Genomic DNA, 72089 nt, shown 5'->3' with positions numbered 1-72089 from the left:
GACATAAGTATGATTATTTTGATAACTTTCATATGTTTAGAGTTTTAAACAAATGGGTATTTAAGGTGTATGTGCTTTGAATTTTGAATAAGGAAAGTATGATTTTATATGATAAGAAGTTTCTTATGATAAATTTCATCATGACTTTAAGAAAATTTTAAAAGAAAAGGAATTTATGAGAAATTTCCTATATTAAGTAATTATGTTGAAGTATGAAGTTTTCGTGAGTCACTTAAGTTCAAAAGTAAGCTTACATTTATGATTTCATATGATAAGAAATTTTCTATGTTAAGTAATGATGTTTAAGTAAGAAATTTTCATGAGTTACTTATGTTCTAAAGTAAGCTTACATTATGAATTTAAGAAGACTAAAGAATAAGACAAGTTTTATGAGAAGATTTTGATTTGGGCTCTACTATGCATGATTGAAATGTGGTATGATGAGATTGATTTGGTTATATGAAGCTATGATCATATGCTAGGGTTATCAGCCCTTATAAATAGGTGGACGCGCTTATTTGTGTGATGGGGGTGGCGCTTTCATAGGCCACGATTGTGTGATGGGGGTAGCACTAACATAGGCTACGATAAAATATGCTTATGTTCATTCTGTATTAGTATAAGCCTTAACTAAGAATGAAATGGGGGTGGCGCTTTAAGAATGAAATGTTATTTTTGCTATAAAAGAATGAAGACATATTTATATTTATAATTTTCTTATTGCTTTCAAAGTGTTTGAATTAAATTAATGTGATTTCGGTATTTATATAATTGAGTAATTTAAAGCACTTGCGAGACTTGCCTTGGCTATTCTTGTTATTTTAATTGTTAGTTATTTAGCACCACTGAGTCTTCTACTTAGCGCGTTGATTTTTATCACGCGCAGGTTAGGAGCAGAGGAGTAGCATCAGAGTAGATATACCATTTTGGGTAGGATATTTTGTAAATGATGATTTTTGGCATGTATATAAAATATTGTGTTAAGGAGGTTGTATATACTAAGTGTATAATTTATTAAGAGTTATTATTTCAGAAAATAACATCTTATTATATTTTTGGTGTAGAATGATTATATATTCCTTGAAAAGAGAATGTGTTTCGAATATTGTGATGGCACCTAAGTATATTGATGAACATTAAAATGCTATTGAGGATTTATATAATTATGAATATATAGAAGTGTTGTTGTGTTATGATGATTATTTGGAGATGTTGGGAGTTTGGAGTTTAATTGAGAATGTTTTGTATTCATATGTTTAGCGAGCTCACTTTTTAAAGGGAAATTCTTACAGTATTTCTGTAGGATTTTTCTCAATCTATTTTTCAAAAAAAAAAAAAAAGAGATGAAAACAAAATGAAATGATTATCTAATAAAAAAAAACATATTACTCGCTAAACTTGTGAATACTCAATTATTTCTAATTCATAATTGAAATAACCCGAATTTTTATTTTCAAAATTTTTCCAATTAAATTTAATGAACCGACAGCCTGGAAATTAATATTAATATTTTAGTGCAACTACTATGAGAAACCGAACCAAAAACCGATTGAAAAATTTGAAAACCAGTTAAAAATCGATGATTTGGGCCGAATCAAACCGGTTCGACCCAAACCATCTAGAAAATTCTCTTTTTCTTTTATCTCCAACGCTAAACTCACTCCCCCTCACCAGCGCACCTCCACTCCATCGCCACTGTCACCACAGCGCCACCGCCACTCCTCCCTCTTCTTCTTCTTTTTCTTCTCCTTCTTCTTCTTCTTCTCCTTCTTCTTCTTTCCTTTCTTCCTTTTTCTTTCTTTTCCTTTCCTTGTGCCTGCGTTCTTGGCGAGACAGAGGCAACGCAGCAGAGCCGCGCGCCACTGCCACTCGGCCACCGCCCCTACTGCAGCTCGGCAACGCAGCAGCTCCTCGTCTCCTCGGCCAGATCGCGTTGCTGTTCCTCTGTCGCGCCTACAGCAGCAGCACAGCCTTGTCAAGCCGTCGCTGCCACTACAGATCGGGCCTCCGCCAGCGTCACAGCAGCTCTGCCGTCTTTCCAGCACGCCGATCGGTCGTCTCCACCTCTCTCCGCCACTGCCAGTCGAGTTCGACCACCGGCAGTTACTGCTTTTTAACCCGACACGCGTAAGAATTTTCGATCTAGCAATAATTAATTAATTAACGTTAATTTAGTTAATGTTATTTAGTTAATGTTATTAGTAGTTAATTAATTAACATTAATTGTGTTAATGTTAATGTTATTTAGATAATGAAATATTAGTTAATTAAATTAGTATTAGATATTAATATTAGATAATGAAATTAATTTTATTATTTGTAATTAATTAATCTAGCTAAGTTAATGTTAGAAATGTTAGATAATGAAATTAATCTTATTATTTGTAGTTAATTCAATTTGGTAAATGTGAGTAGTTAATAGCTTTATAATTTTATTGTTGATTTAATTAAGGTAGCTTAGATATAATGTTATTGTAATGTATAAATTGGATTGTGTGGTGATGTTGAGATTAAGGAGGATGGGAAACTGTTGTTTGATTAATTGCCCGACGGATGGGCCGTATGGATTGAATATTTGTGAAATTGTTGATATTTTAACAGGTAGATAGTCCAATTTTTAGGGGAGATGCTGCCGAAATTTCGGTAGAAAAATAAAATAAATTCGGTATAAAAAAAAATAAATAAATAAAATAAATTTCGGTAGGAAATAAAATAGAAGTCAAAAGAAAATAAAGAAAATAGTGTTCGGTAGAAAAATAAATTTATTATAGAAAATAAATTAAATCTCGAGATTAAATTACGTAGAAGAGTTAGAATATAAAATAAAAATTTTAGAGTGGTAAAGAAATATTTTGTCTGATAGAATTATTTCTTTTTGTGTCATTCTTACTTTGCTTAGATCGCCCGGGTCCATCTAGTACTCCTCCAGGACAGAATCAAAGCTAGAACTTCGCTCTCCATCACTGTGAGTAATAATAAATAATGCATATCAACACTGCATATGCATAACATTTATTCATAAACATTATGTTTTTATTTACATATTTACAATATATTACAAGTATTTTATCATATATATTAAGTTACGATCATTATAATTATACTTATATATAATTGTGCATTTGGATGAAATTGGTGTAATACGTTGAAAGAATTGTTTGATTACTGTGCTTTGTTTGTGTGGAATTAGGATGAAGTGGGTCACCATGGGTTTGTGAGACTGTTTCTGTTATACGGATCCTGATTCTGATTTCTGTTATATTCTGATTCTGTTATATGGATCCTAATTCTGTTTCTGTTAGCCGGGTAAATGGGAGATCGGCGCCCCCTTGTGCACCTGATAATTCTGTTTGTTCTGAAACCACAGGATGGCCGCTTGTTGTTGCGCACCTGAAAATCTAGATTTGATTGCAGCCCGCAGGGTGGCCTCCTGTTGTGAGCGCTTGATGATCTAGATTGGATGGAGACCACCGGGTTGCCTCCTGTTGGTATGAAAAAAAAAAAAAAAAAAAAAAAAAAAAGAGAGAATGTAAAAACAATGAGAGGGCTGGTCAAGTGAGGATTAGACCGGTCGGCCAGTATGGGGGATCGGCTCCCTGGTGCACATGTGAGAGGATGAGTCATGTGGGAGGACGACTCATCGGGGGTTCGGTGACTCCACTGACTAATTTCCACGTGATGTGATTATTTGAAGGTGATATTGTTTGTGGGTGCTGATGTAATGTCATCTGATTGACTGTTGTGTGTTCATTCAGTAAACTAGGGTGCATTTTGCTTGACTGTATGTGGTGTGTATTATTTATTATTATTCGCTGAGTTGCAAAACTCACCCCCCCCAACAAACCTCCCAGGTACTAGGAAGCAGCTGATTCGACTGGAGCTCTGCAATCTTCTCCGCAGAGTTATAAATGTAAACTTTATATTCCTGTTATTTAATTTTGGATGTATAAATTATTCTGTTATCAGATTATTCTTGGACTCCGCAGTTATAGGGTTGTGTATGAATATTGGATCTATTGTTAGCATTACACTATAAATTATATATTATGCAACTAGCCGCAGGTGAACCAGTAAGCCCATAACGTGATTATAATTTATTGTGAATAGGCCCCAGGTTATATATTATGTGTTAATCGAGATTGGGCCATATGTTTGTATAGAGGCTTACTGTTTTGATGAAATTGAGACAGATTGAATAATTTAGGCTTACTACGGGCCTCGGGGGCCTTAAGCTTACCTGGGCCCTAGTGCCGGTCCGGCCCACGGAAACGGGTCGTGACAAAGGTGGTATCAGAGCATAAGTTTATAAGTTTAGATGTAACTGCGGAGTAATTCCTGTCATGTCTTGACATTGTCCTCCTTGCTTTTCCCTTCAGCGTTGTTCGCAACCAGACTAAAGTCAAGTTGTTTAATGATTAAAATTTGCATCCTTGTTCGTTAGAGATGTGATTTAGTTAATGATGCTAGGAGACGGTTTAAACAAAAATCCTTCTATGGAATAAATAATAGTCATATATAATTTAAGTATGTAAGAAGATAAGTTGCATATGAATAATAAATTGAAGTCAAATACTGTAAGTGTACTATTTTATTTAATATGTGTTGAATGTAGAATACATATAAAAAAAAAAGATGCATGAGTGCGTGTATATGTGTGCCTGCAGAATTGAGAGTTAGTTGCTAGTTTTATTTAATAAGAGAACTAAACGATTCGGATTTGAGGACATTAGAATATATTTAATTGGTGCCTTGAATTAATATATGTATTTGGTGACATTTACATGATGTTGGTTGGTGGAATTTATTATAGTTATTGGGGTAAATATTTTCTGGATGGAATAATTACATTAATTAGTATAAGTACATAACTGATTTTTTATAAGATTTAAATATTGAAGGATTTGGTGTGATTTGCTATAATAATTGGAGATGAGTATTTTTCATAAAGAATAATATTGGTGGAATTATTATACCAAGTGATTTTTAATTATGAGAAGTAATTACTGCTTGGTGGAGTAAAGTGTATTGTAGCATTCATCAACTATTCCTTTTCAAGTGTATGAATATAGGGAATCATATAAATTATTGTGGTTATAAGAAACGTAAATTGTGATCCGTAGTAAGAGACAAATTACTCTACTCTGTATGCATTTAGTAATGGATATTGTGTGGATTGTGGCATCTTATGGTTTAATATGGTACAAGTAAGAATTAAATCTAATGGTATTTAGCTTTTGATATTTAAAATAATTGTTGCACACTCGATGGTATGTGAATTACAATCAATGATTTTGTTTAATGGGAGATTCTATGATCTGAGGACTCCATAAGGGAATTAAGGTACTTACGTTATGTAAATATTGGGCTATGATGATTAAGAGTATTGGTGAATGACATCGGACATGGAGAGATAATTGTCCAATTATTTAATTGATATAATACTAGTAAATTAGATAAGTAAGGATGGATCTAGTCCTGTTATTGTATGAATATTAAGAAAAGAATCAATTGTAGAAACGTGAAGAGTATGAATTAATGTGAGTTAAATGAGGATAGTCAGTAATTAGAGGTTTAATAAATTAGGGATTATGGGTAACAAGATTCGATGAAAATAAAAATAATGATACATCAGCGGATTTAAGATAAAGACCTCTATATTTTGGGATTTCATGAGTGTAGAAAAATTGTGGTTTACAGTCATGAAAGAGTTATGGATCCATGTGTGATATAATTAAGATCTTAGTACATGTAGAATGTTTAATAAGCCAGACTAAGCTTATGGACCAAGTATAATAAAATAAAAGTAAAAGATAGCAAAGGAAATTAGTGGTTTTGGGATTGAAATGCTATTATATTCGATGATAATTATATTAGGAAAATTATAGCTTGAATATAATTTGAATATAAAGAACAGAGGAGAATAATGTTTGTATAATTAAACAGTTTCTTGTTATCTCTTGGAGTATAGAGAGAATGTGAATGTTAAGAAATTAAATGATCATGAATAGTAATTTTATGATGTAATTAAATTAAGATCTAAAAAAAAAAAAAAGAAAAAAAAAAAAGAAGAGTTGTGAAAGTTCAAAAGATGCTTTAGAATAAGTAATTAAGAATAGGTAGTTAGACAAAAAGAAGTGAAATATTATTAAAAGTAGAAAGATGGAACATGTATACTATTGAAGGTAGGGAAATGGCTTTTAGGTTTAAAATAGTCATCACTATCGGTGATAATTCTAATAGAATATTAAATAAATAATTGATAATGTTATAAACCAACCTTATGAGTTGAGTTAATCGGGTCCTTGCAAGGTGAGTTTTGAGAACTTTGTGGTTCATATATAGTAAATTCATATTCTAAAAAGAGATCAAAGGTAGGAAGTTATTGAATGTCTGGTGGTATACAAATAGATAATGATTTAAGGATTGTAATCCCGATGATGAAAGAACTTAGTACTTATATTCAGAAAGATAGACTTTCTACTGGAGAGAGAGATAAGAAAATTTTGACTTATGTAATTTGATAGCATCTAGTTGGGAAATAGTAATGATTGGGAATAAGAGTTGATAAAAGATCATGGGGGCTTAGCTTGAGATGACAACGAATGTGAATAAATTTAATCTCTTGACGTAAAGCAATTAAAATAAGGAAATTCTATTAATTAGTGCAACTTTTGCAAGTTACTTGTTTTATTGGATAAAGAAGGAAAATTATATTTATGTCCTTAGTAGAACGTAAAGGTAATTAGAGTATTTTCATTTATTAGTAAGCTAGCTGGGTTTTAATTTACTATTTATTTTGGATATTGAAAATTTGTGCAAGAATAAACAAGTGAACTTGAGATAGTTTTAACAACTTTGGTGAGGAGAATACATGCTAGTATTTGAAGACTGAAAAGATAAACTATAGAACTGTTGCATGTGATTACGGGATGGTTTAAGATTATATTTTAATTATATTGGAATGCCAACTCATGGATGTCGATTAGATCATTAATCAATTTAAATTGCTCATGGTTCGATTGAGGTACCGTTTAGAGCGAAAATTATTAATGCATAATGTGGAGTCAATGTAAAGTTATTCCAAATTCCTTAGCAATTGAGAGAAATTATGATTGAATGAATAGAATTGTGTTATAAATGGCAGTTTGCGACTTATCTTATTGTTTAAGGGAAGATTTAAATAGTTAGGTCCATTCGAGAACTGGTACATTGTAACTCTGATGTTGAAGGATTCAATAAGTTGTTAACCTTGTTTAGGGTAAAGAATGTAGAGAGAACATAATTAAGGTTGAGGATATTCTTAGATCGTATAAGGTATAAATTGTACAAATCTTGGAGATGATAGACTTGGAGAAAAGGAATAACTCAATGATATTATTATCTGAATATTCATAGGCATTCATGAGATTAAGAATAAACATAAGACAAAGGACATAGTCTAATCAGGAGTTGAATTATGGGTTTAACATTCTTGATCTCTTACTTAGCTAGAGAAATGTCATGATTTTGTTTGAAATAAGCTTGTAGTAGTGGCAAGAATTTGTTCTCTTTAATTGGAAATGATCAAATAGTACTTAATAGCAGAATTTGATAAGAATCGAAAACTTTCTTGAATTGGCAGCAATCATCTTACTTAATTATGAACAACGTCAATGATTATGAGGGCAAATATATGGAATTGGAGTTGATGGAAAATGGATGAGTCAGCATGTAGGTTTTGAATTTTAAAATAAGGAGTCCAAATTGAGATAGTAGTAAATTTGATTGAATATGCGGATTCTTATATAAGTAAGGTTAAATACTTGGTTTGTGTATGAGTTTCTTATGGAGCGATGATCTTTGCCTATGATAGCTAGTGAGAGAATAAATGACGATACATCAATGTAAGGACACATGATTTAGAGCTAATGAGATTAATAACCCTTACTTAAGCAGAGGTTATAAGTGATTAAAATTCTTACGTGTAAAGGTGAATACTAGTGTCGAATCTGTACTTTAGGTAATGAATATTTGACTTGACTTGACGACTTATAGATATAGTACAACTCAAGTTTAAATTAACTATGGTAATAAGGTAGGTAACTTTGGGGCTAGATTCATCTCATAATCATCCTACCCTCCCTATAAATTGAATTTTCTTCCCATTGGTTTGTCTTCATAATTTAATAAAAATTAATTCTACTGGTCTGACTAACGAACTTAAAAATATTTATCTCATCTTCTTGATTCATCTTCTATCTGCTCAACAGCATTATGTGAGAAGTACAGCCACCATTGTCGTAAACAATTGTTGCATCCTAGTTTCTTGTTATTTTCAAAATTCGAGGACGAATTTTTTTAAGGGGGGGAGACTGAAATAACCCGAATTTTTATTTTCAAAATTTTTCCAATTAAATTTAATGAACCGACAGCCTGGAAATTAATATTAATATTTTAGTGCAACTACTATGAGAAACCGAACCAAAAACCGATTGAAAAATTTGAAAACCAGTTAAAAATCGATGATTTGGGCCGAATCAAACCGGTTCGACCCAAACCATCTAGAAAATTCTCTTTTTCTTTTATCTCCAACGCTAAACTCACTCCCCCTCACCAGCGCACCTCCACTCCATCGCCACTGTCACCACAGCGCCACCGCCACTCCTCCCTCTTCTTCTTCTTTTTCTTCTCCTTCTTCTTCTTCTTCTCCTTCTTCTTCTTTCCTTTCTTCCTTTTTCTTTCTTTTCCTTTCCTTGTGCCTGCGTTCTTGGCGAGACAGAGGCAACGCAGCAGAGCCGCGCGCCACTGCCACTCGGCCACCGCCCCTACTGCAGCTCGGCAACGCAGCAGCTCCTCGTCTCCTCGGCCAGATCGCGTTGCTGTTCCTCTGTCGCGCCTACAGCAGCAGCACAGCCTTGTCAAGCCGTCGCTGCCACTACAGATCGGGCCTCCGCCAGCGTCACAGCAGCTCTGCCGTCTTTCCAGCACGCCGATCGGTCGTCTCCACCTCTCTCCGCCACTGCCAGTCGAGTTCGACCACCGGCAGTTACTGCTTTTTAACCCGACACGCGTAAGAATTTTCGATCTAGCAATAATTAATTAATTAACGTTAATTTAGTTAATGTTATTTAGTTAATGTTATTAGTAGTTAATTAATTAACATTAATTGTGTTAATGTTAATGTTATTTAGATAATGAAATATTAGTTAATTAAATTAGTATTAGATATTAATATTAGATAATGAAATTAATTTTATTATTTGTAATTAATTAATCTAGCTAAGTTAATGTTAGAAATGTTAGATAATGAAATTAATCTTATTATTTGTAGTTAATTCAATTTGGTAAATGTGAGTAGTTAATAGCTTTATAATTTTATTGTTGATTTAATTAAGGTAGCTTAGATATAATGTTATTGTAATGTATAAATTGGATTGTGTGGTGATGTTGAGATTAAGGAGGATGGGAAACTGTTGTTTGATTAATTGCCCGACGGATGGGCCGTATGGATTGAATATTTGTGAAATTGTTGATATTTTAACAGGTAGATAGTCCAATTTTTAGGGGAGATGCTGCCGAAATTTCGGTAGAAAAATAAAATAAATTCGGTATAAAAAAAAATAAATAAATAAAATAAATTTCGGTAGGAAATAAAATAGAAGTCAAAAGAAAATAAAGAAAATAGTGTTCGGTAGAAAAATAAATTTATTATAGAAAATAAATTAAATCTCGAGATTAAATTACGTAGAAGAGTTAGAATATAAAATAAAAATTTTAGAGTGGTAAAGAAATATTTTGTCTGATAGAATTATTTCTTTTTGTGTCATTCTTACTTTGCTTAGATCGCCCGGGTCCATCTAGTACTCCTCCAGGACAGAATCAAAGCTAGAACTTCGCTCTCCATCACTGTGAGTAATAATAAATAATGCATATCAACACTGCATATGCATAACATTTATTCATAAACATTATGTTTTTATTTACATATTTACAATATATTACAAGTATTTTATCATATATATTAAGTTACGATCATTATAATTATACTTATATATAATTGTGCATTTGGATGAAATTGGTGTAATACGTTGAAAGAATTGTTTGATTACTGTGCTTTGTTTGTGTGGAATTAGGATGAAGTGGGTCACCATGGGTTTGTGAGACTGTTTCTGTTATACGGATCCTGATTCTGATTTCTGTTATATTCTGATTCTGTTATATGGATCCTAATTCTGTTTCTGTTAGCCGGGTAAATGGGAGATCGGCGCCCCCTTGTGCACCTGATAATTCTGTTTGTTCTGAAACCACAGGATGGCCGCTTGTTGTTGCGCACCTGAAAATCTAGATTTGATTGCAGCCCGCAGGGTGGCCTCCTGTTGTGAGCGCTTGATGATCTAGATTGGATGGAGACCACCGGGTTGCCTCCTGTTGGTATGAAAAAAAAAAAAAAAAAAAAAAAAAAAAAGAGAGAATGTAAAAACAATGAGAGGGCTGGTCAAGTGAGGATTAGACCGGTCGGCCAGTATGGGGGATCGGCTCCCTGGTGCACATGTGAGAGGATGAGTCATGTGGGAGGACGACTCATCGGGGGTTCGGTGACTCCACTGACTAATTTCCACGTGATGTGATTATTTGAAGGTGATATTGTTTGTGGGTGCTGATGTAATGTCATCTGATTGACTGTTGTGTGTTCATTCAGTAAACTAGGGTGCATTTTGCTTGACTGTATGTGGTGTGTATTATTTATTATTATTCGCTGAGTTGCAAAACTCACCCCCCCCCAACAAACCTCCCAGGTACTAGGAAGCAGCTGATTCGACTGGAGCTCTGCAATCTTCTCCGCAGAGTTATAAATGTAAACTTTATATTCCTGTTATTTAATTTTGGATGTATAAATTATTCTGTTATCAGATTATTCTTGGACTCCGCAGTTATAGGGTTGTGTATGAATATTGGATCTATTGTTAGCATTACACTATAAATTATATATTATGCAACTAGCCGCAGGTGAACCAGTAAGCCCATAATGTGATTATAATTTATTGTGAATAGGCCCCAGGTTATATATTATGTGTTAATCGAGATTGGGCCATATGTTTGTATAGAGGCTTACTGTTTTGATGAAATTGAGACAGATTGAATAATTTAGGCTTACTACGGGCCTCGGGGGCCTTAAGCTTACCTGGGCCCTAGTGCCGGTCCGGCCCACGGAAACGGGTCGTGACAATAATCTAATTTTATGATTTGTATGTTAAGTTAAGACGGTGTATCCGGCACCGAATGTGGCATCCGTCGTCGGGTCTCATGGGACTAGCCAGAGGGTGTTACATATAATCTATCCAAATAGAATAAATAAGAGATAAGATGGTATAAAAACATAATTTGATCTTGGAATATTCAAATAAATAAGGATTAAATATTGTTATTAATCAAAAATTTATTTAGAATATTTGTAATTATTTTTATTCACAAATCAATAGCTTATTATTTTATCTTAGAATATTCAAATAAATAAGGATTAAATATTGTTATTAATCAAAAATTTATTTAGAATATTTGTAATTATTTTTTATTCACAAATCAATAGCTTTTAAAAATAATAACATAATTCAGTGATAATATTTATTTAAAAAATATATAATACTTGCGTGCGAAGCTCGAAAATTTGACTAGTTATTATTAAATGGCTGATGTAATAATTTTAACTTTTGATTTTTTTTATTTTGATATACTATTACAAAAAAAAATTTCGAATTTGATTACCAATAATATATATATGTATTTATTTTTATATATGGTGAGATCTTGGATCAAATGGTTATTTATTTTTGACTTCGTAATAATTCCATTTTGTCAAAAATTCTATTGTAAAAAAATTATCATAATGTTTCATCAAATACTAAATATGTATGATAGTGGTTTGCACCTATTTTTATACATGTAATAATTATAACTAAAAATATTGAATTTTTATATTATTTTTGTAAAAATTAATAAAAAGTATATAAAAAATAAATTATAAATAATCATTCTAACAAGTATGTTGTATTACATGTAATTGAACACCAGTGTATGTATATATATATATATAGATGATAATACTTATAAGCAAGGGTTATTATTATTTTTTTCTATTGCTTTTATTCTTAGCTCTTTGTATTATTAATTTAATTCCTTACTTATACTAAAACATTATTTCTCATTTGTATTTTTTTAAACAAAATTATCTAGTTTTTAAGTATATATATATATATATATATACATTACCTCCGTTCTATAATACTTGTCACATTTGACAAAATAGTTTATTTCAAAATACTTGTCACATTTTATAGTTTCAAAGAATGATAAATATTTATTTTCTTTGTTTACCCTTTTTTTATATGACCAATAATTATTAATTCAATTTAATGATTTTCTTAGAGAATTAGTATTAAATTAAAGGTAACATAATCAATTTACTCAATTTCTTATAACTTAGATAAATTTAATAATTTTCTTAAATGATGTAAAATTTTAAATATTATAAGTATTATGGAACAAAAATAGTATATAAAGTGCGAAGTAACGACGGATATAATTATATTTTCTTGGGATTTTCTTTTCTTTTATCCTTGTCCTGCAACCTTGAGATATTTTCATACAATAAGGGCGGCAGGTTTGTTGGCATGTGAAGCAAAAATTTATTCAGGAGAGAGAATATTTTGTTATGCAACTGTGAGATCAAAGAACCAAAACTTGATGGCAATAACAGTAGGGCGGCTTTAGATGAAGTCAAACTGAGCCTAACATTCTTCTCTTCAAGAAAGTAAATGGTGAAGCTTTACATTGGTTTTAATGAAGGCTTTCCCATAGTTGGTCCAACTATCTTACAACTGTTGAAAATATAGTTTAATTGGAAGTGTTCCAATTAATAAAATCATTGATAGACAAACTGTGTTGCATCAAACTAATTGTTTCATTAGTTGTTAAACTGTACTATTATCCCAAATATAAATTATTTTTTAGTAGTTATTTTATATCGAAATATAAATTGTTTTGAATATTTTAAAAAAATAATAAATGATATTTATCCTTAATTTTATTATAATTTAGAAGAATTAATTGCTTTTTTAATTTCTGTATTATATTTTAGAACAGAAAAAGTAATGTCAATTATTTTATTATTATTGCACTAAACTTTAAAAGATTAATCTTTTTTATCAAGCCTCCCAATCTATAAATATTAGGGATGATATTTTAATTTGGTCAAAACATTAAATGATACATTAAAATTATTGTTGAATGAGGCCATACCTTAAAGTGTATATTATTATAGATATAAGTTAAATATTAAAATTTTAGTAGTTATCTCGAAAATATTTGTGTGAAATTTGAAATATCCGAGATATATTTGCTTAATTAATCCCCAGAATGCTCGAACCACTCAAGTAGTTGGTAAGAGCAAAGTAAACAACGTTAGTAAAAAGTGTTTCGCTGCAACCAAACTCCATGCTCTGTGAAGCTCACTATTTACTATTCTATTCTATTATATTGATATTTTGTCAGATCAAATCAAATCATTTGAAACCCTAAACAGTTCCGATCCAAATCCAATACAATTCCATGTCTCCGAAGAAACCACACGAGCGCCAAATGCTCGAGTCTGTGTATTCCATGATCGCTCTGGTTCTCATACTTGTCGCCTGCGTCGAGCTCTGTGACGCCGCCACCGTCGTCGACGTTTACCGTCTTATTCAGTATGACATCTCCGGTGTCCCCTTCGGATCTCGCCTCGCCAACCTTAACCACCACGCTGGCTCTTTGCATTTCGCTCCTGGTGCCGATCTTTCGCGTACCGTTGTCATGATTCCTGTTCGGGAACTAAATATCACTTTTGTTAAAGGTACCTGTTTCCTGTTAGTTGCTAATTGTTACTTAAGTTAAGTTGCTTCTTAATCTAGTAGGTTCCTAGTCTTTCCAAATTAAGTGGAAGTGTATGTACTGGACTTTTGTCATATTGATTGATTGAGTATATGGGCTTTCGTGGTTGAGATTTTCTTTTGTTAATTGTCAAATGACAGAGTACATTACTCAAAGAAAGCCTCTCGGTGGGTTGTTGTTTTTGCTTCCCCAAATGTTTAATTTTGAAAATAGAGGTGACACGGGGAATAACCATCAAATACATGACGACAAGCAGCTTATGAAGATCGTATTGGTGGAGCTTGAACGATTACTTTTACATGCCAACATACCTGTGAGTGAAATAGTAGACGAGATCCTTTTCTATTTGCCGCATATTGTTGGTTTAATTTTCTTTTTCCTAGTTAGATCGCTAGCTGATTGATTTTAGTGTATGCTTATTATTATTATGGCTTGAAGTAGATTATAAGACCATAGACAACCATGTAGAGTGTTGGATGTCCCTGTCATGTTCACTTAATGCTCAACAAAGTTGGAGTTCAAAACTTTACTAATCTTTGTAGGTTCCAGCTAACACTTGCAACTCACTTCCTTTATTGTTTTATTCTCTTAAATCTTTCCCCTCAAGGTGTTCTGTCTTGTTTCTCCTGCTGAAATTCTCATTTGTAATCCGATTTGTGATAGAGTAACAAAATTATTTCTATTCCATTTACCCTGCTAACTCCTAAGTCTTCCCCAGTTGATTCTCGCCATCATGGCTAGGCAGCCAATTTTTATCAAAATTTCAGATGTTTCCTTCCTTGCACCAAATTTACCTACCTAATAGAATGTGATAGACCTTTCATGTTTTTTAGTTGGATGGTTGCCTCTTTCCCGTGTACTATTGTTGAATCATATGAAGAACATGCTGAAAAATGTCATTCAATGCCTATATGTATGTGTGTGTGTATATTATAGTCCAACAAATAAGTGTGCAATAATGTTTATGGCCAAGAATTTCAGAATGACTACTAAACAATTGATTGAGGGCTTAATACATAATTTCACCTTGAATTTTGTTAATTTAACCTTGTGGCACTCTTTAACTTTTGCTTTGATTCATCAAATACCTTAACTTATAACATTACACCTATTAAATGCTTCAGCTTGCAAAATCATTTTATTGAACAATTTAACTTGTAAAATTAGATCAATTAAACACCTAATTAATTAGTTGAAAAATGTAAAAATTATTGTTCTAAAAGTTATGCTAATTGCACATTAAATTAATATTTACATATAAAAGCCAGAAACCCTATCAAAATGTACAAGTTCAAGTGCACAATAGGTCATTCACAAAGTCTAGTGCCCCACATGGTTAAAATTGCAAAATTTGGGATGAATTTATGCTTGGCCATTGATTGAAATAAAAGTATATGCTGAAAAAGAAACTCAAGATGCAAGATGAGTGGCCTGCGATGTTTGCTTTTGAAGTGCATTAACAATGTCTGTAAAGTGTGTGTCATAAGTGCTATTAAACCTATCAAGTGTAGGGATCCTCATGGCTCACTAGAAACTGGAAAATAGAGAATGGATCGGTCTTATGAGTTATTAGAAACTTTAAATGGACATGACAGATTAGGCAGGTTTTAGCTAATCTTTTTCTTGTATCACATTACAAGGTGTCTTCTCACTATCTCAAGCTAGATTACTTGTTGGGCTGTGAAAGGAAGCACAAATCATTTCTTGTTCCCTTAATTTGCTTGAGAAAGGAGTCTTTGGAGTCATTCTTTCCCTCGTGTGTGAATGCACTCACTCGTAATTGTACATAGGATTTTGAATATCCCTTGGTCTAAGATTTATGGTTCTAAATTAAAATTAAGTTGTATTCCAGATATCAATACCATATCATTAATGAATTATATCATCATCACCTATATTATGCCTGGTAATTAGATTCATCCCACTTAAAAATAAGCACCCAACCCTCTACTGATGCTTTTAAGTAATATTGTAATGGTATAAGACTGCAATCTTGTGTGAGTTCCTTGTGGTGCTCCCAATTCAGACTAGCATGTGAAGCAGTTATTGTACATTCAACCATTTCAAATAATTTCCCCAATTTTCTAAATTTTCACCCATGTGCTGCTCAGAGGATGTTTCGAACCCAGATAATTATACAGTTTTAAATATATGTTATCTTTGAAAATTATATCTACTTACCCCCGATGCCTTTTCTTTTCTCCTTTTTCCCTATTTAGTGACCTTATTTTGTTATGTATGTTTTCTAATCCTTTTTGGTTACAGTATCCTGTATATTTTGCTTTTGAAGATGATGACATTGATGCTGTGTTGGCTGATGTCAAGAGGAGTGATGCAACCGGCCAACCTGCTACTGCTACTACTGGCGGGTTAGTTGATCACCTCATCAACGGGATGTGAGAGTTTTAGTTGATGTGCAAATTAACATAGAACATAACAGATTTTTGTGATAGGATGACTTGGGTGCTTTTTGAATATTCTGCATCTTGTCTGTTCCTAGCATTATACAGTCAAACTTGCAAATTTGAATCCCTATATGTTGTCTTTGTTGTTTTCACAACCTGTTGCTGGGACTGGAGTTACAATTAGCTGCCTCTGCTCTCCTTTCAGTTTCTTTTGTAGGACAGGATTAATGAAGAACATATAAAAAAAGAAAGGAAAATGGAAAAACACATAATGAGATTCACATGGTTTTGAGGAGAATTAAGCCTTTAGTAAAATATGGAAATGGAAACACAGGTTGAGGGGACATAGACTGATCTTGACTAGCAGTTTGCATCAAGGTAGGATTCAGATTGCTTAGAAATTTCTGATCTTACAGTTCCATAGAGCCTTTGGTTTAATTAATGCATATATTTTATGAGCCATGTTTAGAATTAATGGCATTTACTCTTGCTCTTGCCTACTTTGTCTGGAGCTTAGAATTTATTTATTGCTTCTGATTTGTCAGTCATAATGTTTTAATAGTTGTTTAGAAACTAAAAAATTTTGCTTCCTGTATTGGTATTAGATCTGTATGGATATCTACTAATGGATGGCCTTGCCAAATGCAGTGTACTTATACATGTATATGCATTTGTCGCCATATATGTGTTAGTATTTTGTTCTGTTAGGAACAATAAAGCTTTGGAGTATGTTTATTGCTGTCAAGATTTCTGATGGCGGTCTTTGCTTGAAAATGTTGCAGATACAAGTTTGTTGTGTCAGCACCAGAACCTAAGAAAATTGCAATTCCCACCATCACAAACATTCAGGTCCCTTTTCAACTTTTTCTCTCATATGTGATAACCAGTTATAATGAAATAAAATATCTTGCAAATGATTGTTTATAATTGATATATCTTTGAATAGTTGAACACAGTATTATATTCAATTTTTCATTTGTCTTTGTCATGGGAAAATAATAGTCATAGGATCTTATTGATCTCCTTCTCATGAAGTGTTACTGCAATGGAAAATATTGGGAACTTATATTCATATGATTTCGTTGCAAAACTTTAACAAAGGACCTAGATTTTGCTTTCAAGAATATATCATTCCCTTGGTATTTGTTGTGTCCCATTTTTTTCATCTTACCTTGACTTTTTTTTTTTTTTATCCCATATCCTAGTTTAGGTAATTTTGTAGTGCCAGCGAGGTTGGCCACTAGAGCCGTTCTGTAGGCAGTCAAAAGTTTCAAACACTTGCTTCTAGCTTTCCCCAGCATGAATAATAACCTGATCCCTGCCACTGCCAACCCATGCTACCACTAAAAATAGCATCATACATGCATTAACGAACACTTTCGGATGAAAATCTGTTGTCTTCAACTTCTATATTTTAATCAATATTATTTTGAAATAACTCAGTGGGCTTTAGCAGCTCTCGGGCAAGAAAAATTAGTAAGATAGTTATGGAACCCACTCTCTTTCTGCCATATTATATCTATAGGCCTGTGAAGAGAAATTCTTACTTACACTTTGTCTACCATTTGGCTATAGGCTAAAAGGAGAACTTTCTTACATCATCAAAGTTCATGTAAATATTTTGTGCTAATGAAATTATTCTATTGGCTTTGACTGATTACACCCATGGGGTGAACATTTGGTTGGTTTAGTTCGAACCAGTGCAGACTGACCTTTTGTAGAAGGAAAGCCAAACCAAATCAAACCAAACGAAATTGTTTATAGGATCAAACCAAACCAAATCTTTAGTTTTTTGGTTTAGACTTACTTTTTGGGTTAAATCAGTTTGGTTTTAAGGTTTTTTGGTTCGGTTTGATCAGTTTTACCAAATTCTACTCAGTCCTATCCACCTATGAATTTCTGAAGCATTAGGTGTAAGCAACTTGAAAGCCTCTCTTACAATATCCATAAGGCTGTTGTTTGATTAAAGCAAAATATTATGTATTTTCCCATGTTTTTATTAACAAATTGGAAGTACTGAAACTTGGACATTATGTACTATTAGTCTAGAAAATGAAGAAGTGTACATATATATTATAACAGAGGGTAAATGCTGAATTGAAATTTTAGCATACACTATATAACAATAAACAGTAGACTTCCTTGTTTGCCAGCAACAAACGTAGTGGAGTCATTCAATCAATTTGAATTGATCCTAAATCTGATTCAAATCCAATGTAGCATCTACTGCTATAATAGAAAACAAATTTATTGACTGGAAGTCAGCCACTGTTTGCATTCATTGTACAGGTAGTCTCAATTGCTGAGAATTGTAGGCTTGTTGATCGTGCTAATGGTGCTTGTTTATGAACAAAGTTCCTTTTAAGTTAGCTACTGTTTCCTCATTCATTCTGTATCTTATCTGGACAACTTTTTCGAAACTATTGAACTACTAAGCTTATTTGTTCTGAATCTTATCTGATCAATCCTTTTAACTGTTGCAGGGATGGTTGCCAGGTTTGAAAGCAGATGGAGATCCAAATCAACTTCCAACCATTGCTGTTGTTGCATCATATGACACATTTGGGACTGCTCCTGTATGTGATTTATTTATTTTCCTTAAATAAATACTTCTATATGCTGTAATCATCAAAAGTTATTTTTGTAGGCATTATCAGTTGGAAGTGATAGCAATGGAAGTGGCGTGGTAGCTCTTCTTGAAATAGCTAGGTTATTTTCTCTTCTCTATTCAAATCCAAGGACAAGAGGAAGGTATAATTTACTTTTTGGGCTAACATCTGGTGGACCTTATAATTACAATGGAACTCAAAAGGTGCTTATCATCCATTGTTAGATTCAACTTTAATTATCTTTTATAGGCGTTTTACATTCATTACCTTTCCTATTACTTTAAATTCTTTGTCCACTTTTATTTATAATAATTCAATCATATCAATGTCTAATCTTCTGTAGTGGCTAAGGAGCTTTGATCAACGGTTACGTGAGAGCATTGACTATGCAATTTGCTTAAATAGTATTGGCTCATGGGATAATGAATTGTGGATTCATGTGTCTAAGCCTCCTGAAAATGCTTATATCAAACAAATTTTTGAAGTAAGTTGATGGAAATTTTAAATGAATAGAGCTTTTCCATTTTCAGAGCTGAGAGCTATTGTTTTTTATGATTTGACATGGAGATTTTTCCAGGGTTTCTCTAGTGTAGCAAAAGAGTTAGGTGTTGAAGTTGGTCTGAAGCACAAGAAAATCAATATTTCAAATCCTAGAGTAAGTTAATCTACCCTGATGATTTTATTTTTGTGTATCAATCCTAATCCTCCCTCTCCCCCTCCCAAGTATTTCTAATTTTCAAGTTACTGTTTAAGAAGAGTCATCTTTATTAATGTGGATGCGTGAAGTTTTTGACTTTGGAAAAGTAGTTAAAACTGAGATGTGATTTTGTTTGAATATAGGGTTTTTGACTCATCAAATGGTAGAGGTAGATAAGAGGTCGCAGCACTCATATTTTCCACTTTGTCTATGAATCCATTACCCTAAATTTCTGAGCTCATATAGAGCTAGTGCGGTGTTAGAGACCACCTTTTTTGTTCTTGACTGATGCTTTGATCCTGTTGCAAGGTTACTGATGTTAATGTACTTGGTGTATGCTTTCTGTTTTACTGATGACATTGCACTCTATTAGAATCTTGATCACTCAGCATGGGCATGTTGCATGTGCCTCAACAAGAAGCATGATCTGTTAGAATAATCATTTTTTACTTGATATGGAAATGCCGTGCATTTACTGCTCTCATTTAGACAAGGTGATATAGCTGTTGACATGCTGTAGGTAGCTTGGGAGCATGAACAGTTTTCAAGACTGAGGGTCACTGCTGCCACCATTTCTGAACTCTCTGTAGCACCAGAAATGTTAGAAAGCACTGGAGGTCTTTCCGATAGCAGGTTCTGCTTTTAACTTGAATCTTTTTCATAGATCCTCTTACTTTCCATGTTTTTCTGAGATATTGGTTTTCTGCACAGAAATTTTGTAAATGAAACTGCAATTATCAGAAGTATCAAGTTAGTTGCTGAGAGTATTGCGGTAAGGTTAACATACCACTGAATGAGTTTACTTCACTAGAATAGATACTTATTCTGATGTTGTACTTGATCGACGAATGCACACACATTTATTGACGTCCATCCCAATGAGGCCATATCAAACTAGAAGCAAGGTCTCAAGGACCAATTTGGTTCCTCTTTGTTTACGTTAATGTGTACATAAAAACTTATTTGTCCTATTATATACTTGAATGTATTGTTCATTTCCTAAATATTCAGATTGGTAAAAAATTCTTTTCTGGCAACTTCTGAAGAAAGTCTAAATGAAATATATTTTCAGTTCATCTTTTAGTTTTAAGATCCCTAATGTGACCTTTTCCTTCTATTGCATTCAGAGACATGTCTACAATTATCAAGGGGAGAAAATCAAAATCTTCGCAGACGATAGTAGTTTGGCTGTTAATCCTGCTTATGTACGGTCATGGTTAGATCTTTTGTCACGAACACCTCGAGTGGCACCGTTCCTTTCAAAGAATGACCCCCTTGTGATGGCATTGAGAAAGGTGACCAATTTTGAAATTATTTTTTTCACCACATCTTTATGGTCTTCTTGGTTTCTGTTATTTCACTAAACATATGGTAATTATTGTTGGTTTTCTCTTGGTTTTCGTTAAAAATATTCCTCTTTGTTCCCAAGTATTTCCACTGCGGATGAAAACTAAATTGAATTTCATTCAGTTACAGCCAACTTGTTTTTCTGTTCAAAGAATGCAATTGAGATTTTTTAATGCAACTGATTTTTTCTTTTTACTTTGCACTAAGCAATTATGCTTGCAAATGCCTGACAAAAGGAGATTGCATTTTTTGTTTTTCTTTTTGACTCTAAGGAAGTGTCTTTGGATTTAATGGTAATTTTGATAATGACATACTGTAGACTGATTTCTGTTTTTGCTGAGTTCTTTAGCATCTTTCATTTATTTTTGGGGAAGGGGCTGTTGGTGTTGTTTGGAGCACTTGGTTCTCGTGTGTTTATGATGTGGAGTTTGCTCAACTTCTTGTGGTTGCTATCAATTGGATGCTATGGCATATGGTGGTTTTGAGGCCTAATGCATTAAATCACTCTGAACTTTATCTCTTGTTGCAATTTTCACCCTATTTTGACCTGTGTCAATTCTACACTAATTGCGACCTTTAGTTGCAATAGCATCCTAAAACTCAATTAATGTTTAAATTTAGCATAAAATATTATTTTATGCAGGACCCACTTAACAGCTTGGGTTAACTTAACCCAAGCTTAGTTTATCAACCTATCTACCAAAACGACTCCATATTAGAAGCGGGGAAAAAACACCTGTCATCTTCCTCTCCTTGTTCACATTCATCTCAGTCTCTCTCTGCAAAGATTAAACTAAGTAAGAAAAACACTAATTTAAATTCTCTAATGGTGATTCTTTCAATAAAAAAAACTCTTCCTTTCTACTAAAATTTGCTATCTAACAATTCTAAACTCTGAACCTTGTTCCAGTCAAAGACTGCTATTCTCAAACAGGCCCACTCTTACTATTCCTTTTTTATATGTTTTCACCTATGGTTACTATTGAAAATCAGAAGTGAATTCAAGTTCACAACTGTGCTTCAAAATTCCCAAAGAATCGAAGACAACCCTTAAGGAAATTCCCAATCTTGGTGACCCAATTATCCTAATCCATCAAAAGTGGCTAATTAATTCTCTGAATGGTTATTACGAAGTGAGCAGCGAAATTTGAAATTAGTGCTCTTGTCCTCAAAAACTTTTCCATGGCTGTGTTAGCGACAGTACAAGAGGTTGTTTAGTTGTCACTTCTTTTATTGTCCTTTAAAGGAAAAAGAAGAATATAAAATTTCTTGAAATAAAATTAAGAGAGCCCTAGATTTTCTGAAGATATGACTGAGAACAAAGACATCGTCTGAGAACAAAGACATCGTTTCATGCATTGTTTTAGGGAGCCTTAAGAAAAGTTAACCATGGAAAGAGTTGGCCCGGAAAAATAATTTTATATGCTAAATTTAAACTTTAAATTTTATTTAGGGTGATATTGCAACGAAAGGTCATAATCGAGGTAAAATTGACATAAAAGTTAAAGTAGGGTGAAATTGCAACAAGATGCAAAGTTCAGGGTGATTTAATGTATTAGGCTGTGGTTTTGATAAATTTGATTAGTAGTGGAGTTCATCTATTTAGGATTCGTGTGTATTAGGCCAGGTATATTTGTCGAATGTTTGGAAGATAGGAAGAATACTAAGCCATAGAATATTGGGATAGCAGAAAAAAGAAACTAACTGTTCTTTTCAACATATTTTTCTAACTTAACTTGATGCATCAACTTATTAACCATTTTCCAGGAACTAGAAGATCATGCTCCTGAAGTAACTGTACAACATGAAGTGCTTGATGGGATCTTCACATTCTATGATTCAACTAAAGCCAAGCTAAACATATATCAGGTTCTACTGTCTCTTCTATCCTTTCTCTGGATCACAATGGTGTTTGTATGTGGCATTTTCATTTGGCTCTTACATGTCTCGATGACAGTGGTGTTTATGAAAGGACATTATTCTTATTAGCCCTAACATTCTGTAGAAAATGACGGCTCAATATATTAGTTAAGAGTAGATTTTGAATTTGGCAGCACCTTCTGTAAACCGTTTTTGTTATAATTTCCAAGCTGCATGCGAATATTAATTTAGGTGTTGGCTTTATGTTTTCCTCTTCACAATTTACTCATAATACTCGATGATGCTGACCCTATGACATTTTTTGTGATAGTGAAATCTAAAAGGAAAAACAGAAAAGCTCCTATATGCATTTTCTCAGCTTCTACTGTTGAATATATGCAAGAATTTTTTCCGTCCCATCTTATTTGGCATTAATGGTAATCAGCTGAAATGTGGTGTTGCAGGTTGCTAGCGTAACATTTGACTTGCTCTTGCTTCTTGTGCTGGGATCGTATTTAATATTGCTTTTCAGCTTTCTTGTCATTACAACTAGGGTATGTACTCTTCTTGTACTGTCAATGCTGATCTTATTTTTTGAACATGGCTTCTTTTCTTCATAAATTGTCATAGAACTGATAGTTGCCTATGTGGTTCAACAGGGTCTTGATGATCTCATAAGCTTATTCCGACGGCCTCCCTCTCGCAAAGTGAAAACAGCTTGATAATTCGAACTGGAGTTGCCCTCCACAGAATTCTCGTTGAAGATTCTCTCTTGTAACTTAGAATTTTATCCCCGTCAGAGAGGAGTTGGGGATCACTAGCAATGTGTTGTTGAGTAGTTGAGAATCATTAGGGATCATTTAAATTTTTGTCCTTGGAAGATTTTTCATAATTTACTGGGGTAGAATGAGACCTTTAACATAGTCGCAAGAAAAATTTTGTTACGATACTGTTTTTTGTTCCCAGCAAAATACCACTGCAAACATTCTTTTCATAATATTTGTATTAATTGGGATGATAGCTTCGTTCTTTATTGCTTTTTAGTACATGGTTAGTTTATATTACGAGATTAGCTAATTGAAAATATAAAGGTACACCCATTGTTAAGAATGCTTAGTACATTTGTCAGCTTTGGAACTAATATCGTTCAATGTTATTATATATTATTATTATCAATAGAAAAATGGTTGCCAAATTCACTGTTTATGGCAAGTGTTTGGCTTCCGTTTTGACAATTATTACCTTATACTGAAGTAAACTAGTAAAGTCATTAGAGTGGCTCTTTTCATTTGGTTTCTCCTTTCAACCAGATAAATCTTTTGGTATAAAAAAAAAAAAAATGTGATTGTGATACCAGACGTGTTAAACCACAATTGGATATAAGGTTTTGGTATTGTTTGCTCTTGTTGGATCTATGTCTATCAGAATGCCTTTAGGCAGTGCGCGATGTAAATAGTGGGTCTATGGCCACGAGCCTATTAGTGAAAAGAAAGAGGGAGAGGTAAACTCAGGTAAAGAGGTATACATGAGAGAGGTAAAGAGGTATGAGATCCTTCAATACGTAGTATTCTAGGGAAAGTATCTTGAAGGGAGGTAATATCAGTGTTTGAAAGAATTTAGTATTTGGCAATCTCAAAAGCTGGAGAAAGTCCTGTAAGAAAGCTCATGAAAACCATTTGCTCTCTCTGGATTTGCTGATATTTGACATCAGTGTTGAAGGGTAATAGGACATTAAATTTCTCGTAAATTTTCTCATGAAATAGGTTAAGGGGATTATCTTACTGACTGGCTTGATAAAATCTTTTGCAGAATTCATACACGCAAAGACCAATTCCCTTTTCTTGAGTGCAAAATTCAAGGTACTCTATCAACTCAATAAATTCACAATGATTAATTTAACTAATCATTTCATTGTTAATAGAATTTCGAATCTCTAGAAATAACTAAGCATCTTCCCTTTATCAACTTTGCCTAGTGTCACCAATTGGTGAATCATTAGTTAGATGATCTTCTTTGTCGACACTTCTCAAATAAATCCTAATTTTCTTACTCTAATCTAAATAATTACCATTAAGCTTATGTTTTGTGATTTTGGTTGTTGCTGGAACCACCTCAGTAATAACAGCTAGCTTTAGATTCAACAGCCATGATTATTAAAATTAAATACTCAATAAAACACAAAAGTGAAGGCACCAAACAATGGTCATAATGAGAAAACTGAGAAAAACCTCACCAGAACGTCATTGCATAAAAAAAGTAACCATTGGAGTAGATTGTTGACACTGAGTCAATGGCACAGAACAAAACTCAGTTGTTAGAAATTGCTTGCTGGCGCGTGGGGTTGAGCAGAAAACTTCTTAGGCCGCGTAAGAGCTAATCGTCGGTAGTTTGGTCACTGCACTTGGTGGAGCGACCGATTGGCTTCCTTGAGTGCCGATTGAAGATGATGGGTTTTTTTCGCAAAGGAATGAAACGAGCTTGGTTCATTTTATTTTGTCAAACCGGTTTTCTCTTATTAAACCCATTCATTAATCCTCAAAGAAGGTGATCCTTTTAGAAAGGGATTAAAAAAACGGCTCTTACTTTGATAAGAGTCTTGATTTGGAGTCGCCACCCTCTTTAGGAAACTATCACGAATTAATTGGTTCTTTAGAATCTTCTAATTCGGTTTTAATTCAGAGATTGGATAAGGGAGTTTGGTACGATATAAACAAGGTGTTAGACACTTGGAATTGCCCGGTTAAGAATCGACCTCCTTCGTTGTCCACTTATTCACAATAATTAATAACATGATTAACTAAAATCGAGATGTAAAACATTTTATGCATTTTGGAAATCATGGCAAACATGCACATTATCTCATACATACAACATAAATTAAATCGTCCAAAGAAAGGGAGAAGGAAAAAAGAATTACAACTAATATCCTAAATATACAATCTACCCAATTAATTCCCCAAGCAATTATTCAACCCACTAACTATTACAAATATACAATAATATGACCCATTAAGGTCCTTTACATTAAGCTTAATAAATAAAAGCAATGAACAAAATTAAAGAAATAATCACAAACACAAAATATACTCATTGATGAAAATTAGATAGCAACCACATTCATTCACAATGATAAAAATGATGAATGTTAATGTTAAGATGTTCTAAGCTAAGGTTAAATGGGTTAGATTTAAGAAAAATTAAAGAACATTAAAGTAAAGTGCATAAAAAGTAAAATACTGGAATTTAAATCACTTGGAAATAAAAGATAGTAAATTAAAAGCATTTATCTAAAGATTTAAACAAGATTAGAGTTCAAAGTCTTGATGTTCATCATGGTGGATGAACAAATACACCCATCACTACCATCTCTCTTGTTGATTATCTAGTCCATAATGAGTCGTTTTCGCGATTCAAAGCGAGATAACTCTCTGCTTGACTCCAAGGAACTTCAAATTGGAACCATTTTATTGATTTTTATTTTCTAGACTTCTGAAATGAAGGTCTGTGCACCACTAGAAGTGGCGTGCGCCACATGTAATGGCGTGTAGACCTTGCCTTGATCAGAAGACTCAGAATAGGATTTTAAGGCTTTTTGACTGGGAAAGGAGTGGCATGCACCATACTTAGTGGCGTAGACCCACTACTTAGTGGCGTGTGCCACTTCTGACGTAGTCAGAAGCTTTCTAGTTGATCACGAATTGGTCTCCCAACCTGTAAAAAGGTGGTGTTTTCAAGACACCAAAAGCAAAAAAAGTCTAATCTGAGTGTTTCTGGGTCTTTTAATCACTAGGTTATGGGTGTTTTTCTCCAAATGATTGGATAAAGACCTTGACCCAAGTGAAAACACAAGTTTTTCCTAGATTCAAAGTTTGAGTTTTGAAAATAGTTTAGTTTCCCTATCACATTTTCTAATGCCCTATTTATAGGCAAATGGGGAAAAGGTGGCCCTTTTTTAAGGCTTAGGTGGTAGGTGCCACTGGTGCGCCCTAAAATTGGGTTGGACCGATTTTTACCAAATTGACCCAGGTGGTATGTAAAACGAGACGGCGCATCGGGGAACATTCCGGCAAACTCGAGGCGCTCTTGGGCCCGATTTCACTGTGAAATCCCTGGAAACTCGAAAAAGTAAAAACGATCAAACAACTCAATTATCTTAGTCATGGACCATCAGTCTAAGAATTAGAGCGATCAGATGTCCCGATTTGATTTTATGCAAAAAGGTTATCATAATTGAGTTTTTTGGGGGAAAAATTGAGCATCTATAGTTTGCCCCTACTTTGATGATATCTTGCTTTTTGAGCAAGGTGTCGTCAAAGTGCAAAGTAGATGCGAAAGTAAAACACACTTACCTGATGGTTGTTGAATTGCTGTGTCTTGTCGAGACAAGGCGAGTGTCCTTTTAGACGGATTTGCATTCTTTGAACAGCTTGAATGTAGAAAGTGTGCCATCGGGGTGGCTTTGTTGATGTAGAATGCCATTTTGGCGGTGTTTGGCAGGTGAATTGCATCATGATGCTTGATGTCTTTTGTGTGTGACTGCGTCATTTTGGCGGTTTTGCTGAAATGCGTAACTTTGGATGAGTGCGTTCTTTGAACATCTTAAACTGAAGGGAAATGCCATTTTCGGCGATTCAATCAGGAGGTGTGCCACCAAAGGACGATTTAATCTAAAATGAATCACTTTCGATGGGTAGGTTCTTTGAATAGCTTGAACTGAAGGAAAACGCTAGTTTCGACAATCTGGACAGTGGTGGTGCACTAGCTGGGATGACTTAATCTGAAATGTGCCAGTTTGGGCGGGTGTCACTTTGGACATGTAGAGTGGAGGAGTTGCGCCATTATGATGGTCGACGACTTCTGCGGATGACTGCGCCATTTTGGCGGCTTTGCTAAAATGCGTCACTTTGACTTGCTGTCACTTTGGACAAGTGCCTTCTTTGAATGACTTAAATTGAAGGGAAACGCTAGTTTCGACGATCCGGATAGTGGGTGCGCCACCTGGGATGGCTTGATATGAAATGTAGCATTTTAGGTGGGTGCATTCTTTGAACAGTTTGATTGAATTGCATCACTTTAGACGAATTTGCAAAAAAGTAACTTCCTCTAACAGAAATGAAGGCGTTTGGCCAGTTAAGGTTAGTAATAAATTTCGTGATTATGCCCAAAAATAAGTGACTTTGCACTAAAATATGAAATGCATGACTTCGCGTGAATTTTTGTGAAATTGCATTACTTTGCATGAATTATTATGAAATTGCTTGACTTTGCATGAATTTTTGTGAATTTGTGTAAATTTATTGAAAATTGCACCGTGGCACTCATAATGAGAAAAAATTTTACCTGTTGGCCTAGAATCTTACCTGTGACTAGCAGTGATACCCCTACTTAGATGGTGGCCGAGGTGGGTTGCCGGCTAAGTATAAGAGTTGGTCGCTATAAATGGGCTCAAGCTCAAATTGGGCCCAAGGGGCCAAAAGCTTATAAATAGGTGAAAGAGAACCATTTAGGCTTCACCTTCTCTGTCAAGCACAATGGCAGTTGAAAAATGTCAGCGACTGGATTCCCAGAGGTGTTGTGATTGATCCCGTGACTCGGGTACTGACCCATGTCAAAATGTTCAAGGTGTATTTCCTTTGAGTAATGGTGATACCACAATGGGATCTTGCTACTTCAAGGCCTAAAACATACTTCAAAGCACCTAAGTCTTTGATCTTGAAAGTCTGATCAAGTTTGGCCTGAAAAAAAGTTAATTTCATCAAGATTATTGCTTGCCAATACGATATCATCAACATACACTAGTAAAATAGTTATTGAGCCATGAGAGTGTTTGACAAGTAAGGAAAATCTGCTTGTGACTGAAATAGATGAGGACGATTTTCTTTTTTCAATGACTAAAGAAACTAAAGACAGGCTTGGTTTATTTTAATTTATGAAAATTGTTTTTCTTTTTATTAAAACTGTTTTAATGTCCTCATGTAGGCAACCTTATCTGAAAAATGGATTTTTTTAGAGAGAAAATGACTCTTTGTCACGACCCATTTCCGTGGGCTAGACCGGCACTAGGACCTGGGTGGACTTAAGGCCCCCGAAGCCCGTAGTAAGCCTAACTTATTTAAATCTCACATTCTATTTATAATTATGGATTCAAGCCCATTAACTTATTTCACATATGTATCCAAAATACAGTTCATATATTTAACACTCTTTAGTAAGAGCCTAATTTGGAGTCGACACCCTCTTTTTGGAAAATATCACAAATTAATTATTTTTTTTTAGAAATAATTAATTTGGTTTTAAGAAGAGACTAAGTAAGGGAGTTAGATATGGTCACGAGAAGGTATTAGATACCCGAACTGCCCGGTTAGAAACCAACCTCCTTCGTTGTCCATTCATTCACAATTTTGATAATATGACTAACTTTAATTGAGATCTAAAACATGTTTTTATTCATTTTTATGAAAACATGGCAAGCAAGCACATTGATGTCCAAACATGGCATGTTAATCAAGTAAAGAAAGGGAGGGAGAAGAAAAGAGTACAACCCATCACCTAATTTACAATCTATCCTATAACCCATTAAAATTTTCCAACCCATAAATAATACAATCAAGCAATTAATAGGACCTATCAAGTTCCTTTACATAATGCCCAAATAACATGAAAGCAATAAATACTAAAAGAAGCAAAACACAAGTAAAAATACTAACATTCACAGAACATTAATCACAACAACATTCAATCTTACAATTAATATAATGGTAATGTGAATGTTAGAATGGTTAAATGATCAAATCTAAAGTTAGGGGGTCAGCACAATAATAAATAAGATACATAAACATAAAATGCTTAAAAATGTAAATGACAGGAATTTAAAGTGCATAAAAGTAAAATATAGTAAATTAAAAAGCATTATTTAAAAGTTAATACAAGATTTAGGTTCAAGACTTTAATGTTCATCATGGGTGATGAATAAACATGACTATCACCACCTATTTCTTGTTTTTTATTTTGTTATTGGGAAAATAGATTAGTTTTAATTGCAATCTAAGTGAGGATATGCGTTTTTTGATTTTTCTATAAAGGTATAGAAAGAATCGGATCGAACAGGCTTAGCTAATTTATTTAATAACTCGGTTTTCTTCATTTAACCCACTCGTTAATCCTCGAAAAAAGTTCTCTTACTTTGGTAAGAATTTTATTTTTGGAGTCGCCACCCTTATTAGAAAAAATTCTTGAATTAGTCGATTCTTTGGAAACAACTAACTCAGTTTTAAACTAGAGACGGGGTCCGGGAGTTAGGTATGATATGGGAAGGTGTTAGGTACCCATATCGCCCGGTTAAACCAGCCTCCTAGTTCCCTAATGATTCACAACGACTTCATAACACAATTAATTAAAAAATGAGATGCAAAATAATTTTGATGCAATTTTGGAAAACATGTCAATCAAGCATTTTAATGGAACTTAAAATTAAATATCCAAATGTTTGATTGAAGAGGAAAACATTTCCTCCTCCTATTCCTAAGAGTGGCTGAACCTACTAAGGTTAAGAGCCTTAAGTTTTTCTTATTCTTTTTGCTAGCTTATGTTCTTTATATGATGCTAGATAGGTATTTGACATGTGGTATAAATTCCTATGTCAAATCTTTAGTCTTTCATGAGTTTTCTATGACAAATGTATGACAAGTTTAAGGATTTTTGCATGATAGAGATTAATTAGTTGAATTGGTCAACTGTATGTATGTTAATAAGAATAAATACATGGTATTATGCTAGATAGGAAGTTAATTTGCCCAAGTAGACCAAGCATGATACTTTCTCCACTTATGCCATAACATAGGAAAAGTCACCTTTTTAGGAATATGATATGCCTTAAAATGATAATATGCTTTGTTCTTATGGTAAATCAAATATGTGTGTGAATTGGATGAAATGCTAAGTTAAACATTGAGGAATGAGAAATTTCCTATGTCTTGAATTATGAAAATATTGGGATTTTGCATCAAAGTGTGCATGTTTGACCTATGGATATGCTCATGTATATAAAGGATGCTTTAAATGGAATCTTTTGATTGATATATGTTTTAAAATGTTATAAGTGACTTTTGTGATAAAAATTTTCTACGTTAAGTAATTGTGCTAAAGTATGGAATTTTCATGAATTACTTAAATTTTAAACTAAGCTTACATTATAATTTCAAGAAGACTAAAGAAAAAAAAGTTTTATAAGAAGTGTTATGAATTAATATGTTTTTGTGCTCAAGTGTACTTGGTGTGAACTTGATGTGTGATTTGATTAATTACATAAGAAGAGCATGCTCAGCATGGATCATATGCTAGGCACGTGGATGTCTTATGTTAGAGCGAACTCGCTCCATATATTATGATAGGCTCTTGAAGCCCCTATGATTATGTTGGCACATAAGGCCATTATGAATAAGTTATGAAATCTTATCCACTCCATCTTCTCCTAAGTGTATGAGAGCCTCTTAAAAAAAAATGGTTTCAAAATTAAATTAATTAATAAGATGATGTTATATATATTTTGATCTTTGTTTTTGGAATATGTGTGACTATGTTATTAATTTATATGAAAAGCATCTTTAAGGGTGAAATAAACATCAAGAGTAATGAATGTGAGATGTGATATAATGATAATTATAGTTGCTAATGATGTAAGTAAAATATGAAATATGCCATGAATGTGAAATCATGCTTTGTTATCCAAGTATTTTTTTTTTATAAAATGAAACTCCTTTAAAAATTTTTTGTTTAAGTATGTTGTCATCACACATTGGTAAGTATGTGTTTTATGAGCACCACTGAGTTTTATACTCAGCGCGTTGATTTTTATCACGCGTAGGTTAAAGATCGTGGTTGCTGCTCGAAAACCAGAGGAGTAGCATCAGAGCAGAAGATATTATTTTGGTAGTGGTAGGATTAGTTTTATGTAATTAAGAATTATGTCATGTATAATTATTATCTATTTTGAGATTATGTTATTCGAATTATAACTTAAGCATGTTATTATATATTATTTTGGTGTATATATTTGGAGTTAAGTATGTGACTTATTTAATGATTGAATATTAAATATTTTCTAAGTTAGTTGGCATTGTTGGATTATTAGGACTTGTTATATAAATGAATGAATTTAGTTTGATGATTATTATGATGCTAATTAGGAATAACATGGTTAAGAAGTTATAGAAGTGTTGTTGTGTTGTATTGATTATTGGAGATTGATGGGGGTTTGGAATTTGAATTTGGGAGTGTTTTGTATTTACATGTTTGGCGAGCTCAGTTTTTAGGGGAAACTCTTGCAGCTTTTCTGTAGGATTTTTCCAAATCATTTTTTTTTAAAATTTACTTGCTAAACTTGTGAATACTAAATCACTTCTAATTCATAACCTGATAATATGATTTATATGTTAGTTAGGATGGTGCCTCCGGCACCAAATGTGGCTCCCATTGTTTTGTCTCTCGGGACTGGGGGGTGGGTGTTACATTTAGTGGTATCAGAGCATAGGTCTAGGCGATTCTAGGACTATATAATATAGGAATTTATCTGCTTTGAAGTGAGAGTATAAGTAGTTTAAGTTAAATACATGCGATATTGGTCTGGTTTGGAACTTCTCTCTAATGCGAACCTTTTGGTCTTTGTAGGAGTCTAGTGATGTCTCAGCACCCTTCTGATGAGAAGGTGGATAGCTATGCCCCTCTTGGTGGTAGTATTCCTGCTGGTGGTGCCGCTGGTGGTGTTTAAGGTTTGGATGCAGCGCGCGCCTTGAGGGTGAGGCAGGCTACTACAGGTCCTGTGGCGCCTAATCAGGATATACTTGTTCAGTAGTTAGTTGCTACTTTGAGGTAGGTAGCGGGAGTTGTTCCCCAGGCTTTGGACGTTCTAGCTCCTATTCTAGTTCGTCCTCCTATAGAGAAATTGAGGAAGTATGATGCTTTTGAGTTTATGGATAAGAAAGATGATATGGCTTTCACGGCGGAGTATTGGCTTCAGTCTTTGGAGAGGATATTAGAGCAAATGCAGTTTTCCCCTCAGGACAGTTTAGTGTATGCCACTTCCTTGTTGAAGGAAGAGGCTTATCAGTGGTGGGAGACTGTGTCTCGGGCAGTCAATACTGAGGAGAGGACCTGGGATTTCTTCTTTTCTGAGTTTAGACAGAACTATATTGGAGAGCATTATTGATCAACGTAAGGCTGAGTTTCTAGAGCTTAAGGCAGGATGACTGTATCAGAGTATGAGCGAGAGTTTATCTACTTGAGTATGTATGTCTCTGATTTGATTCCTTCTGAGTTGGATTGGTGCAAGCGCTTCAGGAAAGGCTTGAATGATGAGTATAGGATACATTTGGTTGCTCATCCCCACATTTCATTAGCTTCCCTAATGGAGGCTGCTCTAGAGCTTGAGGAGGTTAGGACTGAGCAGCAGGCCAGCAGACAGCGAGGTCAGCAGGGTCAGCATAAGAGGTTTTAGGGAGTAGTATTTGGTCAGACTTTTGGGGTTTAGTCAGGCAGTAAGAGACACAGAGGTGCACATTAGTCTGGGTTTAGATCGGGTCAGTGGCATGGGCAGGGTACATATGCTAGATCAGCTCCACAAACTACATCTATTGCTAGTGGTGGAGGTACTACGTGGACTGACATACCAGCATGTACTCAGTGTGGTAGGAGGCATGTTGGGGGTTTGTAGGAGGTTTCCTAGAGCATGCTTTCGATGTGGGTCCATAGAGCATATAATCCGAGATTGTCATATGGCTCCGATTGGTTCAGCTCAATAGACTGGGAGGTCAGCTCCCTTTGTTCTAAGAGGCAAAGGTAGAGGTCATTGTGATACAATAGGCACTAGGAGTCAGAGACCGGCTTTTGAGACAGTGGACAGGCCTGAGTCCAGAGCACCTGCCAGAGCATATACCATTCGGACTAGAGAGGAGAAAGATGCACTAGACGTCATAGTCGATATATTCTGTATCTTTGACACCCTTGTACATGCTTTGATTGATCTTGGCTCTACGCATTCATATTTGTGCATACATATGGGTAGTTGGGTAATATGCATGCTGACATGTTAGAGCATAGTATCGAGGTCACTAATCCCTTGGGTTATAGTGTGGTAGTTAATCGGGTGTATAAGGATTTTCCATTAGTAATTCATGGCTATATGTTTCTGGGAGACTTGATAAAGTTGCCTTTCCAGGAGTTTGATGTGATTTGGGGTATGGATTGGTTATCTAGACATGGAGTTATAGTTGATTGTAGACTTAAGAGGATTACACTCTAGACTTCGTTTGGTGAGGAGATCGTAGTTGTGGGTGAGAGGTCGGATTACCTCTCTAATGTTATTTCTGCTTCTACTGCTAGAACATTGATCAAGCATGATTGTGAGGCATTCTTAGCTTGTGTACTTGATCCAGAGTCGAAATCTCGTAATGTGCATGATATACCCACAATATGTGATTTTCTGGATGTATTACCTGAGGAGTTGCCTAGTTTACCTCCCGAGAGAGGTTGAGTTTAGTATTGAGATTTTGCCCGGTACCGCTCCGATATCCATTACTCCATATCGGATGGCACCTATTGAGTTGAGAGAGTTGAAGATTTAGATTCAGGAGTTGCTTCAAAAGGGTTTCATTCGTCCTAGTGTATCTCCGTGGGGTGCTCCAGTGTTGTTTGTAAAGAAGAAGGATGGATCCCTGAGACTATGTATTGACTACGGACAACTTAACAAAGTTACTGTGAAGAACCAGTATCTATTGCCTTGGATAGATGATCCGTTTGATCGATTGAGAAGAGCTAGCGTGTGCCCAAAGATAGATCTTAGATTGAGTTATTATTAGTTGGGGGTTAAGGAATCAGATGTACCTAAGACTGCTTTCAGGACACGTTATGGTCACTACGAGTTTTTGGTGATGCCATTTGGTCTGACTAATGCTCCTGCAGTCTTCATGGATTTGATGAATTGGATCTTTCATCCTTACTTCGATCAATTTGTGGTTGTGTTCATCAATGACATCTTAGTGTATTCTCAGACTAGAGAGGACCATGATCACCATTTGAGGATTGTACTCAGATATTGAGAGAGAGGCAGTTGTATGCTAAGTTGAGTAAGTGTGAATTTTGGTTATCTGAAATTGCTTTCCTGGATCATATCATTTCTGCTGGGGGTATTAGAGTTGATCCGAAGAAGATTGAGGCAGTACTTGAATGGAAGCCACCTAAGAATGTTACAAAAATTTGAAGTTTCTTAGGATTGCCTGGTTATTATAAAAGATTTGTCGAGGGATTTTCTCTCATTACGGCCCCTTTGACTAGACTTCTTCGAAAAGATGTCAGATTTGAGTGGACTGATAAATGTCAAAGTAGTTGTGAGAAGCTTAAACCGATGCTTACTGGGGCTCTAGTGTTGACACAGCCAATTTCGAGTAGACCGTATGATGTGTATAGTGATGCTTCACATAACTGATTAGGTTATGGCCTTATTCACATAAGTAATGGAGAACACACAAAAGCTTTGGAATATTATTTTCGGGTAGTAGCACGAAACCCTTTTTACCACAAGCTTTAAATAATATGGCCGTGATCTATCATTACGTGCGACTATCTCCACTATAGAAAGAAAAAAGAATAGAAAAGAAAAATGGAATAGGCTTTCTATATATGCATCGTCCAAAACAACGATTTTTATTAGATTTAGTAAAGAAAACAACTTCATAGAAGTCAAAATATGAAGAAAAAAATGTCTAGATACTTTATTCTATGGATAAAGGATCTAATTGATAGAGGAAGCATCGTAAAGATCAATTAGCAAGATTTTTGGTTGATACAATAAGAACTGCTTACTTATGTCATAATATGAGACAAAAGTTAGGAATAAACTTATGTAACAAAGTTGATCTCATAAAGTATTGAGCAGTGGTGTAGTATTAGATCCCAAAGAGAGTAAGTCTTTCTTTTAAGGGAAGGGCTTTTTAAAAGATTCTATATATATTTATATATAAAAATAGAAAAAGAAAAATAGAAAACTGGGATAGTTACCTTTCAAAAATTCTAACAATAGTAGAACGCATACACTTTATTCTTTTGAAGGTGAGAGAAAAGATAAAACTGATCATTAATCAAAATTCAAGTTTGAAACTCATCTAATTAACCTTTTTTGGTTAACTCGGGAAAAAATAAAAAATGGGACATTAAAAGAATTGACTGCTAAGCCGGATGAGGTAGGAAACTCTCAAGTACAGTTCTAATGGAAGGAATTTGCTCGCCTATTCTGACTGAGGGGAACAGGCCATTTAGCAGGGAGATTCTGAAATTGTGGAGGCTTGGTTCGATCAAGCCGCGGAGTATTGGAAACAAGCTATAGCGCTTACTCCCGGAAATTATATTGAAGCGCAAAATTGGTTGAAGATCACAAGGCGTTTCGAATATGAGAAGAGCGCTCTCTTTGTATTTATTATTTGTATTTATTATTTAATTATTTATCCTATTTATTATTTAGTATAATTTATTTATTTAGTAGTATAATTTATTATTTGGTATATTATTTAGTATTTTCTTTTTTTTACTATTTTTTTACTATTTGTTATATTTTTTATAACAAATTTTTTATAATTAATTATTTGATATCCCTATCGGCAGATCCTTTCTTTGGGAAGAACTAATCAAAGAATTTGGTGAATTTCATTATACCCCTTCGAATTCTAAAATCGTCCCTTTTCGTTGGTATTTCATAGGAATAAACGATACACAGATATAACTAGTAGAGAATGTATACTTTCTATTTTTTTTTCTTTTCTGATATTAAATATTAAAACGAATAAAAGATACCTTTGAATGCCTAAATATAGAATAGATCCCGACATGTCTCTTAGTAATGATGAATGACCTCTCACCTGATTTGGAATAGAGTAATAGTAATATGTTCTATGTAAAGTAACACATAAGTAAAACATAAAGTAGTCTCTACTAGAAACTTAATTTTAATTAAGATAGGAATACACAAGGTTGCAAGGTTGCATAAAAAATTGTTTTTGCATTAATTCAAAGCCTAGAAAGGTCTGTTAAGCGCCTCATGCCAATGTCATAATAGTCCGAACACTTGCCCTGGATAGACTTCTAGATCATATTTGCTCTAGTGAATAACTAATGAAACTAGATAAATGGGAGATAGAAGAGAAAGAAACTAATTATAAGCATCTCTCATAGGTTCACTAATACTTGACTTGACTGTTGGAAGGTCTCTTTATATGTGTTGTTCGGAAAGAGGAGAACTCAATGATTATTCGTTCGCCAGAACCAGAAGTCAAAATTTTGGTGGATAGGGATCCCTTCAAAACTTCCTTCGAGGAATGGGCCAGCCCCGATCATTTCTCAAGAATAATAGCTAAGGGACCTGATACTACCACTTGGATCTGGAACCTACATGCTGATGCTCACGATTTCGATAGCCATACCAGTGATTTGGAGGAGATTTCTTGAAAAGTATTTAGTGCTCATTTCGACCAACTCTCCATCACCTTTTTTTGGCTGAGTGGCATGTATTTCCACGGTGCTCATTTTTCCAATTATGAAGCATGGCTAAGTGATCCTACTCACATTGGACCTAGCGTCCAAGTGGTTTGGCTGATAGTGGGTCAATAAATATTGAATGGTGATGTGGGGGGGGGGGGGAATAACCTTCGATTCTTTTCAGCTTTGGAGAGCATCTGGAATAACTAATGAATTACAACTGTATTGTACTGCAATTGGTGCATTGGTCTTTATAACTTTAATGCTTTTTGCTAGTTGGTTCCATTATCACAAAGCTGCTCCAAAATTAGCTTGGTTCCAAGATGTAGAATCTATATTGAATTACCATTTAGCGGGACTATTAGGACTCGGGTCTCTTTCTTGAGTGGGACATCAAGTACATGTATCTTTACCAATTAACCAATGATAGCCTCGCAAAGCGGGAAAATTTGTTAAGTTATAATCGCATGATTTGCATGGTTGCGTGTTTGTTTTTGTACATTTTAGGTTTTCTTGTGTTGTTTTTGGTTTAAAGTTGTTTTAGGAATGAATTTGAACAAAGGATTGGAAAATGCTTGTTTTTAAGAAGAAAAGAATAAAAAGAAAATCATTTATTTCATATTGATTTATATGTTACCACATGTGTTTAGAGAATCATTTATTTCATATTACACGTTTTGCTACAGAAAAAGAAAATCTATTGCATGCTCAATTCTTCTAAGTATTCTACTATATCTTTATCAATAGAATTAAGTAGTATATTTAATTAAAGTTTAAATAGGATCATATTTTAATCATTTCATGTTTTATTACTGTAAACATAAGTGTTAAGAATAAGTAGTAAGTGGACATAACCTGTTCCTCATGGGTTCGATCTTTTTATTACTACGTTGTGATCCGTATACTTGCGGCTAATCAAGGGTGCAACAACCAATTTCTAAACGCTGGGGTGTATCCTAAGGAAATCTCCCTTCCTCATGAATTTATCTTGAATCGAGATCTTTTGGCTCAACTTTATCCTAGTTTTGCTGAGGGAGCAACCCCATTTTTCACATTGAATTGGTCAAAATATTCGAAATTTCTTACTTTTCGTGAAGGATTAGATCTAGTGACTGGGGGTTTATGGCTGAGCGATATTGGATACCATCATTTAGCTATTGGAATTCTTTTCATGATAGCGGGTCAAATGTATAAGACTAACTGGGGCATTAGTCATGGTATAAAAGATATTTTAGAGGCTCATAAAGGTCCATTTGCAGGTTAGGGCCATAAGGGCCTATATGAGATCCTAACAACATCATGGCATGCTCAATTATCTCTTAACCTAGTTATGTTAGGTTCTTTAACCATTGTTCTAGCTCACTATATGTATTCCATGTCCCCTTATCCATATTTAGCTACTGACTATGGTACGCAATTGTCATTGTTCACACATCACATGTGGATTTGTTGATTTCTCATAGTTGCTGCTGCTGCACATGCAACCATTTTTATGGTAAGAGACTATGATCCAACTACTCTCAACGATCTATTGGATCATGTTCTTAGGCATCGCGATGCAATCATATCACATCTCAACTGGGTATGTATTTTTTTAGGTTTTCATAGTCTTGGTTTATATATTCATAATGATACCATGAGTGCTTTAGGGCGCCCTCAAGATATGTTTCCGATACTACTATACAATTACAACCCATCTTTGCTCAATGGATACAAAACACCCATTCTTTAGCACCTGGTGCAACGACCATTTTTACTTGGGGGGTGGTGATTTAGTGCTAGTGGGTGGCAAGGTTGTTTTGTTACAGATTCCATTAGGAATCGCAGATTTTTTGGCACATCACATTCATGCATTTACAATTCATGTGATGGTATTGATACTTCTGAAAGGAGTTCTATTTGCCCGTAGCTTTCGTTTGATACCGGATAAAGCAAATCTTGGTTTTCATTTCCCTTGTGATGGGCCTGGAAGAGGGGGAACATGTCAAGTATCCGCTTGGGATCATGTCTTCTTAGGGTTATTTTAGATGTACAATTCAATTTCGGTCATAATATTCCATTTCAGTTGGACAATGCACTCAGATGTTTAGGGTAGTATAAGTGATCAAGGGGTGGTAACTCATATCACGGGAGGACACTTTGCACAGAGTTCCATTACTATTAATGGATGGCTTCGCGATTTCTTATGGACACAAGCATCCTAGGTAATTCAGCCTTATTGTTCTTCATTATCTGCATATGGCCTTTTTTTCCTATGTGCTCATTTTGTATGGGCTTTTAGTTTAATGTTTCTATTCAGAGGTCGTGGTTATTGGCAAGAACTTATTGAATCAATCGTTTGGGTTCATAATAAATTAACAGTTGCTCCTGCTACTCAGCCTAAAGCCTTGAGCATTATACAAGGACGTGTTGTAGGAGTAACCCATTACCTTTCGGGTAGAATTGCCACAACATGAGCGTTAGCAAGAATTATTGCAGTAGGATAATGGCTAAGAGGATTTGAAAGGCATTATGACATTAAGATTTCCAAGGTTTAGCCAAGGCTAAGCTCAGGACCCCACGACTGGTCGTATTTTGTTTGGTATTGCTACCGTACATGAATTCGAGAGTCATGATAATATTACGGAGGAACGACTTTATTATAATATTTTTGCTTCTGACTTTGGATAATTAGCAATAATTTTTCTGTGGACTTCCGAAAATCTCTTTCATGTAGCTTGGCAAGGAAACTTTGAAGCATGGGTATAGGACCCTTTACACGTAAGACTTATTGCTCATGCAATTTGGGATCCTCATTTTGGCGAAATGGCCGTGGAAGCTTTTACTCAAGGGGGCGCCCTTGGCCCAGTGAATATTGCTTATTCTAGTGTTTATCAATAGTGGTATACAATCGGTTTACATACTAACGAAGATCTTTATATTGGAGTTCTTTTTCTATTATTCTTTCTGCCCTAGCCTTATTAGGGGGTTGGTTACACCTACAACCGAAATGGAAACCGAGCGTTTCGTGGTTTAGAAACACCGAATCTCATCTCAATCATCATTTGTCGGGACTATTCGGAGTAAGCTCTGTAGCTTGGCAATGACATTTAGTCCATGTCGTTATTCCTGGTTCCAGGGGCGAATACGTTCGATGGAATAATTTCTTAGATGTATTACCACATCCCCAAGGATTAGGCCCCCTTTTTATAGGTCAGTGGAATCTTTATGCTTAAAATCTCAATTCAGGTAGTCATTTATTTGGCACCTCCCAATGATTAGGAACTGCCATTCTAACCCTTCTCAAGGGGTTCCATCCACAAACACAAAGTTTATGGCTGACCGATATTGCATACCATCATTTAGCTATTGCACTTATTTTTTTCGTTGCCGGTCATATGTATAGAACTAACTTCGGGATTGGGCACAGTATAAAAGATCTTTTAGAAGCACATATCCCCCCCGGGTGGCGATTGTGGAGTGGACATAAGGGTCTTTATGACACAATCAACAATTCGCTTCATTTTCAATTAGGCCTTGCTCTAGCTTCTTTAGGAGTTATTACTTCCTTAGTAGCTCAACACATGTACTCACTACCTGCTTATGCGTTCATAGCGCAAGACTTTACTACTCAAGCTATGTTATATACTCATCACCAATACATCGCAGGATTCATCATAACAGGAGCTTTTGTTCGTGGAGCTATAGTTTTTATTAGAGATTACAATCCAAAACAGAGAATAATGTATTGGCAAGAAGTTAGACCATAAAGAAGCTATCATATCCCATTTAAGTTGGGCTAGCCTCTTTCTCGGATTCCATACTTTTGGACTTTATGTTCACAATGATGTTATGCTTGCTTTTGGCACTCCAGAGAAACGAATCTTGATCGAACCCATATTTGCCCAATGGATACAATCTGCTCACGGTAAAACTTCATATGATTCGACGTACTTTTATCTTCAACGAATAGTGCAGCCTCTAATGCAGGTCGAAGCATGTGGTTGCCCGGCTGGTTAAATGCTGTTAATGAAAATATTAATTCATTATTCTTAATAATAGGGCCTGGAGACTTCTTGGTTCATCATGCTATTGCTCTAGGTTTACATACAACCACATTAATCTTAGTAAAAGGTGCTTTAGATGCATGTGGTTCGAAGTTAATGCCAGATAAAAAGGATTTTGGTTATAGTTTTCCTTGCGATAGTCCAGGACGCGATGGTACTTATGATATTTTGGCTTGGGACGCATTTTATTTGGTGGTTTTCTGGATGTTAAATACCATTGGATGGGTTACTTTTTATTGGTATGAAAGCTCATCACATTATGGCAAGGTAATGTTTCACAGTTTAATGAATCTTCCACTTATTTGATGGGATGGTTAAGAGATTATCTATGGTTAAACTCTTCACAACTTATCAATGGATATAACCCTTTTGGTATGAATAGCTTATCGATCTGGGTGTGGATGTTCTTATTTGGACATCTTGTTTGGTCTACTAAGCAAGATTGGGGGGATTAGCCCACTTTTCTGTAGGTTATATCTTCACTTATGTGGCTTTCTTGATTGCCTCTACATCAGGTAAATTTGGTTGATTATTTTTTTTGCTGTATCCACGAAAAAATCATTTATTTCGCTGGATAAGACGCTATATGGGTCATAGTGAACAAATTAACTAAGTTAGCACACTTTCTTCCTTTAGGACCTACTTCACCATGGAGCAATATGCAGAGCTTTATATAGATGAGATAGTGAAATTGCATGGGGTTCCCTATTCCATCATTTCAGGTAGAGATCCGAGATTTACTTCTAGGTTTTGGAAGAAGCCACATGAGGCCCTGGGTACCAAGTTCAATTTTAGCACAGCTTTTCATCCTCAAATAGATGGTCAGTCAGAGTGGGTTATTCAAATTTTGGAGGATATGTTGAGAACTTGTGTCATTGAGTTTGAGGGTAGTTGGGAGAAGTACATTTGACTTGTGGAATTCGCCTACAATAACAGTTATCAGTCGAGCATTTGGGTGGCTCCTTTTAAAGCTCTACATGGTAGGAGATGTAGCACTCCACTATGTTGGTTAGAGTTTTGTGAGGGCAAGATTGAAGGTTCGGATTTGATTCGGGATACAGAGGATAAAGTTAGAATTATTAGAGATATATTGAAAGCAGCTTCAGATCATCAGAAGTCTTATGCAGACTTGAAGAGGAGAGATATAGAGTATGCAGTGGGAGATAAGATTTTTCTTAAGGTATCTCCGTGGAAGAAGGTATTGAGATTTGGAAGAAAGGGTAAGCTCAGTCTTAGGTCCATTAGTCCATACGAGATCATTGAGCGTGTGGGTCTATTGGCTTATAGACTTTACCACCAGACCTAGATAGGATACATAATGTCTTACACGTGTCTATGTTGAGGAGGTATCGATCGACCCATCGCATGTGATATCAGTTTAGTTTGTGACTATAGAGCCAGATTTGACTTATGAAAAGGAACCAGTAAGGATACTTGCCAGAGAGATTAAGGAACTAAGGAATAAGAGAATTCCTCTAGTAAAGGTCATTTGGAGAAATCATAAGACCAAGGAAGCTACTTGGGAAAGCGAAGACATTATGAGACAGCTGCATCCTCAGTTGTTTACTTCAGGTGAATTTCGAGGATGAAATTCTTTAGGGGGGGAGCTGTAACACCCTATTTTTTGTATCTGAAATAGTAGTTTAACGATCTGTGAATAGTACCACCGCTCTGTGAATAGTACCATCGCTCTATGAATAGTACCACCGATCCAGGAATCGGTATTATTTCGGTCCAAAAAGATTACTATTTATATTTAATATTTTATTTTAGATTTTTGGAGCATGCATACATGGTTTTTATGGGTAGAAAATGAGTAATTAATTTATTAGGAGAATTTAGATAATTAGTGAATAGTGAATTATGGTGTTTTATTAATTAAGGAAATTTGAGAAATTATTTTTATGAGTAAATTTAAGAATTTTGTAGAGATAAATAATATTTAGAAGGAATTTAATTGGAGAATATTTTTAGCCATTGGATGAACATACCATTGACTTAATCTTAACCATCCAAATATCACTTCTTAAGGAAGTAGTTATAAAAGACCAAAATAACCTTAATGACTTTTAAAGTCAACACTTTCCACCTAGCAACCACTTTCTTTTCTCTCATTCTTCTCTTCTTCTCCCATTTTGGCTTCCTCATATTCCTCTCCTTCTCTTTGTTTTTTTTCTTTTTTTTTTCATTTCCTACTCACTAAAAACACTAATTCCAATTCATTAGACCTTAATTAAGTAATTAATCTTGGAGATTTAAGCTTGGGTAGTGATATTTGGTGATTATTTTCAAGGGAATTTAGAGATTTTTCTACTTAGTCAAGTAAGTGTTTTGATGTTTTTCTTTCTAATTTTTGGGTTTTAATTTCTCTTTCAGCATTTCCATGTCCATTCATGCTCCAATTCTTCTTTTATTTGTCTTCTTGGTTTTGATTTTTGATTTTCTATTTATGTAGAGGTTGTGGAACCCTCTACCAAAGAGAAAGGCAAAGCTAAGGCCTATAGAACTTTTGTTTAAGCTTCAAGAAGCTTAAATTGAGGTTTGTTCTCATAAACACACTTCCTTTATTTTTATTTTGAAATTTGAATTTCTGGCCTATTAAGAGAAATTTGGGGTTTATGTTGAAATTGGTTATACGAGAATTGAATGCTAAAGTGTGTTCTTGGGTGCTATTTAAGCATGATTATATGTTTGATTGAAGAGGAAAACATTTCGTCCTCCTATTCCTAAGAGTGGCCGAACCTACTAAGGTTAAGAGCCTTATGTTTTTCTTATCCTATTTTCTTGCTTATGTTCTTTATATGATGCTAGATAGGTATTTGAAATGTAGTAGAAATTCCTACGTCAAATCTTTAGTCTTTCATGAGTTTTTCTATGACAAATGTATGACAAGTTTAAGGATTTTTGCATGATACAGATTAATTAGTTGAATTGATACTATATGTATGTTAATAAGAATAAATACATGGTATTATGCTAGATAGGAAGTTAATTTGCCCAAGTAGACTAAGCATGGTACTTGCCCTACTTATGCCACAACATAGGAAAAGCCACCTTTTTGGGAATATGATATGCCTTAAAATGATAATATGCTTTTGTGTGATGGTAAACAAAGTATGTGTGTGAAATTGGATGAAATGCTAAGTTAAACATTGAGGAATGAGAAATTTCCTATATCTTGAATTATGAAAATATTGGGAATTTGCATAAAAGTGCATGTTTGACCTATGGATATGCTCACATGTATCTAAAGGATGCTTTAAATGGAATATTTTGATTGATATATGTTTTAAAATGTTATAAGTTATTTTTATGATAAAAATTTTCTATGTTAAGTAATTGTACTTAAATTTTAAACTAAGCTTACTTTATAATTTCAAGAAGACTAAAGAAAAACAAGTTTTATGAGAAGTGTTATGAATTAAGAAATAAAGTTATATTTTTGGGCTTTAATGTACTTGGTGTGAATTTGATGTGTGATTTGATTTATTACATAAGATGAGCATGCTCGGCATCGATGCCATTATGATATGAAGCTATGATCATATGCTAGGCACATGGGTGTCTTATGTTAGAGCGGACACGCTCCATATGTTATGATAGGCTCTTAAAGCCCCTATGATTATATTGGCATATAAGGCTATTATGAATAAGTTATAAAATCTTATCTGCTCCATCTTCTCCTAAGTGTATGAGAACCTCTTAAGAAAAATGTTTTCAAGGAAATTAAATTAATTAATAAGATTATGTTATATATATTTTGATCTTTGTTCTTGGAATATGTGTGACTATGCTATTAATTTATATGAAAAGCATGTTTAAGGGTGAAATAAACATCAAGAGTAATTTGTATGTATTTGAGGGCTTGATAGTCAGTAAATAAGATGAAAGAGTTGGCCAACAAAAATGCACTCCAATGTCTTAGAGCACGAATCAAGGCATAGAACTCAAGATCATAGGCAGAATATTTTCTCCTACACTCATTCAATTTTTCACTAAAAAATGCAATAGGTTTGCCTTCTTGACTCAAAACAGCCCCTATCCCAACTCCACTAGCATCACACTCCAATTCAAAAGGTAAATTAAAATTAGGCAAGGCCAAAACAGGAGCTTTTGTCATTGCATTCTTTAAAGTGTTAAAAGTAAGGGTCGCTTGAGGTGTCCATTTAAACATCCCCTTTTTCATGCAGTCCATTATAGGGCTTGTAGTACTAAAACCTTTAATGAATCTCCTATAAAAAGAACAAAACCCATGAAAACTCCTTACTTGAAACAGATTATTTGGAATAGGCCATTCAACAATAGCTTTGACCTTTTCAGAATCCATACTTATGCCATCTTTAGATACAACATACCCCAAAAAACTAATGGTGCTATCACAAAAACGACACTTCTCTACATTAGCATACAATGATTCACAGTCCAAAACCTCAAAAATAAGTCTCAAATGCATACAATGCTCATGTAAATTAGTACTAAAGATCAAAATATCATCAAAGTATATCACCACAAATTCGTTAAGAAAAGGTTTGAGTACCTCATTCATGAGCTGCATAAAGGTGGAAGGTGAATTAGAGAGTACCATAGGCATGACCAACCATTCATACAATCCCTCATTGGTCTTGAAGGTTGTTTTCCACATCACCTTCTCTAACACGAATTTGGTAGAATCCATTTGCAAGATCATTCCTTGAGAAAACTGAAGCTCCATGCAATCGATCAAGCATGTCATCAAGCCTTGGAATACGAAACCTGTACTTGATCGTTATCTTGTTAACACAGCCCTTGAATCTATCACCATTCTCCACCTACCATTTTTTTTAGGAACAACAAAGGCTGGCACAACACAAGGAGAAACACTCTCCCTTATAAAGCCTCTCTTTAACAATTCTTCAACTTGCTTTTGTAATTCATCACTCTCTTTAGGACTTATTCTATAAGAGTGCTTATGAGGAATTTGAGCTCCCAGAACAAAATCGATCTCATGTTGTATTGATTTTAGAGGGGGCAAACCGATAGGTAAAGTTTTTGGGAAAACTCTCTCAAATTCCCTAATAAGCATTTGTACCTCTTTTGGAATCACATGATTCTGCTTGGGCTCATCCTCCAAATCCATTGGAACATAGCTAGACAGCCCTTCTATGATCTCACTCTTCTCGTCATTAGATAACAGTCTAACCACCCCAACTTCTCTTTTCTTCTTTCGCTTTTCGGTTAGTAACGATGTGAGCAAAATGGTGTTACCCTCATGGAAAAAGGTGTAAGTATTGGCTTTCCCTTAGTGTTGCACATCCTTATCATACAACCAAGGCCTCCCAAGAAGCAAGTGACAAGCTGTCATTGGGATAACATGGCAGCTCACCTCATCCACATATTGCCCAATTGCAAAAGGAACTAGATAGTTCTTAGTGGCCTTAATTCAGCCAAGCCAACCTGTAAGGGGTGTCAATTGGCTCAGTTTTTAGTCCTAACTTTGCAACCATTTCTTTGGATACAACATTCTCACATGCACCACTATCAATAATAACTTCACATAATTTGTTTTTGTCAAACATCTGCTGTGAAACAGGGACTTCCTCCTCCAGTCCTCCTCACTCTTTTCAATATTCAGAATACGCATCATCACTAAACACTCCCCATCTTCCATTTCGTCACAAACAAGGGTTGCACCCTCATTAACATTCAATTCATTATTTACCGCAACAGAATTAGCATGGTATATTTCTTCCTCAATTTCCTTTATCTCTCTCAGGGTCATTATTTTCCTTGAAGGACATTCAGATTGGAAGTTTCCATACCCTTGGCATTTGAAACATTTCAAAGCATTCTTAGAGGTACTTTTGGATGGTGGGACAGATTGGGTATTTCTTGGTGTGTTGGAAGTGTTTTTAAGAGGTGGTTTTGGTGACGGTGTGTATGTGGTCTTGATAGGGGCAGAATTGGGGCTACTAGAGTTCGGTTTGTAGTTAGAAGGTCTGGTATTGGTTTTGTTTTGAGTGTGAATGCTTCAAACTTGTCTCACTTCTCAATGCTAATCTCTTCAATTCAATAAGAGATTCATAAGGGTAGAAGCTTACCATGTCTTGGATGTCAAAACGCAAGCCTTAGAGAAAATACCCCATGATCGACTCCTCGGTCTCCTCAACCTCACACTTCAACAAAAATTCCTCAAATTCCTCAACTTAACCTAATTAATTAAATTAACAACTCAATACGTCATTTTGATTAGGTAGATAATAAAATTAAAAATTAAAAATATTTTATTTTTTATTTTGAATAAGTAGTGATTATCATAAATTTCAGTTAAATTCAGTTGGTTAATTAAATTTTCATTTTCTTTAACTTCGATACGATTAATGATCAAAATTAATTTGATCAAAACAATTCGATTAAACAATTAATTCAGTTAAATTCGATTAAGTTAAAAAAAAAAAATTGGTCAATTTATTTTGATTGAAAGTAGTGCTCAAATTGATCGAATTGCCGAATGCTCAATAGAATTTGTAAGGTTTTTGATCGAAAAATCGATATGAACGATCTAGTTTGATCTTTTTTTATTTCCTTATTTAGATATCTAGTGCAGTTTTAGTTTTTCATTTTGTTATGCAAAATAGATTTAAATTATAAAAATACTCTTAACTTTGTGACAAGTTGTAAAATTATCCTAACTTGACCTTTATACCTTGAGCATCCAATTTTGAAACTTAGATATATTGGCACGTAAAATCCAAAAGAGACCCAAAGTTTTGAATAAAATAATATATTTATGGGTCCCACTATCCATCGATTCCTAATTGCATATTTGGTTCATGTCATTACTCATGAGTCATGAAGGAGTACAGACTGACAAAATTTATGTGATGCCTTTGGCAGAAACCTATAACTATTAAGGGGCTTCATGGATCTGAACCAATCTTTAAATACTCTCCATGAATCCTTATCCCGTAGACCTATAACCATATTCATATCAAGAGACTGCAACACTTTCTAAGCGTAGTTCACTTGTACTATATATCTTATAATTTCATTCATTAAATTGGTGTCTGATATCTATATATAAAAGTTATTTTTCTTGCTTAGCTGATATTGACATTGCCAGTTCTTATTTTTAGTTGAAATGTGTGCAGATTCTTCGGGTAGTGATAGCGGTCCATCACGAGATTTGCCTTTGGGTTTTTTTTTGTGTTTTTTTGTATTTTTATTTAAGGTTGATGGTATTTAGGTAACCTTTTATATTATCATTGCAAAAAATGTAGATTGGAATATATTTATGAACTCGCCCATAAGATATCAGTTAGAGAAGCAATTCAAATTATTTGTTGTGCCGAAGCGAATCATAACATAATGACTGGAGAGGATGATGGGGTGAGACGGAGATGTGGCTTTATCATGTCACTTATTGATTAAGAACATTGTCAATATTGGTCTCGCTGAAGCTTCTATGGGAGGAAGAGTGTGTCTAGTAAAATCAATGTCAGCAGTGTGCCGATGGGCCAAAGAGAATGGATTGTAGAGAAGATTAATGCCCATTTGTATCATTTTCTGTTGAGATTGGTAGAAACATGGCAATCAATATAATTTTTTTTGTTAATATTACTATCAGAGTCCATTGTTAGGATACAGATAACCTTTACTTTAGAATTTCTGAAATAATAAAAAACGGATAACCGAATGATTATTATTTTTGAAATTTCTGGATATTTTATGTCCACTTTGGGAACTCAATGGGCATTTAAGAATTCATGCAGTTTTGCTTTGTTAATTGCAGATAGTTAATTATAAAATTTATATTTGGGGGGCTTGGCATTTCTTTTATTGCTTCCCCATGAGTAAAACAATAGGTAATACATTAGAAATATTGATAAGAAATTTAAGTTCACATATTCAGTTTTGAAGTCTCTTCTTTCTCTCGATAAATTTGTTGCTTCAATTGGGATTTGAAAGGAAATTCATTATTGTGAATGCCAGATAATGATCTTATTAGCAGAATAATACTAGAAAGCTTCACCTAATTATTGCCAATTCTATCATACTTTGTTGACTTCTTAGGTTTTGTAAAATTTCGTAACTCTGATCTCAAGGAATTAATGAGTCAAGCTGTTGTTTTATGCACTCCGTTACTTGGAACTAGGCTTTGTCAATCTGTTGTTATTTTCGTTGATTTATCATTTTATTTGTATATCTGTTTCATATGCTTTTGAATGTAGAATACACGGCCTTCTATGCCACCATCTAAGCCAGCAGTCCGGGTTCATGCTTATGAAATTGTGGATCCCGACAAAATAATTTAGGAACTTGCTGAACTTGTTCGAAAGCATCGGATTGTCTTTTATCTCAGCAGCATCGCTGGGCTAAAATTGGGACTTGTTAATTGCACATTATCATCATTGATAATGATAAAATGCTTAACATAATTCATTTATAGGATATCTGATTTGTGATGTGTTTTTCAATTTTAGGAGTTATATCGCCCTCCTCCTCCAGAACAAGAAAGTTATTCTACAATCATGAAAGTTTTAAAATTATTCTAAATTTAGAATTCAATTGTATTCTATAATCATTTTTCTTTTTCGGTAAAAAGAAGAAGGCAAAAGCCTTAATGGCAGGACCTCATGTGAGCTATTCCAATAGCATCATGTGAAAGCCAATGAAACAAACCAGGAAGCCAGTGATCAAACAAATGAAGCCCCATAAAGCAATATAAGTTATTAACAGAGCAAATTTTATTAATGGACAAAGTTGCTCTTTATATTCCTTTATTCCTCTCATTCTATATTACTTCACTTGAAACTCTGACGAATCCTTATAAATGAAAAATTACCCGGTTCTTCACTTTGAAACGTACTAGAGATTAAAAGAAATCTCATCTTTTGCTTCCTTGAAGTCTTGACTTTTTTGCAGATTTTCCTCATATTTCTGCTGGGGTTCTGTGGAAATTGAAGCATGTTGATCTTATAGTTTATGGGTTTCTTGGCCTATTTATACAGGGGCTATTTGCTGGTTGGTTTCACAGAATTAAACAATATACTTTTTAATCGATCTTTGTTCAGTCATCGCTCATTATCTTTTGATGGCTTTTTCTACCATACAGACAAGTGAATTTCTGTATTGGTCGTGAAATGATACACATGCTCAATGTGTAAAGGGAACTTGATATAGCAGATTTGGGTGACCGGTTCTTTTCTTTTTCTTTTTAATTTTTTATTTTTTAAAAGAAAGAAAAGTAAAACGATCTCACGTACTTATATGACGGCCAAAAATTACAGAATGTAAGTTATTGATTCTTTGGACAACAAAAGCAGTATTTTTCGTTTTCTTTAAAGAATAAATGGTGTTTAATGCAAATTTCAGTTGGATTAAGACTTTGATTTCAATTAACTATTTGGTTTGTTGATGCAGATGAACATGCATAGCCGATGTTTGTGAAAATGTTGCTTTAGATATTTTGGTATTGAGGTTTGGCTACAATCAACAAATTGACAGCTATATTTGGATAATCTTCTTCTCCACCCTCATCCTGAAATTCTGCAATCTTCAAATCTTTAAGTTTTTTGTGATGCTGCAATGCAAAATATTTGAAATCAAACCTTAGAGAATGAAAACTTAGAGAAGACAATTCCATAAATTGACATTTAAATTTACCTGAAGGAAATTCTTTATTCTAGCAACATAATCTTCTGTTTAGTCTGCATACTTCTACCAGAACACCTGCTTTTAGTCTCAGGAATTTTGGAAGTGTTTTTGTTGGAAATGTAAAGCTTTGGATGCCTTCAACAAAGTGCACCAACGTCTCCAAACATGTCCACAGAGTGCAGAGTACCAACTACTCTCTCTTTTTCATGATCAGAATCCTCATTGCACAGAAACAGAACAATGGAAAATTCTCATAAATAAAAGAACATACAACGATATTAAATCAGAAAAAAAAACTCTTAAAATTCTTGCAGAGCACAAAAAAAATGACATGAGTTATTGATGGACACATGAAAGGTGTAGGAGATGGATTTAGTGGAAATGCTAGGACTTCAAATGACTTGGTTATATGATCAGAAGAAACTGATCTTACGATGTAAGAAATGTTTAGCATTGCATTTTGAACAATCTTGTTAACAACCAAATAAATAAATAAATAAATAAATAAATAAATAAATAAAGGTGTTTATACAAAGAAACAATTTGACACTATATTTAAGATGTTCAAGAATGTTGTAGAAAAAAAAAAAATGCCATACATACCATAAAACCAATTCTAGTTGTCTTTAGTTAGAACACATAAACACATTGCTCCTTTCAACAATTGCAGCAGTAATGCCAAAAGATGTCTAAATTTGGGTAGATGATTAGAAAATTCAAAAGCTTCCGGATGTTGGAATAAAGCTTATATAGCACACGTAGAATATGTAACGGAAATCTGGCAATAAGTATGTCCACACTTCTAACACCATCCATTAGAATCTCTTAAAACTTAAAAGGGAAGTGTTGATCTATAACTAATAATAGGAATATAACAGAAAATATTTCGAAGATTATCACTTCATTGACGCAACATTTTTTTACTTCCTAAATCTAAATGAAGTTATTATTACATTGATGTCACTTCAAAGGTAATGACTAATAGGAACTTTCTTCTATGCTTTTACAAGGAATTACGAGGCAATTTCACTCTCATCTTAATATGAGTCATGCAAACTTAAGTCTACTAATTAGCTTCCTAGAATTAATATCAGGATTACTACATGTAAGGCATATAAAGGTCAACAAGCATTAGATAGTGGCAGTTATATAGAGTGGATCAAAGTAATCAAAGCTTCTTTGTACATATCCACTAAGCGCAAGCCGATACAATTATGTAAACGTCCTCTACAACTTCATTAGGCAATCTTCTCTTGGTGGAATGTGCCTAGCTTTCATCTCCGAAACCTAACTATTGTTGAAGTGCTGGCATTTTGTTTCATCAAATATTTTCTGTTTTATCAGTTTTCAATAACACTGCTCGAGTTCCTAATTTCCAGCCTTAGAATCTCAGTTTATTATTTTGTGTTATTTGGATTCCATTATTTGAGGAGAATCTATTATTTCAACTTGTATAAATTCTCAATTACATTGAAGTAAAATATATCTTCTTCCTCTCATATTTTTTAATCTTTTAAATTTGTTTTTGCTGAAACTCTCATTAATTTAGCAGATACATTGTTTCAACAGTGGTATCAGAGCCATATGGTCTTTCGGGACCTGCCTTTTAAGCATTTAAACCTTTTAAACCAATTTTTTTAATCCCTCTTCTCTTAACTTTTTAAAACCAAAACCAGCCACACAAAAATATGGCCTCCAGTAGCCTTTCTATCAACTCTCCTAAAATTTTCACATGTGAAAACTACCAAATTTGGTCAGTAAAGATGCAATGCTATTTGGAAGCCTTTGATCTTTGGGAAATCGTTACTGAAGACAAACCAATTCCTCCTTTACCCAGAGATCCAACTCTAACCCAAATTAAGCACAATTCAGATGAAAAAGCCAAGCGATCGAAGGCGAAAACACTTATCCAAAATTCTGTTTGTAAAGCTGTTTTTTACAGAATTATGGCTTGTAAAACTGCAAAAGAAGCTTAGGATAGACTGAAACAAGAATATCAAGGCAGCGATAGAACAAAACAAATGCAAGTGTTGAATTTAAAGAGGATTTTTGAGGCCTTAACCATGTAAGAAGATGAAACTCTTGCCAAGTATACTGATAGAATTTCTTTGATTGTCAACAATATTAGGCTACTTGGTGAAGATTTCCCTGACAGTCGAATTGTCGAAAAGGTACTTGTGACCCTTCCTAAGAGGTTTGAGTCAAAAATCTCTTCTCTAGAAGAGTCCAAGGATCTTAATAACATTTCATTGGCTGAATTGACGAGTGCTCTTCAAGCACAAGAGCAGCGAAGACTTTTAAGGCAAGACAACACCATAGAAGGGGCATTTTCTATGCATAAACAACATGCTGAAAAAAGCAAGAAGAGTTCTAACTAAAAGAACAAAGACAATAAAAAAGGGTCTAAATAGGAAAAATATCAACCTTGTTCTCATTGTAAAAAAACTACTCATCTTGAAAAATTCTGTTGGTGGAGACCAGATGCAGTATGTGGCAAATGCAAACAACTTGGACATGTTGCCAAGGTCTGCAAATCAAAGAAAGATGTTCAAACCCAACAAGCACAAGTGGCAGATGATGTAGATGTGCATGAGGAGCAAGCTTTTATGGCTTTCTGTCTTTCCAACGATGAACTGGAGGTACATAAGGAGCGAGCTGTTGTTGCTTTTTGTTTTTCTATTGATGGTGCAGGTGATTTGTGGCTTATTGATAGTGGGTGCACTCATCATATGTGCAAAGATGATTTTATATTCAGCACTCTTGATGAAACTTATAAATCTAAAGTGAAGGTGGGTAATGGCCAATATATTAAAGTTGAAGGCAGTGGTTCAGTTACTATCCAAACTCAATCAGGTATAAAAATAATTTCTGATCTTTTATATATACCTAAAATTAGCCAAAATCTCTTGAGTATTGGACAAATGCTGGAAAAAGATTATGCTTTTGAATTTAGAAAGCGGAAGTGCACAGTTTTTAATCTTGCAGGAGAAAAGATGTTCTCTGTAACAGTGAAAAACAGGAGTTTCTTTATCAATTGGGAGGAAACTGATGAGCAAGCATTTACTGGCACCACCTTGAGTAAATCAGACTTGTGGCACAAAAGGTTTGGGCATTTCAATCAGAGAAGTTTGTTGGAGATGAAACAAAAAGATTTAATCATAGACATGCCTACAATTAATCTCGTCGATCAAATTTGTGAGACATGCCAATTTGGAAAACAAGCGAGGATGCCGTTTTCGAAAAAACAAGCTTTAAGAGCCACTCAAAAACTTCATCTCATTCACACTGATGTGTGCGGACCCATGAAAATTGCTTCCCTCAGTGGTAACAATTTTTTTTTTTTTTTTGAAAAGACCCTCAGTGGTAACAATTACTTTATTCTTTTTATTGATGATTATACCAGGATGTGTTGGGTATATTTTATCAAATTTAAGAGTGAAGTTTTTACTGTTTTTAAAGAGTTTAAAGCTCTTGTGGAAAATAAATGTAATCTTACAATTAAAATCTTGAGATCTGATAATGGGGCTGAATACAGTTCAAGCCAATTTATTGATTTTTGCAAAGCAGCTGGTATTGATAATGGGGCTGAATACAGTTCAAGCCAATTTATTGATTTTTGCAAAGCAGCTGGTATTGAACATCAATTCACTGTTCCATACACACCTCAGCAGAACGGTGTCTCTGAAAGGAAGAATAGGACCGTGATGGAGATGGCTAGATGTCTTTTAATGGAGAAAGAAACGCCAATGAAGTTTTGGGCAGAGGCTGTTAACACCTCGGTTTATTTGCTCAACCGACTTCCCACAAGAGCATTAGTGAACTTGACACCATATGAAGCTTAGTTTGGAGTTAAACCTTCTGTTGGCCATATTCGCATATTTGGCAGCATTTGTTTTTATCAAGTGCCAAAGACTAAAAGGAGCAAGCTAGATGGTAAAGCTCAAAAGGGTATTTTCATTGGTTATGGGACATCAACAAAAGGTTATCGAATTTTCTGTCTGCAAATAGAAAAAATTATTGTATCTAGGGATGTGAAATTTGATGAAGCATCATTTTTTGATTGGAAAAATCTAAACCCATTGCACCATGATTTTTCCTTGAAAAGTTCCTTAGATAAAAAGTCCCATAATGATGATTTTACTGCTGATTTTTTTTCTAATGATCTTGTGGATGATGTTCCTGTAAGAGGTGTCAGGTCCTTAGAAGACATTTATCAAAAATGTAATACAGCAGTTCTCATTGAACCGAATAGCTATGAAGAAGCTCATGAGTCTCAAGCATGGAGGAGTGCAATGGAAGAACAGCTTCGGATGATTAACAAAAATGAAACATAGCAATTGGTGGAAAGACCAAAAGATCGCAAAGTTATCGGAGTCAAGTGGGTTTTTAAGACAAAACTCAATCTTGATGGTTCAATATGTAAACATAAAGCCGGATTGGTGGTGAAGGGTTATGCCCAACAATATGGTGTGGACTACGAGGAAACATTTGCTCCAGTGGCAAGGTATGACACAATCAGACTCCTTATTGCTCTTGCGGCACATAATTCATGGCAGATACATCAACTTGATGTTAAATCTGCTTTCTTGAATGGATTTCTTGCTGAAGAAATTTTCATAGAACAACCTGATGGGTATTTAGTACCTGGTAAAGAAGGTCATGTTTATCTTTTAAAGAAGGCTTTATATGGCCTCAAACAAGCCCCTCGGGCTTGGTACGACAGGATGGACAGTCATCTCCTCCAACTTGATTTTTGCAGAAGTCAAAGTGAAGCAACCTTGTATGTGAAAACATGTGGTGGTCATTCTTTAATTGTTTCAATTTATGTCGACGACATGCTTATAACAAGAAGTCAATTTGAACTAATTCAACAGTTCAAAGATGAAATGAAATGTTGTTTTGAGATGACTGATCTTGGCATCATGAAGTACTTTCTCGGTATGGAAGTGACACAGACTAGTTGTGGTTTTTTTCATATGTCAACAAAAATTTGCTTCTGATGTACTAAAAAGGTTCAAGATGGAGGAGTGTAAGCCCGTTGGAACACCTATGGCAACTAATTTGAAACTTAGCAAAGATGATGGTGCTAATAAAGTGGATGGAATCATGTATAGAAGCTTGGTGGGTAGTCTTTTGTATCTTACAGCAAGCAGACCTGATATATTGTTTGCTGTGAATGTACTTTCTAGATTCATGAACTCTCCTAAAGAAACCCATTTCTCAGCTGCTAAAAGGGTGTTGAGGTACATTAAAGGTACTATTAATCTTGGCATTTTTTTCCCTAAGTCTGCTAATGAAAGTTTGAAGTTGATCGGTTATTCTGATAGCGATTGGGGAGGTTGTGTTGATGATTCGAGAAGTACCTCAGGGTATCTATTTTCTTTAGGGTCTGGGTATTTCACTTGGAGTTCAAGAAAACAAGAAACTACAGCTCAATCGATGGCAGAAGCAGAGTACATTGCTGCTGCCTCTGCTGTAAATCATGCCATCTGGTTAAGAAAGTTGCTGAAAGATTTGGGGTATGAACAATCTGAAGCAACCAGAATTATGTGTGATAATATCTCTACTGTTTCGATGGCAAAGAATCCTGTTTTTCATGGGCAAACCAAGCACATCAAGATTAAGTTTCATTTTATTAGAGAAGTTCAACAATCTAATGAAGTGTTACTTGTTACTTGCTTATCTGAAGAACAATTATCTGACATTTTTACAAAATCCTTACCAAAAGAAAGATTTGAAGCTCTGAGGAAAAATATTGGTGTTTGTCATCAAAATGCCATGGAGGAGTGTTGAAGTGCTGGCATTTTGTTTCATTAAATATTTTCTATTTTATCAGTTTTCAATAATACTGCTGGAGTTCCTAATTTCCAGCCTTAGAATCTCAGTTTATTATTTTGTGTTATTTGGATTCCATTATTTGAGGAGAATCTGTTATTTCAACTTGTATAAATTCTCAATTACATTGAAGTAAAATATATCTTCTTCCTCTCATATTTTTTAATCTTTTAAATTTGTTTCTGCTGAAACTCTCATTAATTTAGTAGATACATTGTTTCAACAACTATACTTTGATCATTCTAATAGATTTTGAAATAATTTCATTCTTTTTCCTCTAATGTTCCAACAATTTTTGAAAAGATTTGAACTTTAATTATGCAAACTTCTTTTCTTTAGGAACTCAAGTTTTGTAATTAAGAAGTAAGGTAATATGGTTATAAACACATAAGGTTATCTCAGTGCATTAGATCCTGCATTTTAGGCTATGATCAGAAATGACTAAATACAACTATGTAATCTAAGCATAAAACACCGATTTCTCAATAGATTTTTCTTCCTGAATAATTGGGTTGCAATATTGGAGTTTGAAGTCTCAATTTCCAATTGTTGGAAATAAGTTAATTATAGTAGTACCAGCAAATTTCATTCATTTCTTTGTAGAACTTTACTTTAAACATTATTTGTTTCAGTAAGTATATTGAAGGGCAAAAAACAAGAATATTATAGTTTTTACCAGAAGTAGGAGTATTTCTCTTGCTACACCATTGAAAAGATAGACCTTTTCAACTGTTGGCCAAAAAAAAAAAAATGGTGGTAGATACTTTTGCATATGGTTTTTGGTAATTGTTCAATCAAATGATTCTGGTTCACGCTCTCAGCTTTATATCTTAAACACACATAACCCAAACTATGATCTTTTGAACTTGGAGGTAAGTGGTTTCTGCATACAAAATTTTATGCTGCTTTAGTGCTATTAACCAACTTTCACCGATCCTTTTAATTCGCTTTTTGATGCTCTTTCTCCTTCCCATCTCATTTTTAATCTCATAACATATGAAAAAATAAAAAATAGATAACTAATATTTTCTAACATGTGTTGCCGGCAATCAGTTTCAAACTCATTTGTTAATCCAGCATTTATTATTAACAAAACAAAATCTGACAGTAGAAAGCAACTTCTATATAGTACAAAATATTAATATTCTGTATTATAGTTTTGTCCCCTTTTGATGCTGCTACCCAAGCTCCAGAACCCCTACAAGTCTCTAATTTAGTTCCTTCTTCGTGTTTACAATCTGAGTTAAATACAGTTAAGTTATATACTGACGGAACTCTAAGGTGTGCTACTGGCTTGGCTTATGGGAGATAGTGTAATAGACTGGATCCATAACTCTATCTATAGACTAGATCAATTAAAATAAAAAATTTTTAAAAATTATTTCCGCTTACTCGTTTGAATAAAAATTTTATTTTCATGGGTTTGGTCTATGGGTGAGCCATGGACCCAATTAGGAAAGCAAATCTCATTCTTTTTATGTTTTTTCCTTGTTTTGTCTCCGGAGACAATAAAAAATAATTGAACATGGATCATTTTATAGCTATTTTTTTCTCCCCTTTAAATATAACAACAAAATCTATAGGAACGAAAATTGCTCAAATCTGTAAGTACACAACACCTTGTTAGAATTGTACGATTCCTATCGAACCTAAGGTAAAATGAGACATAGCTTAAGGGCAAATTGGATACCACCTTGAATCGAAACCTTAAGGGCAAATCGAACGAATCGGCATGAATTGCATTGAATCAACGATTCGCGTGAAATTAAAAAAAAAAAAAAAAATATGGGCCCAAACGCATAAAAACCTATTCCTAATACAAGTAGAAGATTAAAATTAACAACATATAGGATGATATTTAAACGACCCAAACACTCAACTCAAAATTCAGAAACAATATTTTGAGAAAGAGAATAGACTGAATACACAATACATCTGAGGAGTCCATGTTTTTACTACAAAATCAATTTGTACTTTGTAACCTATAGCGGGTTTACATATGACCAATTAAGACCGACCCAAAAACAAAGACAGCCAAAATATTGGAAACAAAGGGGATAGAGGCTGAAAAGAAAGATTAGGGGTTTTTTGCGAACATAAAATGGCATTGTTTTGAAGAGTTTAGTTGACGAAACAAGAAAAAAGGTTTCTGGATAGCTTGAATTACTTTAATACATTAGGCCACAAATAATAATCCCCTATTTTCTTCTCTAGCTAGCCCACCATAGCATAGGTGGTGTTTAATGGACGAGTGTGGTCCTAACAATCCACCATTTCATTTAATTATTTATCTTCTTCACTGTTGACTTTTTGCATCATATTGACATTAAGTGCTTTAATTTTCGAGTTGCAATTTGCGTTTTAGGTACAACAATTAAAGTTTCAAGGGATAATTACTATTTTTTTCAAAATCTTAGATTATATTATATCTGTATTTTAGGGATAATTAATTACTTCATATCTGTATTTTCAAATAGATTATTTTATTTTTAATATTTGATTTCGTCCAATTATATTATAAGAAGCCTTAGAAATACTTACTATTTTATCATTATATTTTATAAAAATTAACCACCTTGTCCTCATTTAAAAATATATTATCTTATCAATAAAAATACAAGAATACAATGGGAATTAGTTGTTTAACTAAAAACTAAAAAAATATAAGTAGTAAGAAAAGTATATTTGGATGGAGGTATAAAATCATCTCTTTTTTAAAATATAGGATTATTATAGTTAATTTTGGTAAAATAAAAGGATAAATTAGTAATTATCTTAATTTTCAAATTGAAATATTTATGTAAAAAAGGTGCAAGTAGTTAAATTTAGGTATTCAATCGAACATATATATGTGTCGCCCATTCCATTTCCTTCTCATTCTTTCTAAACAACATAAACTCATGGCTTCAACTGAATCTCTTGGAGAGTATACCACTCAAGGTACAGGAGAAGAGGATTTGAACTACGCTATGCGATTATCATCTGCTTTTGTCTTCACAATGGCGATGAATGCTGCAATGCGACTGAAACTCCTAGATATAATATCCAGAGCAGGAATGGGAGCATATCTCTCTGCTAAAGAGATTGCATCACAATTACCTACTAAAAATTCACAAGCATCACAAATGGTGGATCGCATCCTACGCCTTCTTGCTAGCTATTCTGTAGTTACTTGCACCAATTCTGTTAACAAGCTAGATGGTGATAACAACAGCACAAACTGGCTCTATGGCTTAGCACCCATTTCCAAATATTTTCTGAACAGCGAAGGAAACACGTCGCTCGCTCCTCCAATGCATTTGCTACACTGCAAGGCCTTCATGGATAGCTGGTCAGTTGAAAATATATTTGAAGTACCGATGAATTTTACGATTATGCTTTGCTATAGTGTTATTGACTAATTGGAAACATTTGCAAAATAATTGGGAATTATAAATTCAGACTTCAATTAAAAAGTAATCAGTAATAAAAAAAAACAATAAATTATTAAATATATTGGTTTGCCAAGATAATATATATGCCTAGTTTTTATTTCTTTGAGTGTGCAGGTATGGCCTAGAAGATGCAGTTCTTGAAGGTGGAGTTCCATTTAACAGGGTCCATGAAATGCACGTGTATGAATATACTGCCAAATTTCCCCAATTCAATGAACTCTTCAACAAAGCAATGATAAACTTGACTCGTCTTCTTATGGAAAATATCTTAGATAAGTATAAAGGCTTCAAGAATCTTAAAGAGTTGGTTGATGTTGGAGGAGGGCTTGGACTCACGCTTCAAATGATCACCTCTAAATATCCCAACATCAAAGCTATCAACTTTGATTTGCCTCATGTTATCCAAGATGCACCTCCGTATTCCGGTAACAAAACAAAACATCATACAGAAAGAGTGACTATATGCTTTATAAATTACTTAATCACAAGTTCGAATTAGAAATTTTATATAAATACAACATTCTTTGATAATAATGTGTATAGGTGTTCAATACATCAGTGGAGATATGTTTACGAAAGTTCCCAAAGGAGAAGCCATTTTGTTGAAGGTGATTTGATTGCTTGACACATACACATTTTTTATCTATTATATTGGGTCAGTGAATAAAATTGCTTCTAATTATGATCCAAAATATTCATTTTCTGATTAATTATTCATTTTCTTTCATTTTGTTATGGAAATTTGATTGGCTTTTCTATTCCTCTGGAAAAAAAATCAGTTTATACTTCATAATTGGAATGATGACCGCTGTTTGAGGCTATTGAAGAATTGCTATGCTGCTCTGCCGGATGATGGGAAGATAATTGTAATTGAACTACTTGTTCCAGAAACAGTTGATACTAATGAAGAGACAAGAATCACTTTCCAGCTTGATTTAATTATGCTTGCTCAATTTGCTGATGGAAAAGAACGAAGTAGGAGCCAGTACGAGTCCTTAGCTACAAAAGCTGGATTTAGCGGTCTCAAACTTGAGTGTCATTTTGGCAATTTCTGGGTTATGGAAATATACAAGTGAGATGAATGTGATGGTCACGTTTATGAATTTCGCCTACTATAAATAAGATAAAGATCTGCTGACAAGTAGACTCTTGTACTTGTACAATCCATGCTACTAATAAATAAGAAACCTCATGAAATAATAAAATAGCACTTTGACAATCAGCAGAATAATAATTCTTTTCGGTGCATGGTTCTTGAACGCAATGGGAGTGTCAAGCTTCCTAAAAACAAAATTAATAATCAAAACTAGTTCATTTGGACAATTGATATTCTTTTTGAAGGGACATTTTGACTTTTATACTATGTTTGGATTAGGAAAAAAAGAAAATAACGAGGGAAAATAAAGGAAAATAATTGATACTTTTCTTTATTATTTTATACTCTTGTGTTTGGATTAAAGGAAAAAAGGAAAATTAAAAGGTATAGAAATTAAGGAAATGTGATTCAAAATGTTACTATTACATAACTAATTTTGTTTATATAATGATATGGTGATTTATGGTTTCCTTTTCCATGGTATTTTTGTTGTTTTAATTTGTGTTTCAAGAAGATTAATCAATTTTCTAATTAGGATTAGTGCAATACAAAATCTAGGTGAATAAAGTTAAATAATTCGCATCACCTACCTGCATTTTGCATTTGTGCATACACAGTTAAATGCTATAAATGCAATACTTGGTAAATTGCTATTTGTGTTGCACTATTTGTTACTTGTTCACTTGACTGGACATGTGCTCCGCAAGTGCATGGATTGTATAAGTAATATAGAAAAGGATTGTCGAATCCACAGGGATTGGGGAATAGGCTATTAATTTTTCAATATTCAACAATTATTAGGAAGATGCAATGTAGGGAATAATGATTAAACTAAATTGCATATTAAATTAAAGAAAATAAAAATTAAAAATAGCAAGTGCAGATAATCAAAAGTAAATTCTAGAAATTAAATGGTTGAGTCAATCTAGCTACGGATTCTATTAGTTCTAGTGCAAACCATGAAAGTTGATTTAAATGGACTATACCTATTCCTGAAGGAGGACTAACTAGAATTATTCAAGTTCCTCTTTCAAGGCTAAATGGATGTGTTAGAATCAAAATGATACCTACTTTCATGGTACTATATTGATTGAAACCTGATGAGCTGGTGCTAGTCCTTTGGCCTTCAAAGAAATTCAGCCTATCCCTATGTCTAATTTTCTAGGTTTAACCCGTGAGATCTGACTAACAAGTCAATTTTCCAATCATACAAGTCAGTCTAATATCATGCAAATATGTGGCCATCAATATCCACAGGCATCAAGTTCACACATATTAAATTAGGAAAATATAGGCATACAAAATGTAAATCAAACTATTCAAGGTTGCTTTTAAACTAATAGAAAAATCCCATAACTAGATCTAGATATTTAGCTTAGCATTATTACAAATATATCAACCAAACTAAAATACACAAAAAGAAATAAAAGGACATAATAAAACAAACTTTGGATTTCTTGCTTGGTTGCTCTTGTGTGTACCACATCCAATGTTTGGCACTTAGCCACTATCCCTTTGCTTTCTTTTATGTTATAACAACACTATCAGCTGCTGCTTATCTTTGTGTGGCTACCTACTTTTGATTGGCTCTCTCCTCTGTTGGCTCAAGGGTCAAATTCTAATCTCGAAATTTTGATGATTAAAACAAAACAAATAAATTTAAATTATATTATTTGTGCTAACAATATTTTATGCAAAATATATATGTTATGCAAAATATATATGGAAAGTAATAAACGAACAAGGCAAGTCCTACAAATCCAAAGGTTATGAAGACATCTGAAGACCTTAGTGGTTAGACTTTTAGGATTCATTGTAGGATAGAGAGAAAATTCAATTATAAGTACAAAAACTAATTTTTCTCCCATTGGAATTATTTTTCGAAAAATAGATTCTTCAAAAATAAATCTTTTTGTTAAAAATTGTTTTTCGATATTCTCTTAAAAGATTCGAAATATTCAAATTACCTAAATTAAAGACACATTGTCTCTAACAATTTTGGTAATAAGAATAAACCGAATAAAGACCTAATACATTTTAATTTCAGAAACAAAACCTTTTTGAAGATCTAAGAATCTTGATTTATCTTCTTACCTAAAATGAAGAAATATCTTATTTTAATTCTTTTTAGTAAGTAGAATTTTTTAGAAAAATATTTTTCAAATATTTGCTTTCGAAAATCTTTATTTTAAAGGAAAGAAAGATCATCTCTTATTTACTTACCAAAAGGGTAAAACGATTGATTTTTTTTTTTTTTGGTAACTAAGATTTTCGTATCTTCTAAATAAGGAAAGCAAATATTTTGATTTGAAAAAGAAATATTCACTTTCTAAAAACGAGAGTCACAGACCTCTCTATAAAAAGATGTTTTCATTCTTGAAAAATGTGAAAGAAAGAGTTTTCATTTTAAGAGTATTCACATATTGATCATATCTTTTATCTCTCAAAACTTACTCTCTATCCCCTTATTTATTTTCATCTTTATACTTTACGATTTTATCTTTAAAAGAGAAAAGAATTTTTATAACAACTTCTTTTGAAAAATAGTTCTATTTTCTAAACGATTTTCTAATCTGAAAAACTATTTTTTCCTGTGCTTATATTTGCATTTCTGTCTGTCTATTTAGATTCTGTAATCTTTAGTAGACAGGTTTTTATTTGATAAACATTTGTGTAATAGCTTAGGTAAGAAGCTATTGTGAAAGAGGTTATCAAGCAACCTTCTCCGTGAGAGAGATTCTAATGTCTTGAATTGAGTTTCTGTACTCTGCCAAAAACAGAAAGGGTTGAGGTTAGAACCTTTGGAAAATCTAGTGGGAAAAAGGGTAGATCTAGGTGTTGATCTATTGCCTTGTACTGTTGGTTTGTCTCTTACCCTTGAAAAGAGATAACATAGTTGAGGGTCTCAAGATGAGTCTTGGGGAGTGGATGTAGCCGAGTTAGTGCTGAACCACTATAAATCACTGTGTTGATCTTTTTATTTTCTGAAGTTTTGCTTGATACTATTTTACTCACACTTTTGTTTATACTCTAGAAATGCTAAAGTGGTGAATGATTTTGATGTTCTATAACTGAAATAAGTCTTATCTTCTCTGAACATTAAAACTCTGGAATTCTGCTAAAGTGAATATACCAAGTTCTAAACAGTTCTTTTATATTCAGTATATTTCACTATTTGGGTTTCTAATCACTCTTCTAAACTTGATTAAAGCTTTGTGAAGCAGTTCTGATTTCAATAACTGTCTCTCACATAGTCTTCTCTGATTTGCTAAACTTTATGAGGAAGTTCTAACTACAATAGCTTTCCATCATAAAGCAGTTCTGATATTGAATAAGACATTGTGAAGCAGTTCTAACTAATAGCTGTACTTTGCATAGTCTTTCTGTTTTTTCCGGAATAGAACATTATGAGGAAGGTCTAATTCATAACTTATTTTCACAAGTTCATTAATTTTTCCGCTACACTTAGAATTCTGAGTTTTATTTTAAAAGTTAAATTTTATTTTTTAGAAAACCCAATTCACCCCCCCTCTTGGGTTGTGCCATACATATACGGGACCCACATCCTCGTGCGGCACAATTATTGCCAAGAGAATCGAACCTCTCAATCCTCTCTTTGATTCCTTTATATATGCTTCATAGTTAGCTAGGATTGGTCCACTTAACTCACTTGCACAACTTGGTCTTGAAAAGCTGATTTCCACTGCTCATGTCATGCAAAAGAAATGATAAAATAATAAAATGGGAACTGCATCCAAAACCAGATGCAATGCTTCTCTAAAACGATGCAGTTTTTGGTCTAGACGATCTATTGGAAGATCATTTCACAGAGATTATTGCTACAGGACTAGATTCTTCCATGTTGCTTCTTCTTTTCTTTTTGGTCTGTATGTTTTAGGCTTCCGATTTGTTAATGTCACGACCCAAAACCATGGGCCTAACCGACACTAGGGCCTAAGTAAGCTTAACTCACATGAATCTAATTCCTTAAAGACTATGATTGTACCATTCAATATCATGCAGGGAAAGCTAACGTAGTAGCTGATGCTCTGAGTCAAAAATCTTTGGGAAATTTATTCCATATCTCAGTAGAAAGAAGACTAATTATCTGGGAATTTAATAGAATGCTTGAAGGAGGTCTTAAGTTAGAAATTCCTACTTCGGGTATTCTATTGGCTCATTTCAGAATAAGACCAATGTTGTTTGATAAGATCAAGTCTGTATAAAATATAGACCCGCAACTATAGAAAATTATGCAAAAAGTAGCTAATGGTAGATCTGAAAATTTTGTAATAGATGATGAAGAGGTACTTAGAAATGATACACGATTATGTGTAATCGATGTTGATAATCTTAGAAGGAGATTCTAGATAAGGCTTATAATGTCACTTATAATGTGCATCCTGGTATTACTAAGATATATTAGGATTTAAAGGATAATTATTGGTGGGCAAGAATGAAGAATGATGTGGCAGAATTTGTATCTAGATGCCTTGCCAATGAGTAAAAGCAGGATGCCAAAGACATGTTTGGTTACTATAACAATTGCCAATATCGGAGTGGAAATGGGAAAGAATCACTATGGATTTTATGGCAGGATTATCGAAAACATTAGGAAGTTATGATTCAATCTGGGTAATTGTGGATCAACTTACCAAAATAACTTATTTTTATTCCAATAAGATCCTCCAAAAAAGCAGACAGGTTGGCAAAGATATATATCAAGGAAGTAGTACGACTACATGGGGTTCCAATTTCTATTATTTCTGATATAGGAACACAGTTCACCTCTAGATTTTGGCAATCATTGCAGAAAGCTTTAAGGACAAGGCTTGATTTTAGCACAGCTTTCTATCCACAGAGTGATGGACAATCCGAAAGGACTATACAGACTTTGGAAGATATGCTTCAAATGTGTATACTGGATTTTGGAGGACATTGGGACTCACACCTGACATTAATAGAATTTGTTTATAATAATAGCTATCAAGCAAGCATAGGTATGGCACCTTATGAGGCTCTTTATGGTAAGAAGTGCAGATCACCCCTTTGTTGGGAAAAAGTAGGAGATAAGTAATTAGTGGGGCTTGAATTAATTCAAGCACATATGAAAGAGTGTCTATTATTCAAGATCGTATCAAGACTGCTTTTGATAGACAGAAAAGTTATGCTCACCCTAAACATAAAGATGTGATGTTCCAAGAGGGTGAGTTAGTTTTCCTCAAGGTATCTCCTATGAAAGGAATACTTCGATTTGGCAAGAAAGGGAAGTTAGCTCCTAGATATATTGGACCTTACTCGATAATTGTGAGAATTGGAGAAGTAGCTTATCAGTTGGATTTACCCAATGAGTTTTCTCATATTCATCCAGTCTTCCACATGTCCATGCTACAGAAGTATGTTCCTGATCATCGCACATATTAGAACCTTAAGAAATTCAATTGAGTGAAGATTTTTTCACTCCAACTCGTCCTTCTTCATTTTTATTCTGACCACCGCCCAAGCTAACTCCTCCTGTTACTGCTGCCTTGCCTCTCAAATGCACTCTCCCTCTTTACCGGTCAATCTTCGCATAGCACATCAAGAGAGAGAAGCTAGGTTGCCTTCTCCTCTCCTTTTTGATTCGAACGGCAGCAACTTCCGGCCGTCTGAACTCAATTCATGACCTTTGTATCCTCGTTCTTTCTCTGACAGACTTCAAGCCTTTGCTTGCCTGTGACTTAGCCTCGGTTCTCCTCTTGCCTTGTTTCAGCCTCGTTTAGCACATTGAAGGAAGCAGTTGGGTTGTGTGATTTGCGATCGGGACAGTCCTGTTAACCACTGTCCTTATCCATTTTCTAGTGAGACTAGTTGAAGGCCAGTCGGTTTAGTCCTTTCCCCACCGCTAACAGCTTCGCTGGCCACCGTTTCTATAACTCTGGCCAAGCCATTCTAGCAGTGTTATATTTTGGGTATTTTCCTAATATATTTCATAAATAGTAATTATAATTAGAAGGTTTTAATAAATTAAAACAAATTTTAATTACTATTGTATAAATAAATTAAGAATTTTAATAAATATGGAGATATAGTATGAATTATTTGAAATACTGAAGCTAGACTAGAGATATAAATTGATAGTAGGATTTAATAACGCTGTAATATGGGCTTATTGTTCCAAGAGTTGGTTTAAAGAAATGGATTTTTGTGAGTTAGGCTTACCACATGCTTTAGGGGCCTTAAGCTTAACCCACGATTTTGGATCGTGACAACTAATCTCCCTTAGTTAGTCTATTTTGGTTTGGGCATGTTTGGGCTTCAAAAATTATTGGCTTTAAGAGTCTTCTTCTTGAGTTGACAAGAGCATCAATTGGACTATAGATTGGTTCATTTTTGCTCAAATCGAAGCTTTTGATGTTACCGAAAGGGTGACTGAATCAAAGAGAGAAAAGAATGCAAAATGGGATTTTATTCCAAACTTTTATAACTAAAATGCAACTAAATTTAATAAAAATGAATGGTCAATTATATGCATGGTTTGTTGCTATCATTGCTATTGAATATTTCTTTGATTACTTGTAGTGTGCTTCATGTATGCTTTATTTGTGTGGAATTAGAATGAAGTGGCATTGGATTTGTGAGGGTGGTCTATGATACTGTTAGTCATATATGGGAGATTCGCACCATTATGTGCATCTAATGAAATATAATATGGATGACATGGAAAACTACAGGGTGACCTATTGGTATGGAAAAGAAAATAGAGTATGAAAAAAAAAATGAGAGGGCGGGTCAAGCGAGATTGAGACTGGTTGGCCATATAAGGGGGACCGGCTCCCTAGTGCACACATGTTGAGAGGACGGGCCATGTGTAAGGACTGCTCACCGAGGATTTTGGTGACGCCACAAACCAGTCTCCACTTGATGTGATTAAGTGAATATGTTAATGTTTGTGATTGTTGTTGCTATGTCATTTGTGTGAATGATTGCTTGTTCATATAATTAGTGGAATGACTAGAAGCGGTCGATGATTAAATCAGGTACGTAAGTTAAACTTTTGCCTATTTAATTTTAGCACTTCATGCATGCTTCTTTTCTACTCCTAATAATTCTACAACTGCATAAATGCATTCATACCATCATATAGGCAAGTAAATTGCCTCAATTAAAATATGATTAAGCTAAATGCCCGGTTAATTAATAATCGTGGTATTAAAGTTTAAATCTGACAATATTGGCTTAAAATATCTAGTCTTTCAATGGCTATGGTATGATTGCCTTTATTTCGAACAATTTTCGGCTTAAGTCCAATTAATCAATAATTGTGATCAAAAGGCCTTAATTAATCACTTTTTTTTGGCAACAACTTGCCTAAATCAACACATTTTGGCTAAAAGCCTTTTAAATAACCAAACTTTTGGCAAGAATTGCTTAAAATCAAAGTTTTGGCAAAATGTCTTAAAACTAAATCAATTTTTAGGTTTTAAAACCTAAAAATCAATCATTTTGGCGACAATCGCCTAATCGACACTTTTGGCAATTTATTGCCTAAATCACAAAAATCATTTTTGGCTAAAAGCCTTAATTCATTTTTGGCAAGCAAATAAGTTCAATCAAACACATTTTTTTGGCTAAAAGCCGTTAAAATCAACACTTTTGGCATCAAATGCCTAAAAATCAATCAATTCTTTGGCAAAATGCCTAAACAAAATGCACAAAGCATACACACACTCATGCACAAAGCATACACACTCATGCACAAAGCATACACACACTCATGCATAAAGCATCCCTATTGAAAGCCCTCTAAAAGAGGCCTATCGAACTACGTTGACTTTGATCTTCCATTCAAACGGAAGTACGTAGGCACGTTCGGGATTTCACCCCGGGCGGCAAGTCAAAATCACTCAAACATTTCATTAATCCATCATTCACCTTGCAAAGCATTCATTCATCGGTTAGTTTATCAGCATGACATAGTCTCGGGATCTACCTCGGGTTCGTAGACCATGCTTTAAACATTGGGTTAATTAATCTAATAATTAGGTTAATTAAAAATTGGAGTCACTTAGGGTTTTTTCCTAGTTTACCCTAAAATAATTAAACAAGGTGGCGACTCATACATTCACGTGCATTTCTTCCTTAGTCACATGCATTCATATGCATTGATGTTTGGGGAGGGGTTCACAGTTTGGCGACTTCACTGGGGACATTTATGTAATCATTTTGCATAAAGTGGACTACGATTGCTGCATAGACTAACCTGCCCTTCTTTAGGGCATTATTTTAATATGCTTTGTTTTGCAGGGTACCCTAACACGAATCAAGTGTTCTTTCTTTAAGAATACTTGATTAGGAGATTTGAACCAAATTGACAAACTTGATTAAGACATTTAAACTTGTTGATTTATTTGCACGATCGAGAATCCTTTTCTCCATTGCATAAAAAATGAGTTTCAAATGAATTTCTTCTCTTTCTGTTCAAACTTCTGAGTCTGGATAGCAAGTAGCGCTGATCGGCAGGTCTCTTTGATTATGTCGACGGACAGCCAAAGCGTCCTCCCTGTTACCGCAAACCGCCCCTAATCCTTTTGGGGGTGGCCCATGGATATGGGTACCGTCGAACCCACGTGAAACTCTTTGTTTCACATGTGGTTAGGTATATCCATACTCAAGGTTCAAGGGTCCCTTATAAGCCGATTCTCTATTTTGAGTCATAGCCTATAGAACCTATCCTTTAGGACTGTATGCACCCAATGATGTGAATCATATCATTAAACAGATTATGACGTGTTGTTATGCGCATTCACGACATGTCATAAACATGGGGTAAACACAAAGAGAGCATGAAATACCCTTTTACTTTCAGTCATGCACAGTTGGACAAGAGAGTCAATTCACCTCACATCAGCTACCTGATACACCGACCACTGTACCTAATCCAGCTACCCTTATCCTTACAGGTGCCCACAATCCGAGTGCCTACCCAAGTGCCAGACACACCTACAGTGCTATCACCAGCTTCACCAGCTTCACCAGCTACACCAGCTTCGCCTACAACTCCAACAACCCTATCCGCACCAATGGCATCACTTGCTGATATCCAAACCCTCATTGAACAACTAGAGGCTAGAATGGAGGCCAGAATGAATGAGGCACTAGCTGCCCAAAGGACCGCCCTGATAGCTGAACTGGGTAATGGGAATGGTAATGGAAATGGGGTTTCCGCTGGGGGAAGTGGACCTGCTGCCTCCAACCAGGGTCCTGCTGCTGAACCTACAAACCCTGCCCTAAACCTGGATGAGATGCCTTCTAAAACTGCCTCTGAGCTGGAAGCTCAGAGAATGAGAGAGAAACTAGAGCTCCTAGAGAGGTCCATCACTGCTCTCAAAACCCACAAGGAAGTGGTGGACATGGACTCCTTGTCCTTGTTCCCTGAAGCCAGGTTGCCAACTAAGTTCAAGATGCCCAACATGGACAAATTTGATGGAACCACTTGTCCTAAGACTCATCTGAAAATGTATGTAGGTGCTCTTAACCCATTTGGATTGAGCAGCGAGCTCCTTGCTCAGTTATTCCAACAATCTCTTACTGGTGTTGCATTGAGGTGGTTTGTCAGCTTAGACCGATCCAAAATGAAAACATGGGAAGACATCTGCAATGCATTCAATTCCTAATACCGCTATAACATGGAGGTGGATGTCACTCGAAGAGAACTAGAAACCACCAAGCAGAAAAACAATGAACCCTTTTCCTCGTTCCTTATGAGGTGGAGGGCCAAAGCCGCCCAAATGATTAACCGGCTTTCTGAACAAGAGCAGGTAGACATAATAATAAAAAACCTGCAGCCTGTCTACCAACACCAACTACAGACTCAGTACCTACCAACATTCCAGTCGCTCATTGCCACTGCTACGAAGGTAGAAGATCTGATTCAAATGGGGCAACTGAAAGAAAGACTCAGGAATCTCAAAGTATAAGAAGCCTAGCCAAGCTGGCAAGGTCCACGAAGTGGCTAGCATCACCCCCACGAATCCTTTACGTGTGGGGAACATGAGAAATAATAATCAATCATCCAGAAGAACCTATACTGATCTCGGGATGCCGATCCTTGTGGTATTCCGAGAAGCTGTCAAGGCCAACTACATCAAGCCTTTGGAAGCAAGGCCACCACCAAATCCATTACCGAGGAATTACAAGGCTGATGAATACTGTGAGTATCATCAGGGACATGGGCACAAGACTGAAGCGTGTTGGATGCTCAAGAACCGCATCCAGGACCTGGTGGACAACGGTTCAATTATTCCCAGAAGCAAGCCAAACATTAGTACTAACCCCTTACCAAATCATGGGGTAAATGCTATTATGGCTGATCAGGAACTGATCGATCCTTTCGAACTGTTCCTAGAAATGAATAACATCTGTGTTTTGGATTTGAATGACCTAGCCGGAGAACTTGATGCTATAACCAGGAGCGGGAGACAATATGAACCTTTAGTTTTGGACAAAATTCAAAATAAACCCTACTAGAGGGCAGAGGAGCCAAAGGAGGACCCGGTGCTGTCACAATTAAAAAAGACACAAGCTAGGGTGTCAATCTGGGAACTTTTGGCATCATCCTTTCCTCATCGCCAAGCTCTTTGCAAGGCTTTGAGTCAACTTCAGACACCTGTGGAAGTTAGCCCTGAGGTGCTAGTATCCACCCTCACCCAATCATCTAAAACAC

At 34.5% G+C, this 72089-nt stretch overlaps 2 protein-coding genes and 2 long non-coding RNA genes across 4 annotated transcripts; all 4 read left to right on the top strand.

Annotated features, from left to right (window-relative positions):
- Positions 1 to 1437: 1437 nt before the first annotated feature.
- Positions 1438 to 4052, top strand: LOC149499007 (uncharacterized). Its single transcript, XR_016322109.1, has 3 exons — positions 1438 to 2127; positions 2900 to 2965; positions 3852 to 4052. It is a non-coding gene; the product is annotated as an uncharacterized LOC149499007 (long non-coding RNA).
- A 3065-nt stretch (positions 4053 to 7117) lies between these two features.
- On the top strand, positions 7118 to 10976 carry LOC149499006 (uncharacterized). The gene is made up of 3 exons (XR_016322108.1): positions 7118 to 9049; positions 9822 to 9887; positions 10776 to 10976. It is a non-coding gene; the product is annotated as an uncharacterized LOC149499006 (long non-coding RNA).
- Positions 10977 to 13394: 2418 nt separating this feature from the next.
- Positions 13395 to 23840, top strand: LOC105646424 (M28 Zn-peptidase nicastrin). Its single transcript, XM_012232279.4, has 14 exons — positions 13395 to 13864; positions 14043 to 14215; positions 16168 to 16271; positions 17090 to 17156; positions 18791 to 18883; positions 18955 to 19119; positions 19260 to 19400; positions 19494 to 19571; positions 20134 to 20246; positions 20325 to 20385; positions 20741 to 20908; positions 22728 to 22829; positions 23285 to 23374; positions 23480 to 23840. Exons 1-14 carry the CDS (start codon positions 13585 to 13587, stop codon positions 23540 to 23542), a joined length of 1698 nt encoding a protein of 565 aa, XP_012087669.1. The 5' UTR covers positions 13395 to 13584; the 3' UTR covers positions 23543 to 23840.
- A 35914-nt stretch (positions 23841 to 59754) lies between these two features.
- On the top strand, positions 59755 to 61466 carry LOC105646425 (caffeic acid 3-O-methyltransferase). The gene is made up of 4 exons (XM_089721587.1): positions 59755 to 60185; positions 60403 to 60713; positions 60832 to 60896; positions 61068 to 61466. Exons 1-4 carry the CDS (start codon positions 59755 to 59757, stop codon positions 61362 to 61364), a joined length of 1104 nt encoding a protein of 367 aa, XP_089577713.1. The 3' UTR covers positions 61365 to 61466.
- The last annotated feature ends 10623 nt before the right edge of the window (positions 61467 to 72089 follow it).

This window comes from Jatropha curcas, chromosome 1 (assembly GCF_041381405.1).
Source record: "Jatropha curcas cultivar XTBG-Jc1 chromosome 1, XTBG_Jcur_1.0, whole genome shotgun sequence".
NCBI classification, from domain to species: domain Eukaryota; kingdom Viridiplantae; phylum Streptophyta; class Magnoliopsida; order Malpighiales; family Euphorbiaceae; genus Jatropha; species Jatropha curcas.
This window is presented reverse-complemented; position numbering and strand designations above follow the sequence as displayed.

Bases quoted from the DNA above. Each gene is read 5' to 3' on its own strand.
- LOC105646424 (XM_012232279.4), top strand. From the start codon at position 13,585: ATGTCTCCGAAGAAACCACACGAGCGCCAAATGCTCGAGTCTGTGTAT. The intron at 19,401-19,493 runs GTAAGTTGATGG...AGATTTTTCCAG, and splicing joins ATATCAAACAAATTTTTGAA to GGTTTCTCTAGTGTAGCAAA. The intron at 23,375-23,479 runs GTATGTACTCTT...GTGGTTCAACAG, and splicing joins TTCTTGTCATTACAACTAGG to GGTCTTGATGATCTCATAAG.
- LOC105646425 (XM_089721587.1), top strand. From the start codon at position 59,755: ATGGCTTCAACTGAATCTCTTGGAGAGTATACCACTCAAGGTACAGGA. The intron at 60,186-60,402 runs GTCAGTTGAAAA...TTGAGTGTGCAG, and splicing joins AAGGCCTTCATGGATAGCTG to GTATGGCCTAGAAGATGCAG. The intron at 60,714-60,831 runs GTAACAAAACAA...TAATGTGTATAG, and splicing joins AGATGCACCTCCGTATTCCG to GTGTTCAATACATCAGTGGA.